The sequence below is a fragment of the Dipteris shenzhenensis genome, chromosome 13 (genome assembly GCF_047967505.1).
Source record: "Dipteris shenzhenensis isolate YYH24624 ecotype China chromosome 13, Dip_SZ_1.0, whole genome shotgun sequence".
NCBI lineage: Eukaryota > Viridiplantae > Streptophyta > Polypodiopsida > Gleicheniales > Dipteridaceae > Dipteris > Dipteris shenzhenensis.
Window position 1 is genome coordinate 1770082 of NC_141608.1, and position 72089 is coordinate 1842170.

The 72089-nt window shown below is 43.8% G+C and overlaps 2 protein-coding genes across 2 annotated transcripts; one reads left to right on the forward strand and one right to left on the reverse strand.

Moving 5' to 3' along the window:
- The first annotated feature begins 3931 nt into the window (after positions 1-3931).
- On the forward strand, positions 3932-23630 carry LOC147894911 (serine/threonine protein phosphatase 2A 57 kDa regulatory subunit B' theta isoform-like). The gene is made up of 2 exons (XM_087383310.1): positions 3932-5483; positions 22979-23630. The coding sequence occupies exons 1-2, from the start codon at positions 4224-4226 to the stop codon at positions 23297-23299; spliced, it is 1581 nt and encodes a 526-aa protein (XP_087239436.1). The 5' UTR covers positions 3932-4223; the 3' UTR covers positions 23300-23630.
- A 35854-nt stretch (positions 23631-59484) lies between these two features.
- On the reverse strand, positions 59485-62206 carry LOC147894912 (scarecrow-like protein 14). Its single transcript, XM_087383964.1, has one exon. The coding sequence runs from the start codon at positions 62167-62169 to the stop codon at positions 59776-59778; it is 2394 nt and encodes a 797-aa protein (XP_087240090.1). The 5' UTR covers positions 62170-62206; the 3' UTR covers positions 59485-59775.
- Positions 62207-72089: the final 9883 nt, after the last annotated feature.

Here is a 72089-nt window from a genome sequence, read left to right on the forward strand (position 1 = left end):
ATAGCATATTAGGCTCAAAAGCCCTAGTCTGATGAGATTGAATGCACAGAATTAGAGCTTGTGGGTGGCTAATATCACTCAAGCATTGTGAGCACCCAGTGGTTCTTGGGAAGATGAACCTCCCTTGACATCTGAGGAATACTTGAGGATTGAGACCAAGGACAAAATTGCTAATCTTGAGTGTATATGTTTGATAAGGATGTTCAATCATGCTTTGGTTTGTTGTTCTTGAGTTGACAATAATAGTTAGCACAAAAATTGAGATTAGCTACATATAGCCCCTCACATTGGGCACACTCCACGTGAACTAATGACTTTTATAGAAAAATTTGGGGGGACATAGTAGTTGAGCATTCCTTTGCTCAATTAAGGTATTTTGCTACTAAGTGGATTGAGGGCCATGTGCTTAAGTGAGGTGCTCAATTTAAGTTAATCAATGAGATCTTGTGTAATTAGAATTTTTCTTGTATTTTTCCTCTTCTAGCAATAGTCAAAATATTGCACAAGATTGATCCTTTTGCTATCATTTGTGATAGCAAAATTCATGTGCTTGCTTATCAATAATTATCATAGCAAGTACGTCTGATGTAACATGTATAAGGGTATGAATCTGCCAACATTTTCTCATGGATGCAAGCTTAGAGTAAATTTGTGGGACCTTTGTCTTCAAGGAGACATAAAGATGTAATTTGATAAAATGACATAATCTTGTACCATGCTTACATAATAATGTGACAATTTCGAGACATAAAGAAGCCATTAGAATTGATAATACTCTATGATTTTTATTATAATCGCCCATTTTGGAGACATGAAAGGAAATGCATGCATTGTATTGCAATGGTCCCAATCTAAATGATTAAAAGGAACCTTTTTCATGTTTGCAAAGAGAAACCTTTATGGACTTGGTGTGATAACATTTCCAAGAGAATCGAAACACAAAGAACCAGTTCTAAGAGGAGAGGGGAGACACCAAGGCATAGCTTACTAGTTCATTTTTGGCTGAGATAATTTTGCTAAATTATGCATGTTTGTGGTGTAAAGATCCCTAGATGCTACGTGCAGCGTGGACCTAGGGGTCAAACCTAAATTTTGGTGGCCAAAATTTGTAATTAGGTCTCTTTTAAGGGGTCGACCACCCCACGTAATAAATATACTCCCTTTTTTCAAAAAAGGAAAAGAGGAGAGGGGAGGGCCCTGATTATTGGTCCCCCTACAACCCCCCATCCTTATATTAATCAACCAATTCGAACACCCCTCTTTAGCCCTCTCCTCTTCTTTCTCTTCCCTTCCCTTATGGTAATCCTACCCTAAGCTTACCTTTTCACCCCCCTACTCCCCCCTTCCACTTTTTTAGATTTCAATTTAAAGCACACTATTTTAATGAGTTGGTTGGATCAACGAAGTGTATACACAAGTTGAAGTAGCTTGCCTTCATAGGTTTCATCCTGCAACCTCAATATATGTAGGGAACGAACAGACTGATTTTATGTGGATCAAAGCTCAAGAAAGGAGCATGATTTCTTAAACAAAAACTTGCTCACTACAACATGCTACTTGCCCCTACAAGGTCACTATTTACACAAAACATTGCCCTCTTCATAGTACTATGCATCAAATCAAACTCTCAAATCAATAAATTTGCTTCTTTTCAAAGACTTCCACGGCAGAAATAGAATTGAGATCAAAACGTCCCCATCAAATGTGCATCTACTATTACCAAGCATGGAAATTAAAATCAAAACGTTCACATCAAATGAATGTGTAGCTACTATTACTAAACATGGAAAGTATCTCTTCAACTGGGTGGACCCACACTTGCATCGTTAGTAATGAGAAGTCCCTATTTGCTCCACCAAATTCATTGAAATTTGTGCTTCAATTATACAAGTTGAATGCACTTTATAAGAGAATGCTTGCTAAATTTTATATGTTAGGTAGAAGGACTACTATATGCTTTAGGTACTATAGATAATTTCTAGCAACAAAACAGATATACATGGTAATTTCACAGTGTTGGTAGAGTGATTATGTGAATATCTTGTGATTGCGGTCTCTCGTAAGCTAGCCAAACACATGTTGGATTAGACAAACATAGTTTTTACTCATTCTGTCACATGGCTATTGCTTTTAGGAAACCAAAGAAGGATTTCTAAAAAGAAAACACTAGCATAGAATGTAGGGTTTCCCAAAGGCAACAATAGCATAGAATGAAGTAAACATAGATGGTTGTCTTGCAAGTATCGAACAATAGAATATTGAATACACCAAGAACATTGCTTTTAGGATAGCAATATAATTAATAACATTGCTATTGTGATATCATTATAATAATAATAAATTTATTAATAGGGTGGTCAAAAAAGGACTTGGTTACAAAAATTGGCCTTAAGCAAGTTAGTACCCACAGCCTTTGTTGCAAGCAGCAAGGAAACCTATCCTAGGGCTCTCACTCCCAACAGGGCACTGCTAATTGTCGAGTCCTTGGTTGCAGTCAGCAGGCTGAAATCCTTTAAGAGGGTTTCACCTCTGCTGCTAGTGATGACACCCTCCTCCCCGGAGCGTTCGTATGTTGAAACACTGATTTGTTGCGACCCTCTCAAATGGCTATGAGAACCGCTGCTCTAATTGCGGCCACATCGCTGCTAGGGTAGATGGTAATTTGTGCGGGTCTCTGAGCAATCTCTAACGTGGGTCGATAGACAAGCACGCCATCAACCCCGACTTTCGAATCGCCGGGACCAAACTTCTCCGACTACCTCACAATTCCAGAATAGATGGCGGACTAACTCAATGGATACGCTAATTTTCCCTAATCACATATTCATAATTTTTCACATAAGAAACGTAGCCTTGCCTATTGTACAACCCTTCAAGATTTCAAGGAACCGTGCTTTCCATCCGCCTGGTGGGCCTCACTTAATATTCAACTTTCGATTGGACAGGGAATCCCACTGCTATTGTAATATCATTGGCAACATTGAGTACTAAGATATAGAATGATATTAGAGTACTTGAATGCTTGTGTTACTCCTATTAGACAATAGTGAATAGTGTACTATAATATCAAAGACATTCTTTTAATATTTTGGAGAAATTTGGACTCTCATTAGTACTAGAGATTTTTGATAGGATAGTAAATTCCAACATCTAGGGAGCCTTTATTTTTAATTCATAACTCATTCTTGTAGCTTGGGTTCAAATTTTTGGAGGTTCTAACTTTAGATAGTTCTAGTAGCTCTAGAGGTTGAGGTCCTAACTTTAGATAGTTCTAGTAGCTCTAGAGGTTGTCTGATTTGAGAGAGAGAGAGAGAGAGAGAGAGAGAGAGAGAGTTTTGAAGGCTTTGACTTGCTCTTGCTTGAGGGGACCTACTTGAGGGGACCTACGCTCGCATAAAACCTATATGAGTATCTTTGAAGGTAAAGAGATTATGAAATAGAGGTTTTGGCTTTCTTGTTTTTTTGGAATGTCGAAATGGAAAAATGGCTCAATGGTAAACGATAAGGGTAGATTTTCTAGTATCTCGAAGGTATGCAACCAAAAGAGATAGGAACAAGTTTTTTTTGGTGAATGTAGAATGAAACATTGGCTCCAAATAGTTGTTGGATGTTGCAAAGCAAGAGATGGCAACAAAATGGGCAGGGGTGTTCAAAAGAAACAAAACCGGAGGCACTAAACCGGGGGTTTATTCGCCCGACCGGGGGTTAGAATAAGCCGGCGATACATACGGGGACACATTGGGGATCGTCGGATGGGGAAGGGGAGAGGACGGGGACCGTCGGATGACGAAGTGTAATTTCAAAAAATAAATAAATGAAGCTCTGTTAACTATGGTAATGACCATATCAACATGGACATCAACATCATGATGATCATGATCATCATCTTCATCTTCCTCATTCTTCTTCTTCTTCATTTCTTTTGCTCTCTTGTTGTCGTCGTCTTCTTCTTCTTCGAAGCTCTGCTCTGCTTCTTCACTTCCTTCTTCCTCTCCATCGCCATAGCCTCCCCTTTTCCCTCAGTTCTCCCTCATGATCCCTCCCCCCCCCCCTTGCTTAGCTTCCCCTTCCCTCCCCCACAATTCCCCCCTCCCCCCCATGTAGCTGCCCGAGGGCATGCTCAGAGCATGGGATTGTAGGGTTCTCCTCCTGCGCCAGTGGCATTGGCCGATTCTTATCCTCCCCTTCCCTGGTGCAGTCCAGCAAGGGCTTTGCCCTCAGTTATGTTCAAAATTATCAAGCGTTCCAATCGGAGCAGATCATCGAGATCGGGAGAGAATGACCCTGGAGCAGCGTCGGACGCAACCGCTCCGGGAGGGACAGCTCCCGCCAGCGTCCGGAACTCCGCGGGGGCGCAGGGTCCTGCAGGGACAAGATCGGCATCGGCAGCAAGTAACCATGTCACACGCAGCAGTTTTTCATCCGGGGCGTCACAAGCATATGCTCCTGCAGCTTCTCGGTTGGCTGCCGGGCGAGAAAAATCTTCGTCAGTCATGCCTCCCAATGGAGGGACGAATTCGTCTTTCAGTGAGCCCTTGCCCTCTTTCAGGGACGTCGCAAGTTCCGAAAGGCCGAGTCTTTTTCTGAAGAAGGTGAATCTGTGCTGTGTGATCTTCGATTTCTCCGATCCCACAAAGAACCTGAAAGAGAAGGATATAAAGCGCCAGACCCTACTAGAGCTCGTGGACTACGCTACATCCGGGACTGGCAAATTTACCGAACCCCTTATGGAGGAGTCATTCAGAATGATATCCATAAACCTCTTCAGAGCCTTACCATGCTCTTCTCATGAGAATTCGGCATCTGATGCATTTGATCCCGAAGAGGAGGAACCTGCGATGGACCCTGCTTGGCCGCATTTGCAACATGTGTATGATTTCTTGCTGCGTTACGTAAATTCCACTGAGACAGATCCAAAAGTAGTCAAGAGATACATCGATCATTCGTTTGTGCTTCGTTTGCTGGACCTATTCGATTCCGAGGATCCAAGGGAGAGAGAGTCTTTGAAGATGATATTGCATCGTATCTATGGGAAGTTTATGGTGCACAGGCCTTTCATTCGTAAAGCGATAAACAACATTTTCTACCGCTTCATCTTTGAGACCGAAAAGCATAACGGCATTGCTGAGCTTCTTGAAATTCTGGGCAGCATCATTAATGGCTTTGCTTTGCCTCTAAAGGAGGAGCATAAGCTGTTTTTGGTAAGAGCCTTGATTCCACTGCACAAGCCCAAGTGCGTTGCCCTGTATCACCAGCAGCTTTCATATTGCATAACTCAATTCGTGGAAAAGGACTTCAAGCTTGCAGATACAGTGATTAGAGGTTTGTTGAAGTACTGGCCGGTGACCAACAGCCAGAAGGAGGTTGTATTCCTTGGGGAGTTGGAGGAGGTTTTAGAAGCAACTCAGCCTGCCGAATTCCAGCGATGCATGATACCCTTGTTTAGACAAATTGGGCGATGTCTCAATAGTTCACATTTTCAGGTCAGCGTCTCGTGCTACTAATTTAAGCTGTAGTACGGTCACTATTTTACTTTGGAAGTTCATGCTTTCTGTTTGTTAGCATTGCCGTTGGATAGGCAGTGAGTTCTATGTGAAGGAGTCTGCAAATATTTCTGGATTACGAATTATAAAATATTCGAGGTGACATGCAAGACGCCGAAGTGTCTCGTTTACTCATTTTGGCTTTGCCGTTTTGAGCATCCACGAGAGAAGTTGGAAGGAACTGCTGGTCTCAAAATGTCCCCAAAGTCTGACTTTGGCTTCACTATGCTTAATGGCTAGGAACTAGAGGACCATTTGAAATTGTAACGCAGGCCCATACTCTTATAGCAGCTACTAGACGGAAATCACCGAGGTTACTTTTTGTACGTACTTTGGATGTCCCAGCTTGCACCATCGCTGTAGTCTTATTAAGCGTTGCTTATCTCACGTGCCTGTTCTAACAAACACGTTTAATACAAGAAGACCAGACGTTACGTTCAAGCACGGACTATGGAAACTGATCCCTGACTGTCCGCCACGTGCACATGCGACCACCAATAGTGAAGTCATCTGTGGAAATTCTGTGGAAGTCACCAGTTTGAGCATGCTTTTGTGTTTAGAGTTTATTTCTCAGCTTGTATCATTGTGACATGTGGGGTCTTTTGTTCCTCTCTATCTTTTTGCCAAGCTTATTTTCGCTTACAAGGACGAGATTTGGAAGTAATGAGATTTGGAGAGTAAGTTACGTCTTTTGAGAAAGGGGACATACTCTCAGTGCCATGACTTCTAGGGACTATGTTAGGAGCAGCATGCCAGCAAGATTCTAAATCCTGCTAATGGCATCGTATGTACTTGCTATTGGTATTCAGCTTATTGGTTGAAGTTGTTGCAGCTTTCTAATGCAAAGCTTAATGTCACGTCAAAGGTGGGGTTGTGCCTGAAGGATCAGCCCGTTCTGTCATTTGTAGCCTTATCAACTTTTAAAAAGGGACCAAATAGTGGGCGTCAAGTACAAGTGAATCTTTTCTGCTCAAGTACAAGCGAATCTTTTCTGCCTGTTCAAACATGGATTATATAAAGCTGAGGAATCCTTCCTGGGCCTTTTGCATTCCCTCTCCTTAACTGCTGGCAAGAATAAAGAGAAAAGAAGAGCTGCTGATTTGGATACATGTTCTGGTAAGTTCTCAAACATGCAGGTGAAAAGGATGCAGGCTACCTGTATTTCAACATGATAGTGAGAGGTCAGGGAATGAAGTACAGAAATTGCTTAGAGGGCCTCCCTGTGTGAGTGCCAACAGAACTAGCAGGGTGGAGGTTGGCTCCAGATGAGAGCAGGCAGGAATGCAGGAGTTCTGTGTGCTGTTCGCTGCTACCAATTATCAATCTCCAAGGACAGGATCAGTCTTCTGTCGGCTCCAGCCAGACAGCCAATGGAATAGCCTGGGTACACCCCTCTTGGCTGGAATTGTAGGTTTACCTGCAACAGGGGCGGCCGACCGAGCAGCGCAAACCAAGCCTAGAACGGTAACTTTTGCACAGGGATGGTGGAGATGTTCTGCCAGTGGAGCCGAACTTCTTAAGCTGGAGCTGCAAGAGAGACATTGGGAGGTCCTCTTAGAAAGACTGCAGACATTACAATATGCAAGATTCAACGCTCATGTCTGAGGGCTTATCAAAGAGAAAATAAATTATGATTTAGTGTAAAATGCTATTGTAATGTTGGATGATCCAGTTGAGCTTTTAATGGCCTGATGTGCATTTGACCACAGCCGGGTTGTTCAGGATGCTCGCTGACTGAAGTACCCACAGTTGTTTTGACTCAGGTTGGGGAGTGCTCTGGCGTGTCTTGTCTTGTTGGAGGGTTGTTGGATGCATCAACAGTGTGCTTCACATGCAGCAGTTTCAGCTTGGGGGTTCTGTGCAGACAAATGTGCACTGTGCTGTGATGGGAAGGGCTGTTTTCAAAGGCATTCTGGGTGCTATCAAGCCTTCTGTGGGGTATGGGCCATGCACTCATGCATGTGCGGGCAGTTTCAGGCACTTTGGTCAGTGTTTTAGGGTAGGCAAAGAGGGGGGTGGGTGTTTTTCTTTGGCAAACCACTGTGGGGGGCCGTAATCTAGCTGTGCAGCTTGTGGGCGTGTCAAGCTGTCACATTACCTAATGTGCTTTGAACAGGTCATGCCTTGCTTGATGCTGCAAAGCTTCCCATAAAAGCTAGATAACCCTACAGGTGCATACCATGTCAATGCAAGGCAAAAGTGTCTAAGGATTGCTTTTGCAGGTTGCATGCTGTATATGCATGGTGAAAGTGCTACACATCAATGTGCAGCAGGAATGTTTCAGAGAAAGGTATTCTAAGTTTTTTTTCCAGCATAATGTGTCAAAAAAAGTTGGCACTCTCTTATTGGCATCAGTGTGAAAGGGTTGTTTGATATTTTATATTCTCATTTGTATGTCGTGTGGCTACATTGAATACGGCTTGAGCTTTTTTGATCATACATGAACGGATGGGGGTTCAGAGGCTCAGAAGGCTCCCTTGATAAGGGTTTAGAGATGTAGAGAGTCTCAACTCATTAGGCATACATGGATCACAACCATATCATGCCTCTCCTGATCATTTATCACCATGCACACTGGATGGCAAGGGGCCACTCACTAATTTTCACACCATTATTTTTCAACCACTTAGGAGTGACCATTGGCAATAATTGCGGTGGTATCGCCGAAAGGTAGCTTGAGACGAATGTCCTTTATGTCAACAAAAGTTTGAAATTCATGGTAGGGTTTTTTAGGGCTGCATCAGTGAGGGGGAGAGGAGGGAGCCACAACAAACAAAACTTATGTCGCCTATGTACCCCCTTCTTCATCTTGCAGCTATCTCTGCTGCCTTAGGTGTCGACACCATACCTCCACTCAGCTTTTAACTCACCCCTCCTCTCCTCCGTTAGCCGCACACCTGCCCTCTTCTCCTCTCTTTCTCTGCATTTTCTTTCCACCTTCTGCTTATCGCCCTCTCCATTGACTGGCTGCGCATCGTTGTCAGCTCACCAGTTTGAGATCTGCATTGATGGAGAGTGGTTCAGTGCCTCCACCACCCCCACCACCCCCACCATAGAATCCTGCAGACACTCCCATGTCTGCTATGACAGCCATGTTGCAGGCTATGATGCAGATGCAGCAACAACAGTCCGAGGCCCCCTTCACTCGCATGACCCAGCATCAGGAGATGCGGGAAGATTGTGAGCAAACCACCACAGAGCGCGAAAGGCTAGCTCGGGAGGCAGAAGAAGTACATGGTTGTTCAGCCTCCCTTTCTCCACTCGCTTCTACTTCCTCAGCCCCCTTCTCTCCACTATGGTGTAGGGTTTTTTAGGGCTGCATCAGTGAGGGGGAGAGGAGGGAGCCACAACAAACAAAACTTATGTCGCCTATGTACCCCCTTCTTCATCTTGCAGCTATCTCTGCTGCCTTAGGTGTCGACACCATACCTCCACTCAGCTTTTAACTCACCCCTCCTCTCCTCCGTTAGCCGCACACCTGCCCTCTTCTCCTCTCTTTCTCTGCATTTTCTTTCCACCTTCTGCTTATCGCCCTCTCCATTGACTGGCTGCGCATCGTTGTCAGCTCACCAGTTTGAGATCTGCATCGATGGAGAGTGGTTCAGTGCCTCCACCACCCCCACCACCCCCACCATAGAATCCTGCAGACACTTCCATGTCTGCTATGACAGCCATGTTGCAGGCTATGATGCAGATGCAGCAACAACAGTCCGAGGCCCCCTTCACTCGCATGACCCAGCATCAGGAGATGCGGGAAGATTGTGAGCAAACCACCACAGAGCGCGAAAGGCTAGCTCGGGAGGCAGAAGAAGTACATGGTGTTCAGCCTCCCTTTCTCCACTCCCTTCTACTTCCTCAGCCCCCTTCTCTCCACTTCCTTCTACTCTCTCAGCCCCCTTCTATCCATTCCCTTCTACTATCTCAGCCCCCTTCTCTCCACTCTCTCCCCTTCGCTCGAGTCCTCTTAGCGCACTCAAGTTCTAAGTTCTCTTAGGCGCCATCCCACTCTATCAGCCCCCCCCGTCTCTTCACTGTCTCCCTCTTCTCTCTGCCCACTCTCTCCCCCTTCTCAGCCCCCCCTTCTCTGAATGGCTCCTCCCCGTGGCCTTGACCAAGGCCACAAATCTCACCCCTCTATAACAAGTCAAAAGGAGGAACACGCAAGTGGCATTGTCCCCATTGTAATGCTGAAAAATCTGAGGCTCAGACCGAGTGCGGAATCATTTATTGAAAGTAAAGCCCTGCAAATATTCCAGCTTTAGATACCGTATGTTTTCAGGCACTTGCAGATAGGTTGGATGCTCAGGCAGCACGGCAAAAGGTTCTTGATCCTTGCGGTTGAGCATCGGCAGCCCCACGTGCAACAGCTTCTCCTTCTGCTTCCATTTCTTGCTCCTTCTTTGGGACTACAGCTTCACACACATATACGGGGACTCCCACTTAATTAGTCCTCGGCTTGAGAGTCGTGCAGGCTAGCCTTGTGGCCTCATGGCATCCTAGGAGGAGGGCACATGTAGATGTTGCAGTGGGCTGATTCTTTTATGGAGCAGATGTACCCACAACAAAAGCTCGCAATCCTTGCTTCATTGATATGGCGAAGGAGTTTGCAGCATTTGGATCTACCTTATGTGAGGCCCTATGCACTACAATTTGGCAATAGAGAAGACCACCATAGAGCAGGCTTTGGCTCCCATCAAAGACATGGCTGGAACATGGTCACATTGATGGGAGGTGGATGGAGTGACACGAGGAGACACTCTATTTCGGCATCATTGCATACTCCAGAGGGGACAGCTTTTCATTAAAGCTATTAATAATTCATAGGAGTGGAAAGTCAGCCGAGAGGTTGGCTAGCATTTGGACGGAGTCCATTGAGCATGTGGGGTTGGTTAGATCATGTTATTCAGATTGTTTCTGATAGTGAGAACTTCAACAGAGCAAGAGGGAGGATTCTTGAAGAGAAGTACCCTCACCTTACCTTACCTTCACTCCTTGCATGGCACATGGGCTGAATAAGCTCTTGAAGGATATTGGCGAGTTGGATTGGGTGGATCCTACCCAATCAGAAACAAACTAAATAACCTGATATACCCCCATATGCTCAATGGACTCCATCCAAATGCTAGCCAACCTCTCGGCTGACAGTCCATTAAACATGTGGGTAGATCAGGTTATTCAGTTTGTTTATGATAGTGAGATCGTTAAAAGTTGGATATGGGTAATCATGTTGTCTCTTACATTTTGGCTATATTTCCCAAGATATCGTTGGGTGCGGGAAGCAATGGAATGGGAGTGGAGTGCAAGGAAGCAAACAACAAGCTGAAGCAAATGTGAGTACTTGCATGAGAAAGTACAAAGGAGTGGCTTGTATGGCCCCCAATTCAACCATATGGTTGACTAGTGAAGTCAACTCTATGAGTTGGCTTGACCTACAAGGCATATATAAGGGCTAAGTGCTAACAAACCCCCATGGTATGGCTGAAGTATCCGGACAACATCTAAGAAATACTTCGAATCTATATCATGGTTGCATAGGTTCGTTCAAGATGGATATAGCAACCTATGATAGTACAGGGAGATCATCATCACGTAATAAATGGAGCCAAGTGTAAGGCAAGCCAAACTTGGGTCATGGTAGAGCTTTCGTGAAGGGATTTGCTAAGTTGTCGTTCTTAGGAACATAGGACAACTGTATGTCTCCAGCTGACAGTCGCTCTCGAACATAATGATAATGAACCTCAGTATGCTTTGTATGCGCATGGAACATTGGTTTATGTGCAACCGCCAAAGCTCTCTAGTTGTGAGTGTAGATGGTAGCTGCTAGCAACTTGCAGAGCCAGACACACTCTACTGTAGTTGTGAAATCTGCCTTGTACTCAGCTTCACAACTGGATGTAGCAAGTGTAGGATGCTTCTTGCTGAACCATGAGATGCATGAAGATCCAAGCATGAAACAGTTGCCACTGTGGGACATTCTGGTGTCATAACAACTTGCCCAATCACTGTCCGTGAAAGCATGCAAGACCAGTGGAGACTCATCACTATAGAACAGTCCCAAATTTTACGTGGCCTTCAAGTAAGGGAAGACCCGCTTCACTGCTTGCCAAAGCTGTGTGCTAGGCTTGTGCCTCAATTGGAGATGACATATTGAAGATCAGGCCGAGTATGACATAAATAAATGAGGCAGCCCATCAGCCTACTGATAAAGGGTGGCATCAAATGGGCCACTCCCGTCTTCAGAGGAGAAACAGAAGCCAAGTAATAGTGCAATGAGCCCATGTTAGTCATTGCAAATGATTTCTGCTAATCAGCATTAAAATCTGTAATCTTTCCCATATCTGGCCCAGTGACAAGCTTGCCATCCACATAAAGAATGAGGATTAAAAATTCTGTAGCACTCTTTTGGACATAAAGAGTGGCCTCTGTAGGGCCGTTTAGAAAGCCACGGGCTGTCAAATATGCATGTATCTTGGCATACCATGCCAGGGTGCCTGCTTCAATACTTTTTCAGCTGCCAAACCTGATTATGAGAACCTTTTTGCTCAAAGCCAGGTGGCTCAGCGACATAGACCTCTTCTTGTAATCACCATGAAAAAAGGCGGTCTTAATATCCAACTAATGAAACTCCCATCACGGAATTCACTGTTAGTTGGAACAAGTCTATTCTTGTATCGTAAATACAACAACAAGTATTCCTTTTCTTCAATTTTTAATGAAATAGGGCTTCAAAATTCTGAAAAGAATGGAAACCAATATCTATGGAAGGATGCTCCTCCTTGAAATTAAGGAAGAATTCTGCTTGCAAAATCAATCATCAACAATCAGTATTATTTAAACCTAGACAACAAACAAGAAAACTATAAGTTATTTAAAACTTAGAGTGCCATCATTATTTTTCGAAGTTCTATCACTCAATTACTAAGTCTTAATTGCTACTAGTAGTGCCAAATATCAGTAAGTGCTAGATAGTACTTAATGCTAAATAGTACTAGGTGCTAATAAGTATTGTTGTAAATTCTAGATAGTAAGTGCTAAATATTTTAGATAGTACCAAGTGCGAATATTACTAATTGCTAGTTTAGTACTATTAGTAAGTGCTAATATTACTAAGTGCTAGATAGTACTATTAGTAAGTGCTACCATGTCTGGGATGCAAGAGCATGACGTACCGTATGGTCATGATGCGTGAGGTGGGAGAAAAGGTCTCCTCAAAGTCAATGCCATGTTCCTGCGCATATCCTTTTGCAACTAGGTGGGCTTTGAGCAAGTCAACACTGCCATCAGCTTTCTGTTTGACCTTATAAACGCATGTTGTGCCTATACCACGCTTGCCTTCAGGCAAGTCACACAACTCACCACGCTTGCCTTCAGGCAAGTCACACAACTCCCAAGTGCCATTTGCATGAATGGACTCAAGTTCAGCTCTCATGGCATCCATCCATTCTTTGCTGTCAAAAGCATCCTTGTGACATAGAGACTCTTCATTACAAGCAGTGGCCATCGAAGCTACAGCCAAGAAATTACCCTGCATTTGTTTGTTCGCATGTCTAGTGTAGGTAGGTAAAGGCTTAGTCTGCTTCCTATCCCTGAGGGTGTCCAAAAGCCAACGAGGGGCTTTTTGCTGTGTAATGACAGCCCTATCCTCTTCAATTGCCTGATGAATAGCATGAGGTTCAACTGGAGGCATATCAAGCTGAGTAGAAACAACGGGAGGAGGATGTGCGCTGCTTAAAGCATGTGGCATTATGCTTTGCACTGGCTGTTCTGAATCTGTAGGTACTGGAAAAGGGGCAGCAAAGAATCAAAGACATCAGAGGCATCAATGAATGACTGTTTTCTGCAGTCCAGCCAGGGTATAGGCACATTCTCAGCAAAAACATCCCTGCTGATGATAACCTTGCCTGTGCTAGGCTGATGCAACCGATATCCCTTGCTTTCTGAGCTATAGCCAATAAATATGCATTTGATGGCTTGTCCTCAAGCTTATGCCTCAGCTGAGATGGAACCTACGCATATGCCAATGATCCAAACACCCGCATATGTGAAATAACAGGCTTTCGGCCGGTCCATGCCTCGTAGGGTGTGAGTCTTTAATGCCCGGGTGGGTACTCTATTGAGTACATAGTTGGAACACATGATGGCATCCAATCAAAATTTGTTTCGGCAAAGACTTGACCTTCAGCATGCATCATCTCTGTATGATTTTTCCTCTTTGCAAGCCCATTCTGCTGCAGAGTATATGACATTGTGCACTGATGAATGATACCCCAGGCTGCTAAAAATTCAGAAAACTCACGGGACAGGTAATTGTCCCCCCTGTCAGGGCGGAGAGTCCAGAGTTTATTCCTGCTTTCATTTTCAGCCATGGCAAGAAAATGTCTAAAACATGAGAAGACATCTGACTTGGCTTTCATGCCATAAATTCACGTGAACCCACTAATGTGGAAAAGTATAAGTAGCCTCCAAGTGATGCTGTCCACATCGAACGTGTATTGTTCTGCTTAATCTTTACATCCACATATTTGCTTTGAAAGAATCCAAGATACACATAATGGTCATATGGAAGTTGGCTAGAAACTCTGCCGAGCATGAAAAAATCCAACATACACATAATGTTCATATGAAAGTTGGCCCAAAATTCTTTCTAGCATGCTTATCGAGGAAAAATGGTTGGGTCAGATGCTCAAAAGAACATGCTTAGGTATCTCATCAACTAATGTAACCTCAAATTTGCAGTTTGAGCTCATCACATACAAACCCACTTCTTTAGTTATAATGTCGAGACATCGGGTGTAATAGAAGCAACATTAGAGCTAGGTAACTCAACAAATTTACTGTTTGTGAACAACTTGGATCATGTGACTGTGGAACTTGATTGAAGGATGATAGTCGTAGCGCCAACTATCTCCTTTGGAACAGACATCCTATTCATACACAAATGACCTTTTGTATGATAAAGTTTGTATTTGTGTTGCTCATGACAAGGATTTATGACATCTTTTGTTAAAAGAGCATTATGCCATTCCATATTAACAAGACATACATGTTACCGAGTGCAATGTATGACTAGCCGCATATGAAAAGTGATGTCATAAAAATGGTGAGTGTCTTGTTTGTCTTGGAAATAAATGAAAGCAAGCAGACTACTACCAAGAGGATTTTGTTAGTTGCTTCTGAAAGACGGGAAAGCATCTCCATGGATTTCAGTACAACCTTGCCTCGTTCCTTTCCATGTGGCTATTTAGTTTCTATATAAGAGGGGCCTCTTGTATGGACTAGGCACACTTTTTGACACCTCAGGAATTTAAAGCTTTATACATATTCTTATTCTCTGCTATGATTACAGTCTCCTCTTTGCCTTCTCACTAATGATATTAGATTTCTTAAAAGTGGCTCATGTGCCATGGTTGGCACATGTGAGGATTCGTTTTCTCATATCTCAATGAAGAGTCATGAAGAGTGATGATGCAAACGAAATATTATAAGGACTAGTATCTCATGTGTCATGGCTAACATAGGTGAGGGTCCACTTTTACAAGGTGAAAGAGTATTGACAATATACTCATGTATTGTATACAAGGTCAACCTTGTATTATGTCTAGATAGACAATGTGTGAAGATCATGTTTGAATAGACATGGAGTAGCCAAGAGTGTGACTTGAGTAAGTTCTACTCTTTTCTTCTCTTTAAAGGCTAATGTATCTATGGTGATACATAGCCCCTAATGTTTTTTTAAGGAAGAGGGAGGAGAAAATCAGATTATATTTTCCAGATGCTGGAATGGATTCACAAATTTGGAATGGTTTGGATCGACCTTGTAACGAGTCTTGGATCCTATCAAGGTCAAAGATGGTCCCAAGAGGACAGGTCACTTGCGGTGGGTGGTTTGTAGAGGTATGGGTCACTAGGGATACTATCTATAAGGATGCATCAGAATTCTCGGGGAGTCGAATTCAAAATCCTATACCAATTTTTGAATAAAAAAATCTATACCAAATAGGCCATGGAATAAAATGATCGGCATGTGGTTGTTAACTTTTTAAAAGATGAAAAGAATACTTCCTGGATGTGATGAGCATGTTCTTTTAAGAAGCAAGGAAATAAAAATCAGATATTTATGACTGATATGCTTTAAGTAAGAAGAATGGATATTTTTTAAAATAACTTGGTCGGCAACTTGGCCGGTAGCAAAGCTGTGATCTCTTTACTTAAGCTAGTAACTATTGCACTCTTGAGAGTAATAGAAGATGAAGTCGACTAGGGATGGGCCACTTGTCTTGAAAGTTTTCTTGGATGAAGTCTCTTGCTTTGCCCTTGTCAAGGCTGTCGGTTTGATATGACTCTTGAGTCAGGGATACTGACAGTAATATGCTAAAAGACACATTCTGATACTAGATTCACTTAGATTAGTACACCTTGGTGGTATGGGACGCCTAGATATATGTTCTGTGAAGGATATATACCATTATAGTAACATCAGCTATGAGAATATGGTTATGAATATATTCGGCCATCTGTGATGCTGTAGATGTTTGTGCATTTGCATCAGATAATGTGCTTTGTTGAGAAACAATCGAGTATTGTGTATTGATGTGTAACATTCTTTTGAGGTAATTTTCTTCCTTGTATAAGAGTTGTGAAATTTGACTCCAGGATGAAGCTACTAGTAGCTCAATTCCATTTGTCATGATTTGGAATCTTTTGGAGACAAACGGTTGGAGCAGTTTAAATCTACTTCAGAATTTACCAATACATGCGTTTTGGAACTTCACTTATAATGACTTCTATTCCGAGTCAACTAATTGTATATATTTAATGTTGAGAACATGGAAATTAACCTGAAGTACCTAACACTGGGTGGTGTGTCATCATTGGATAGTCTGATATTAGCAGTGTGAAGAGTGTTCATCCAATTTTGTTGTAAAGTACCAAGATGAACTTGATTCAAGAGACTTTTGAATAGGTAATTCACCAAGTATGGCTGACTCGTGTCGAAGTAAGGATGCTTGTGTTGGAAGTATTGAGGTAATTCACCAAATGTGGCTGACTGGTATTGAGGTAATTCACCAAGTATGGCTGACTGGTATTGAGGTAAGTGTGCTTGTGCCGGAAGTATTCATCAAGGTTTATGGTGATAGTATCCTAAAGAAGTATTCATCAAGGTTTGTGGTGAGAGTATCCTAAAGAACTTGGGTAGAATGACAAGAACCTACTAAATGACTCTGGTGATCATTATCGAACCAGTATAGGATTAGGAGGTTTAGTAAAGTGCTACCTGCTGTTTACTCGGCTGGCAGGTGTAAGAGTAAGCAGGTTGTAATCAGTTTAAAAGTCTACCTGATACTTCTCACAGACATTGAAGAGGGTAGTTAGATGGATTCCATGCTTTTACTTTACAGATACTAGCTTGGAATGCAGTTTCTCTTGTTTTGAGCTTTCACCTCAATTTATGAAGACAAAGATCCTTTTTTTGGGTTGGGAGGGGGTTAGAATGCTACATCCCAAGCAGGACTAAGTAGTGGTCCAGAGTTAAAGACAGATAAACCAAGATGTAGATCACATGTAAGCATTCTAGCTCAGAGTTGGTTGGGGCTAGAATAAAGACTAGACTAACCTAGTCTAAGGTGGGGTTTCGATTGACCTAAGGTTGAGACTGGAGGTAATGTGGATAAGGTATAGATCTTGTGGATAGAGGTAATGCGAGGAAGATAAGTTATATCTAGTAAAGGCAAGCTATTTGAGATAAACTTGTCCTAAAGGAAAGGCAGGGGTTGTAATGAACAGTGAGCTACCTTAAGCTAGAGTGAGATGTGAAAGATAGCCAGAGCTTGGCTTATAAATACAAGCCAGGGGCTTAGGATCTAGGGTGTAATACTACTCGCAAAGGACAGCCAAAACACTTCTCATTTGCTCTCCCTCTCTTCCTCTCTCAACAGAGACACTAGGGCCCAGGACAACATGTCGGGCTGGACCCCCCCGAAGGTATTTTATTTCTTGAAGAGAGAATCTGTTACAAGAGTTCAGCCTAGAGCTGCCTGATACAAAATCCAACGTGAATCCATATTACAAGAGCTTCAAGCTCATTTCAAATTGGCAACATGCCATTTGTCTAAAATCTAGACTAAGTCCTATTACATGCCACTATGGGCAACTTTGGAGTCTTCGAAGCACTTGGTCACGCGAACCGCCTCCTAGATGCTTGTTAGGCTCCCGTAGTGCTTAGGAAAATAACTCTTCCTAGTACCTGCAACAATTAATTAAAGCGCACCACCATGGCACCCATTAATTGTTAGCGCTTTGCATGCAAATAACACACTGTGGACTAATTTTAGTCACGGTGGGCGTCCCTACTCAATACATGTGCACACATAACAAATATAAAAAAATATATTTATTCTCTGGTTGACCGAAGTCAATGCTCTTGATAATAATTAAGGAGCTTTGACCAAGGGTCGAGGCGCCTTAATTATAGCCAAGTCTCTCCAACCGAAGTTGGCACATCTTGGTTAACCGTGGTTAACCCTCTTGGTGCATGCCAAGTCTCGTTGACCGAAGTCAACACTCTCTGACCGTAGTCAGCTCTGTGGTTCTCTGGTTAACCGTAGTTAACCCTCTTGGTAATAAACCAAGTCTCTCCGACCGAGGTCAAGTTTACTTGAGCAGAGTCAAGTATCTTTGACCGTAGTCAATTCTTTGACCATTAAAAGAACTCTTTGACCATAATTAACACATATAGAACTCTTTAATTATGATCAAATAAATGGTCAACTGAACTTTGACTTAGGATATCTACATTGTGGTGACATTCCCTCGGCTTCTATTGAGTTGACCTCAACTGAAAAGCTTCCTTGTAAACATCCAAAAGCTGTGGATGATCGAACAACATGTCTTCATCCATCCACTTGGCATCTAATGCCGTATAATTTTTGAATTTTACAAGGTACCTGTAAAACTCCTTGCCCTGAGGGCCTTTGCGTACAGTATGGTACATAATTTGCTCTGGCTACCTGCACCTGAGTCATAATCTCTTCTTGCTCACATACATTTCCACATCTCTCTCTTTTACAAAAATCATGTAAGTTGAAACTGCAGACTTTATTTCTTTTCCAACACAACTATTTGATACAATGGGAATAGTTTCCCCTCTATTCCTAGCAACCACACGATATTCTTTGCCCCTATGTACAAGCTCCAGCACTCTTTCAGGAAGAGTCAACTTCACTGCCTTGCGATGAAACCAAGGCATACCCAAGACTACATCATGATGTTTCAGTGGAGAAATGAAGAAGTCTTCCTGATACACATAACTCTGTATTTGAAGACGGAGCTTCCCTATCAAGGGAGTGACTGGCAGAGGGTTTCCACAGAACATCTAATCGACATCCAAAGCCCTGCCCAACTCCTTCGTCTTTATTCCGAGCCTCAGGGCTAGGTCCTCTGATATGAAATTATCAGTAGCCCCTGGATCAAATAAAATTAGCGCTTGCTGGTCTTTGACTTTGCCCCATGATAGCAGCAATTCTCGTTCTTCTGGGTTTGAAACATGACCCAGCATGTTAGGAATTCCTCCTGCCATTGGCTTTTGCGGTTCCCGTGGCTTTTCTGCCTCTGTTCCCTTCGAAGTTGAAGGCTTTTTTGGGCACTGGGCAGCCACATGCCCCTCTTTGCCGCACTTGAAGCATTTCCCATCTCTACGGAATTCAGCTATCTGTTCAGGGGTGAATGGAGATTTGCCTTTATATGACTTTGAAAACTGAGTACCCCTCGGCTTCTGAGGCTGAAACCCTTTCTTTTCAACCTTGGGATACTCTTTTCTTTTCTGATTTTGAAAAATCAGTTTTCTTTCTTTCGGCACGTCCTGCATGCAAGGATAGTACCGTGGATGGATCTTGTAACGGCACAAGACTAGCTACTGAAGTTGAATGCATAAGGTCTTGAATGTTCTTTGCTCCCAAAGCATTCACTACTGCGTGGATTCTTGGATTGAGACCTGCTCTGTACTTTCTCATTTGGGTTCCTTTGGAGATCTTTTTGAAAGGTGCAACCTGCAAATAAACATCCCAAAACTTTTGGTTGTACACATCCACTGTATCTCCTGCATCCATATGCAAACTGTCCCAATCTTGAAGAACATGATCTCTAAACTATTTAGGCATAAACTGCTGGTAGAAGGCTTTCTTGAAGTCCTTCCACTTCTTTGGGGCTGACCCATCTGTGGTCTGTGCACTCCACCATGCACTAGCTGTCGCTGTCAAGTGCAAACTGACCATTCTTAACTTGGAGGATTCTGAAAACTTTTCTGTACCGAATGCAGCATCAAACTGCTTGATAAACTGCAATGCTTTGTCTGTATGACCATACTGTCCATTGTAGGTCATAAACTTGACAGATTTACCTCCCTCTTTGAATTCCTTGGTCTCTCTGGAAGACTTACTCTTCTTGGACTTCTTGTGTTTCCTTCTTTTCATTGATGGTTTATCTAATAAAGAAGAAGATACAAAAGTCGAACTCGAGGTAGACGGTGAAGGACTTGGAGATCGGTGATGATGCCTCGATCTCTTCCTGCTATGAGACCGTCCCCTATGAGATCTCTGTTTCTCTGGCTGTACACGAGAGTGTGCCTCTGGCATTGGCACATTAGGCCTAGCTTCTGCTTGAAACAAATACTGAGCCCTTGGATCCTTTCGAGATTTGTCATCTCTTGTATACGAGTGCGTACCATCTGCTCAAATTCTTGCTGAGTTTGCTGCACACTTCTCTGTCTTGGATGTACATCCCTATCTTGTGAATCTCACTGGATAGGTGATTACAACTCGTCTGAGATCTGCAAATTTCTCTCACACACACTGTGTATGCAACTGATGCATGCTACCTTCGCTTTTCAAAGAGAAAATTTACCTCAACAAGAGGTGTCTTGCATTTACAATCTATGCCAGCACTGGGCTGTCAGCTCAAGGCATATACCCACAAAGTTGCCAAGGCATCAATAACTATATTGCCCCTTTTCTGGCTGGTGCAGAAAGCACTTGGAATGCATCTGATTCCCTTTTCTGAGCAAGAAGGCATGCATTTCTTTACTTGTGCAAATCTCTGATTTCTCTGCTTTTCTGACAGGAAAAAGTCTGACAGGTAGGTGAAAATTGATGGCCAGAACTGTCTCTGCAACTCTCTGACTTGGTTAGACCAACTAACTGAACCTCTGACCAGGGTTAACTAACCAGAGTTAACTTAACCATTGGTCTGCCACATCAGCTTGCCATGTGTCTTGCCACGTCATCTGCTGAGCTGGCTGCCACATGTGTTGCCATGTCATCACTGCACATGCCTGCCACGCTAACGCTTGTCACTACCAAATCCTTGTGTTGAATACGGGCGACGGATTTTTTTTTTCTTCCTACGGCGTCGCGCGTCGCACCCATTTGGGTGCCTCAATTTGTCCGTCAGCGCCTGTCGGTGTCTCCGCCATTCGTCTACAGATTCTCACATGGGATTTTGAAAATAGTTCATGCGATCGGAACTAAGCAAGGCGCAGATCTGTAGTCATCTTCTGATACCGCTGGGGGAGGCAATGAAAAAGTCACTACGCGTGAGGGCGTCTCCCTCTGCGTGATAATTGCCGGTGCTTGCAAGAGGCTTCCAGTAGCATAATCCCGATTAGTAGGCACAGGCCCAACGCTTGTGATATGCACAGCATTTGCAGTAATCATGACGCCCAATTAGCGCTCGAGATAGACAAACACTTGTGCCTTACTTTTCCTTGCTTGCCCTCTTCACCCAATAGCTTACTAATATGACACGCGTCCTCCTTCAGCAAGGTAGCTGCTCATTGCTAATACGTTGGATGCAAAATTGCATCTCGGTTCTTCGCCTGCAGGGCTCTTCAGCTAACCACCGATCAAAATCATGCTACTCTCCCAAGCGTCACTTATCATCTCAAGAAACTCTCTTGCACTTGGATCGTCAGCCTCTTAAGAAAGGGCTTAAACGTGGCTCTGATACCAATGTAATACTACCCGCAAAGGACAGCCAAACCACTTCTCATTTGCTCTCCCTCTCTTCCTCTCTCAACAGAGACACTAGGGCCCAGGACAACATGTCGGGCTGGACCCCCCCGAAGGTATTTTATTTCTTGAAGAGAGAATCTGTCACAAGAGTTCAGCCTAGAGCTGCCTGAGACAAAATCCAACGTGAATCCATATTACAAGAGCTTCAAGCTCATTTCAAATTGGCAACATGCCACTTGTCTAAAACCTAGACCAAGTCCTATTACATGCCACTATGGGCAACTCTGGAGTCTTCGAAGCACTTGGTCATGCAAACCGCCTCCTAGATGCTTGTTAGGCTCCCGTAGCGCTTAGGAAAATAACTCTTCCTAGTACCTGCAACAATTAATTAAAGCGCACCACCATGGCACCCATTAATTGTTAGCGTTTTGCATGCAAATAACACACTGTGGACTAATTCTAGTCACGGTGGGCGTCCCCACTCAATACATGTGCACACATAACAAATATAAAAATATATATTTATTCTCTGGTTGACCGAAGTCAACGCTCTTGATAATAATTAAGGAGCTTTGACCAAGGGTCGAGGCGCCTTAATTATAGCCAAGTCTCTCCAACCGAAGTTGGCACAACTCTCCAACCGAAGTTGGCACATCTTGGTTAACCGTGGTTAACCCTCTTGGCGTATGCCAAGTCTCGTTGACCGAAGTCAACTCTCTCTGACCGTAGTCAGCTCTGTGGTTCTCTAGCTAACCGTAGTTAACCCTCTTGGTAATAAACCAAGTCTCCTCGACCGAGGTCAGGTTTACTTGACCAAAGTCAAGTATCTTTGACCGTAGTCAATTCTTTGACCATTAAAAGAACAATCTGACCATAATTAACACATATAAAACTCTTTAATTATGATCAAATAAATGGTCAACTGTACTTTGACTTAGGATATTTACATTGGATCTAGGGCATCCGAGAGACTCGTGTTTCCTAGGAACTGGACCTGTTTATTGGGAGTAGTAGCCTGGTGGAAGGGGCAAGTTGTATGGATTGCATGCTTTGATCTCTCCTCGATCTTTAAGCAAAGTAGCTTCCATGACGGTCTAGATCACTGGCTTGGGATAATGTTGAACCTATGGCTAGGAGGTGAGCTTTGCTAGCTCGGTTTCTTTGCTTTGTCTACACTCATCTATGCTTTGATTACTCATAAAGTTCTAATGACTCAAGGTGTTTACGTTGGGATATGGACCGCTTCCCCTCCTCTCCCCGTCCTTTGTTTCTGCCCTTCTCTGTTTGTCTTTGTATTATTTTGTATGCCGGTGTTTAGTCTCTGCTTTGTATATTATGGGCCAGTTCCTGACTTCTACAATTTGAGCCGAGTTTATGTATCCTGGTTTTTCATTTATTCATGCAAGGGTTGTTTTCATTCTGCTCGTGCAGGTGGCTGAGCGTGCCTTGTTTCTGTGGAACAATGATCACATTGTGAGCTTGGTTGCTCAAAATCGACAGGTTATTCTGCCTTTGATTTTTAGTGCACTTGAAAGAAATACTAACAGCCACTGGAACCTTGCTGTAAATGGACTTACATCAAATGTTAGAAAGATGTTTCTTGATTTAGACCAAGAACTCTTTCGAGAGTGCCAGAAAAAATACCAGGAAGATGAAGAAAAAGCAAAAGCAGTTGAAGAGAAACGTGAGAGGACTTGGAAACGGCTGGAAGCACTTGCTGCTTCCAAGGCCGCAGAAGCCGAACAAGTATAGCCTGCATACGCTGAGTAGTCACTGGCTCGAAGCATGGTTTGTCTGTTGTAGAAAGCTACATGTGGGCTATAAAGGCATATGATATGGCCAAAGTTTGGTCTATGCTAGGAGGATGGATGGACTGATTCTTGCTTCAGAGGTGAAATTCTCAAGGTCCCTTTCTTCTGGTTTCACTTGTAGAGTTTATCCTTTGGAGGTTTCCATAAAGGTTGGGTTGCCCTGCTCATGTTTAAAATGCTCATCAAGTTTCTGAGACAGCAGTGTATTTTAAAGTTCTATGGTTGGCTGTTCCCATGAATATGTGACCTCAATCAAGTTTCCCTTTTCTATTTTTTTCTGAGTGTGTAAACTGAGCTTTTCTCTGTTTGCATTGTTGTATGTAAATGACTGAATTAGGTGCTATTACTTTCTGATAAATCTAAACTGGTGTGCATGCGCATGGTTTTGGTCATACTATCTTTGTACAAATCTTCAGAAAATAAATAGTATGTACATGCATGTGTGCTTGTGGGCACACAAGTGCTCAGGATTAGAGAGAGAGAGAGAGAGAGAGAGAGAGAGAGAGAGAGATCACATAACACAAGTCAGACTGGTGAATGCTGCTCCCTCAAAAGCATATATGGAAACTAACTGTTTACAGTCATAAGATTGAATTGATGCCAGTACATGCCAGTTTCCCAATTTTCAAAAACTATTGCATGGGACAAACACCTGTTGTACGACCTAACCTAGCTAAGAGTTGTACCTGCCCAATATATGTTAATTACTAGGGGATCAGTGTTAAATGCACGCCTTAGGAAAATCAAAGGTGGGTGTGAGTGTACAGATGTAGGCATTATGTGAAATGCATTTTAAATGTTCTCAAACTTGAAAGCCTTTTGATTGTGGCATTTAGCTGTAGTGATCATAGTATATGACATGTAAAAGGAAACAATCTTAAACTAGAGTGGAGAGGCTGCTGTTGAAGCCTAAGACATAATACTTCTCTGCGATTCGAGGCATGACTTGAACATAGTGTCACAAATCTATAGATATGTCCAATTAGAGGCATTTTTCTGAAGTATGAAAAATTTCTGCAAAAAGAAAAAAAGAATCGCCACAGCATGGTTTTATCAAAAAGTGGCTTAGAAGCTTTGCTTTGTTGCCATTCTTTGTAAGGCCACAACATTCCAACAAATCCCCCCCCCCCCCCCCCCAACTTTTTCCTCTGTTAGGGTGGGTTTGTAAAACCTAGCTTGTTGATAAGCTATGTCTTTGAGAACAAAGGGCATCCAAATTCTTGTCTTTGAAGTTTGTCCTCCCAACTTTGAATGGAATAAGGCACCAATCTCCACCCCACCCAAACCAAATGTTAAACCCGCCCCCCCCCCCCCCCCCCCCCTTCCCCTTTACCTCTCTCTATCCTTGGAAAGTGACAACGATTTGAACATATGACCAATAATGAATTAAAGAAGATGGTAGAGAAAAACAAACATATGAACCACTCCCATCCACAATCTAGATGTTTTCCATCCAATCCATCTTGTTGATAAGCTATGTTTCTCAGAATAAAGAGCATTCACTATCTTCCCCAACAAATGTTTGAGGCACCCATCCAAACCAAGAGTTAAAACGAAACCCCCCCTCGCCCCCCCCCCCCCCCCCCACACAAAAATACCCACCACAAACATCGCACAAATTTTTTTATACATTCTATTTATAGTAATTATGATGAAAGTTTGATTGAGGGTATTGTGATGATTATGTAATTGTTAACCCAAGATTGTTGAGGGTTGACAAACACCCAAAGCAAGAAATCCTTGAAGACGTGGATTATAAATAAAAAATTATTGAGATACTTACAATTCTAAGTGGGCACCTTTAGGCTTAGTGATAGGCCCAAAGTGCAATGTCATCAGTATGATATGACACCCAATGGAGTGGCTTAAATGTAGGGTACATTTAGCTTCAATGGGAAAGCATACAAAATCAAGTCAAAGTATGATGATGTGTGATCATTGGAATTCTTGGAGTCAATAGATCCATGGGAATGTTGACAAGAATTTAAACATATTATGAATAAGGAATTTGAAAAGATGGGCGGGAAAAACAAACATACTAACCACTCCCATCTACAATCTTGACACTTTTCATTTAGCCCATCTTCATTATCACCATGAAGGAGGATGAACTCACGATGAAAAGAATACTATTGATATAAATGAAATAAATGAATTTAGATATCTACATTACATATGCAATCTTTGTTGGGTTCATGTGTTCGTGAAGTTGCATGGTATTTGGTCTTCTTGGTTGCTTGTCTTCTTGGTGTAATCTTTGTCTCATCCTCTCTTGGCTTTACTTTCTCTTTGTTGTGCTCTATGTTTTGTATTTTTTCTTTGTGTTTAGGCTCTCTAGGTGTCTCGTGAGTTGTTTGGTTTCTTGTGTTGGGTTTTGGTAGTTTGTCCTCAGTGTTAGGACATTGTTGACATTCCCCTTAGTCTCTCTTAATCTTGGTTTAGTTGATTGTTTACACCTCGTAAAATGTTTTTGGTTGTTTGATTAGTTTTCACAATGTTTTGTTGTGGTCGTAGACAATAGCAGTTGTTGTTTTCAGCAAGTTTTTTGGCAATATGCATTTTGGTGCCTCTTGATAGAGTATGTTGACATGCTTTAGCTCATCTTTCACCATGCATATTTTTTTTGATGGCATGTTCCTTTATAGTTTTGGTGTCTTTTGGGTGATGGTTATCTCTTATTGGGATTTTGTTGATGCCAATTCTGTGGTCTTGTTGGTGTCCAAAAAAAAAAAGCAAGGAAAAATGAGTTAAACTGGTGGTATCCTTGCCATGAAAAATGAGATGGTGTACGTTTCTTGCCTTTTTTGCCTCGAGCTATCTTTTGAGTTTTGGTAGTTGTAGTTGGTTTTGGTACTTTAGTTGTCTCTTTCTCATTTTGTATTTGGTATTTAGCTTTGTTATTTGTCATCTTATTGCCATGTTCATTCTTTCCTTGTTTTGCCTAGCACTTTGGTTTTTGTGTCTTGTCATTGCCAGTGTGCTCCTACAATTTGGCATGTGTTTTTTTCTTTGTAGAATTGTTTTCTTGTGAGAATGCATGCCCTTATGGTTGCTTCTTTGTGGGTGGTCAGTTTGGTGGATTTTCTAATGGTTTATGTAGTATTTTCTTCATTGCTCTTAGTGTCAATGGATAGTGCCATTGTTGTTTAAGTCAGTGGGTAATGCGTCTTCATATTCTACCTTTGAGAGGTTTCTTTACTTGTAGTAGGAGTTTTCTCTAGAGCTCGTAGTAGCGGAGGCTTTGTGGAATCAACTTTTGGAGGGTTGCTACCCTCGTCTAGTGCGTGTAGTCTATGATGTGCCAATTTTGATTGATCGTAGGAATGCTTTCTTTAGCTATGGGTAATTTTGAAGCTTTTCGACCTTCGCTAGGACTCTTTTGGATTCTCAGTCCATTCCTTCGGTCTCTCTTTGTTCGTTTACGTTTAGTGCTTGATTGTTCGGCATTTGTTCATTTACAAGTCTTGAAATTTACCCTATATAACATCTATACAACAAATTCTTCTTAATTTCTTGTAATAGGTGTCATTATAGCATCGGCCAAGCCGTTTCTACTCCTTATCATTTCTTTTGCAATGAGATGGTGGACCTATAAGGACCAACGAAAGGAAACATGGTAGTTATATTATAGACCCAAGTTTCATACCCTTTGCATGGAATATCATGGATGAGTAGATTTTCACTAGCTCTCATCCTAAGGAATCTTACTTAGATAGAAAGACTTGTCCTAGAGATCTCTCAATTTAGCATTGGCCATTTTATGAAGTACATAAATACCCATCCTAAAGGTCACTCCATTTAGCATTGACAATGATTCTATGAAAAGTTTCTATCTAGGAACTACAATTAACATTGTAGAATGGATAAACAAAAGAATAAACATATTGCACAAACCTTAGGATGTGCAAGACACTTTACAAAATGGTTTGCTATAGTAGCATTCGCGATTGAAATCTTTTATATGATGAGTAATGTAGAATGGATGGTTGATCATGAGCAAGCCATTCTATACCTACTGAATTGCCACGTTGATTAGCGATGAATAAGAGGAAATACAATGCTAGTACAGTGTTAGACCAACCAATCCAGCAACACTTTTGAATTAATTCTCAAGCTAAAGAGAAAGCCTTGACATATATACTCATAAAATTTGAATATGGAGAGTTATATTAGATTTTGAGTACATAATGTGAGGTCTACAAGATATTATATCTAAGAACATCAATAAATTTGCACACTAACATACAAAAAAATACAAACATGGAAGCCTATGATGAATATACCACGAGCTAAATTCTAAAAATTAGTGTTGTTCATGAATTTTTCTAAAACATGGTAAGATAACAAGTGAGAATACGAGTTTTGCAACATGGAATTTTATTTATAGTGTTCTTTGGGATGATGGCATGTTCATTCACCCTTCTCGATTTAGCGACAAAGAAGCCATACATTGAATTTTGCCAAAGTGTCTCTAACGCGTGATTGCCAACCCAACTCAATGTATGAGGATGATGGGGACCCCCCAACAATCAATTTTACAAATGGAAACTTTTCCAATTGTGGTCTTTCTAAAAGAATAATATATCCATGTAGTCCGGTTTATTGAAGTTGTTATAAAGTACTTCACATTGTATCAAATGATATAATCCGTATGAAAATGCAAGCAGTCAAATGTCCTCTAATTGAAAATATGCATTGTCATTAAATTTATTTGGATGTATACTTAATGAAATTCAACAAATTGATTACATGTACAAATGCTTAAATTTGTTAAGTGTCATGTATGCAAAATGATATATTGACTATAAGGTTTAGCAAGGTATTGTTTAACTTCTTTAGTTTTGTATGGGTGAACTTTGACTACCATGCTTAGTAGCCTAAACAATGTATCCCTTTAGAGTCTTATAAGATAATTCTTTCAGAAGAATCGCAAGCCAACCATAGCTTGCTATTGAGCTAGTATTTTGAAACAATTGCCAAAATTTAGGCTTATAAGCCAAATGGCTCTTTCCAAAGAATCACAAGCAACTATATCTTGTAGTCATTTTAAATCAAAATTTCCAAATAGAATTCAAATTCTTGTTTTCCCCTTATAACGAGATGAAGAAATTTTTAACCTACAAAGTCACATCGGGGTTGAAAACGTTTCTCATAGAGAAGTGTCTAAAGACTCTCTTAAATATACTATCACCTCCCAATTGTCTAATTAGAGAGAAAGAAATATATGGAACCATGAGCGTGACTTTAATGGTCCATAATAGTGTATTTGGGCATCTTAGTAACGAGGCCTTTTTTTGCGAACATTTGGTATCCCATCAAAATAAGCATTTCAAAATAAGCACGTGCAAGGCTACATGAAAAATGGTGCAAAAGTCTACAATGATGAATGGCACAGATAACTCAAGTTCTAGTTAGTACTTGCGTAGAGTGACAAACATGCTTGAAATCCATAAACTATGCTTGGAATACATACAAGTATGGAGACAAACCTCTACTTTGGCATTTGTTAAATACGATCCCGAAGACTAGTTTACACATTTTGCGACAATCAGTCTAGATATGCTATAAGTTGTATCAACCATACAAAAGGTTTGCATTCCACCCTTTACATTGTACTAGATTGCATTATAAAATTGTGAAATCACTATTAGGATTTGACTCTCTAAACCCTTTGGAGAGTCAAGCCTTGTATACTATATTGATTTACTTATGAAATTGGGAAATCCTTTGGAAGACTTGCAAATATCACCAACATCAACATTGGGAAAAACACACAAAAGTTTGGGCAATGGTTCATAGCACTAAATAATATGAAATGAGAACCAAAATGAGCTAGGTCCTTAGTGGATCTCAAAGGGTAATCACACACACACATAGAGATATTGAGCCACCTTAGTGGATCTCAAAGGGTCATCACACACACACACACACACACACACACACACACACACACACAGATATTGAGCCACTAAATCTCCAAAAATACCACTAGCGTCCATTGAAATCATTACTGAAAGGGTGTACATAGAGTAGGATATAATAAACACTAACATTAATGAGGGAATTACTACATTTGAGTAGCCCGTGCACCATCCCTCCTTGCTTGTCCCCTTCTCTTATAAGCATATATCACTTTGTTTGATGACATATTGGGATATTCCTTGTAAGTTCATAGTTCTATTGAAGTTATTCAAGATTATGAGTCATACATCTAGATTTAAGTCATTCCTCTACCTTATGTTTACTTGACTTCATCAATTAACTCGGTTGACAAATAATATTCTTTTGTAAGACAATCAATTGTTAGTAGAAGAATGGCCAGACATGCTAACACATCTTTGGTCGATGCAAAAATGCTTCTCCTAGCAATACTAAGGTGATTGAGTTGGAAGAGGAGAAATAAAGTATGGTAGTCACATTGGAATTGACTCATGCAAGGGAAAATTTTGTTATATCATGCCTAATCACAACATAAGGTGACTTTGACAATGTAAAGTTAGAAAAAGAAGCTCTAGCTGTCTAAATATGTGTCTCTCACATTTTGTTGTGTATTAATTTCTCTTGGACTCTGTCACTACTTTATCTTTAACACAAACTATAGCATACAATTCCTTCTTGTATGTGGAGTAGTTTCATTGATAACTTATTACTTTCAAAAGATATTGGTCAACCTTCGACCTCTTTTTAGAAGTATTACTCCAATTATCAAAATCACATTATCTATTTCAACCACCATGAATTGTTCATAGGGATAGACTACCTTCAAGAGAAGGGTGACAACTCTGGCTACTTTTAGCTTTTAAAAAATCTTCCTTTGAGGTATGAAGGTGCCTTCCATCCAAGTTGATTTGTCATCAAAACAACTATTTTGTGCATATCATGGATGAATCTTATTTAAAATCTTGACAAACCCAAGAGTGTTTGTAATCTTTAAGTTTTTTGGATGTATCCATTCTAATATGGCCCATTGGGATATGATGTGTCCCAAATAGTGTGCTTCTTTTGCAAATAATTCACACTTGCATTCTTTAGCAAAAGGAGAGTTTTCTCTATCAATTGGAACACTTCTTTCAAATGTTCCATATTCTTCTTTCTTATTTTACTATAGATACGGATAACTCTAAGAATACAACAAATGTTCCTAGGTAGTAAGATACTATTGATAAGTGTCTTAAATATGTACAAGTATCAGTTAAAGCAAAGTTCATTACTTCAACTTAGTACAAGAAGACATTCTGGATATATATGATATATAGGTATTAAAAAAATATAGTAAATTATTTAGCCTCTTGCAATTGATCAAAGAGCTCACCAATGCGAGGCATAAGATATTTATTGTTTATTGTGATTTGATTTAAAGGTTTTAATCTATGTGGAAGTACCCGCAAAGTACCATCCTTTTTCTTTACTAGTAAAATTGATGAAGACTAACGTGAGCTACTTGGTTGAATATAGCCATTTCTAAAGTGTTCAACTAGCTATCTTTCTAGTTCACATTCTTTCATTTTGACTGTAGTGGGGAGCAAAACATAAGGGCCAAGAGGAAATGCATTACCTAAAAATGAACTAGATAGCAAGGAGAACGAATTCATGATGACTGATTGGAAAAAATATTACTTTCATTACTTAGTCTCTTGGGTAGAAAAAAGATGTACAACTAACAGTTCAGCTAAAACCTATGCACATAAGTGGCCCCCACAACAAGAAGACCCTAACTTTATGGAGTCTATGATCTTTATATAAGGGCTTCTAACTATGTGTAGTGAGTGCTATCCACCTGCATTTACAACCATTCACACCATGCTAGAAGGGTACATGACATTACTTGAGTGCCAAACATCCTTGACACCCTGGCATGACCTCCCAATGTTTTACAAGTTGCAAACCCCATTGTCACCCCTTGTTGTTTGGAATACAATGGCTATCATGGGTTTGGATTGATGAAGATGATGTGAATTGCACCTTCCACTTTGCTTTGTCTCTCGCTTTGTACTTCGCGCAAGATGGTCCTTTTCTCCTCCACCTACCCTTTGCTACTTTAACTTCACCCAGATTGTCCTTGGGGGTTGAAACAGTATCGCTTTGAGACTCAACATTACCCCCAATTGACATTCAAGCAGTGTTCTCATACTTTGGATCTCATCCTACTACTACATCAAGAATGTTTGGCAAGTTTGGCTATCCATTGATGTGTGGGCGGTGAACCACACTCATAAAGGAGCTTATAGAGTTGTGTTGTTTCAAGCTCATAGATGTAGTGCATCTTGTAATATTGGTCCTTAGCCATATTCAAAAAGAAAATATGAGGACTTGATATTGTCTCAATGGTGTTGAGCATGGTTAGTGATATTTAAAAAGAAAATAGCTTCATTTTGGCTATTAGGAATTCAGATTTTCTCAATGGTTTTGACCATATTTATTTGATGATTTACTGCCACCCACCAAATCTTTTGTGACTCGCATTTGGACCCATATGGCCCTTTGCCATGCTTGTTCAATGTTTAAGGGAATTGTGGGGGAGATTGGGAACACCAATTGCATGATGGGCATCTGTGGTGGCTTGCATTTGATAGAATATTCTTTTGGGGAGACTCGGCTTAACTCTTTCTCCCACAGTTCTTGCACCCATGTTGCTCTAGCCTACAAATGATTACACTCTGTCCTTCTCTTACTCCATGCTAATCACATTTCTTTGAGTTATTCGTTCCTCCTGGCCCTCACACTAATGTATGTTTACCAATTTGCATTTGCTCGACCCTCAACTATATATCTAAAAAAGATGAAAGATCCACAAACCTAAAAGAAGCAAAGGGCCATGGGGCTAATATCCAAAACAATAACTATGGCATGCATTTGGCATGAACATTTTGGAGATTATGCTAGGTATTATGCAAGTTTGTGCACTAGAAAATATAGCAGAGAGGATCACGGTGAATGATACTCACTTCCAAGTGCTCTCAAAACATCCCTGGTCTTCCTTACTCCAGGTGTAACAACAGATAGTGGTGCTTCAAAGCACATCACTTCCAAGAAAAATCTATTTGTAACTTTGCATTCTTCACCCACCAAGAAGAAGGTAACTTGTGCAAATAATTCTTCTCAGTATGTGGAGTGGGAGACATTATTCTCACATCCACTGATGGCACAGATTTCAGAATATCAGATGTACTCTATGTGCCAGGTATAAAGAAGAATTTGCTTTCAATGTCCTCACTCAAGTCAAGAAGGAGATGTCAATTCAAATGCCAACAATGGAGAGAGGAGTGGATTGAAGGTATTGAGGCCTAGACATGAAGGCTCAAAATGGTAAAAGAAGAATATGAATTCCTGTTTAAGTGTAGTGAGTGGGTGGATGCTTTTGCCAACATTGACATCAAATGAGGAGAGGAAAAAGGGAGTGATCCAGGGAGTCAGTAGACCCCACCTCTAGTGATTTTAAGTGAATTTTGGCAAAGACAAGGGAGTAGATCCTCATCCCCATTGCAAGAAGAAGATTGCATCAAGAAGAGAAAATAAGGAAGAGCAAATCAAGAGGTAGAAGTCCAATAGATTTGAGCAAGCCAACTGAAGCAACAAAGCCAACCAAGATAAAGTTGATCGAGATGATAGAGGTGATCGATTGAATCAAGTTGAACAAGAAGACTGAGGCTACCCAGTTAAAGTTTCTCCAACCAATCACCCCACCCAAATACCTACAGTGAGGGACCAATGGACCAGGAAGCATGAAGATAAGGATGAACTTTTAGAACTTCAAAGGAAGCAAGGGAGATATCACCCACTCTCATGTTCATATTTTTTTGAATGCTGCTGCACTCTTGCAAGCCATTTGAGAGGATGAGTACTGAATGTATTTTCCCACCAATTTGCCAACAAGGCCATCAGATGGTACAACTAATACTTTGATGGACACTCTATCACCCTACGATGAGTTGAAGGGTATATCCCTTAAGAGGTTCTAGCATGAATTCAGCAAGGACAACATATTTCTAGAGCTCAAATCACCTCAACAAAATGAAGGGAGGAATGGTGTATGACTGCATATGCTAATCAATATGTAAGCTAGAATGGCATTGTAGTGACCTCACTCTAGGAATGGAGCTGTGCAGCATGGAGATAATGTACCTAATGAGGACATATGACAAATCGCTCGCTCCAAAAATTTTGTTAGGGGAATCTAGAGCCCAAAATGAAAAAAATCCACCCAAGAAGCAGATAGCAACAACAAAGAAGAAGAAGAGATAGCTCCCAAAAAGGATACAAAATAAAAAAGGAGGAGATCAAGAAGCTCTTGAAGGAAATGGGTATCTAAGGGAACCCAAAAAAGGGAGAGGCCTAGTGCCAAAAATGCAAAATCTAGGATCATACGGCAAATGAATGTTGGGCACGTAGATGGTGCAACATTTGTGACCACTTGAGCCATGTGACCAAAGACCATTCGTAAAATAAGAAGAGATGGACATCCACACAGTGGAACAAGATATGAAGAAATCCTACCAAGGCAAAAGATCAAAGAGCAGCAACACCACATGTCTTCTATGTGAAGGAAGGACACATAAAAATAGAGTGCCGATTTTTGAAGAAGCAAATTGACATGCTTGAGAAAGCATGCGATCAAGAAGATCATGCACTCCAATGGGGAAGGACATGGGGACAACAGATTTAGAATCAATGGTAGTCACCCAATCACAAGCCTAGACAAAACCAAAGAAGTTAAAAGAGTAGCAATTCCACTAGAAGGAGGAGAAGAATATGAAAATAAAGGGCAGCCATGAGCTAAAGAAGAAAGAACACTTGTCAAATTGGGAGAAGCATCAAATCAACAAGACAAAGCCTGACTAAAGGAGCAAAACAAATGAACAAAGAGGGTCAACAAAACCCCAACCAAAGACACAACAGTTGAATGGCTAATGGAGTAGGTATAGATAAATACATTTTGGGAAAAGTTTCATGAGATGAATGCAACAACTTTGATCAACTGATTGATGGAACTCATCCCCAATATAAAAAAATCTTGTAGCCACACCCCTTACATCAACCATCTTAGGTGTTGACTTAGACAAAGTCCTCAAGAGGATGAAGTTGAAAAGATTAAAACCTTTGCCATTTAAAATTCTAATGGCACGTATAAGGTTCGTCATGCTCTTGGGCATCTAAAAAGGAGGGCCAACCCTATTCTCTCTTTTATTTCTACCTCTTTCTACTCTATTCTTCCTAGTTTTACATTCCTCTTGGGTCGATATGGGCTCTAAGGCAACTCTAGCAAAACCCTAAACTATAGAATTACACTAGAAGGTGAAAAATGTGGCAATCCATCCTTGGATCAAGAATTGGTGAGGTAGTTGGAGTGGCCTTCGAGTAGTCTTTGAGAGATGGGGCAAAAAGGATGATGAGGCTCCTAAAAATGTGTGTCAAACATATCTTTAAACATTTGTATGTGGTGTACATGGAGAGTGCGCATGCAAAGATAGAGCCGTATGATTTGCTTCAGGTTTGGGCCTTGGTCAAGTTCAAAAACCAACTCTTGTTGAATATTGCATTGGCATTCTTCCATAATTTTCAGTAGGCGAGAACGTGGCAGAGAAAAATTCTAGGAAGCCAAAAATAATGGATGGAGTGACCACGTTTGTGGATTAGGGACAGCTTCATATTGTTCAATGAAGTGCTGCATATGGTAGATGAGGGATGGTGCTGAGGCTACTATGGGAAAATTGAAGCAAGGGAAGTTGTATAATACACTTAGATCATTTTCTCTCAGGTTCCTGAAAAAACTCCACTTGCATCGCCGAGGCAAGGGCATCTGTGTTTGTCTAAAAAATATATTTTCCAAAATTGGGGCTACTTGAAGAAGGGGATTCTCCATGCTGGTTGTAGCCTTGCATCTCTATCCAAAACTAGAAGCCAGGCGACATCAAGATATTCGTAACTACCTTGGGTTTCCCATGGATTAGCCTAGCACCACAATCGGAAGGTCTTCTAAATAAACATTGTAAGTGTGCAAACTCCATGATATCGGTGGCCTTAGGTCAAAACTTTGTGAATTCACAGTTGGATGACATGTGGAGATGCGGATTTTGTGTTTGGGAGGTTGTTTTGGCAATTTGGAAGTTGTCTGGAAGTATGGGAGAATTTTGGCAAAATCTTGTTAAAATAGGTAATTCTGCTTTTTTTGGCCCACCCATAGACTAGGTACTACAAACTCCATGGGCATTACGTCTTCAACCTTGAAGGCAAGAATGAATGGGGTGCAATTATTTTCAACTTTATACGTGGTACGATATGCCCATATTGCAGCGATGTGCTTATGCTCCTAGTCACTTTGGTTGGCCTCTACTATGCACGTCATGGTGCTGCATACATTCTTATTGGAGCTCTCAACTTGGCGGTTTGCTCTAGGATAATAGGGAGTACATTTCCTATGAACTATTGGAAACTTTCTCATGAGGATCTATATAGTTTCATTAATGAAGTGAGTCCCTTGATCGCTAATTATTTCCAAGGGAAGGCCAAAGCATGATATGATGTTCTGATATAGGAACGGGATAGGAACTTAGCTATTGCCCTAGCATTAGCTTTCTTGGACATGTTGTCTTCTTCCCACTTGGTAAAGTAGCCATTCACCACAATAATATATCAAGCGTGTGTCCCTTTGGTTGCTAGACTTATGGGTCAGATAAAATCGATGCCCCATTTTGCAAATGGTTGGTCCATAAAAATCCCAGTAAGAGGCATATAATCCTTCTTTTTTGAGGGATGGAAGCTCTTTGGTAGAGTCACAACGTTTAGCAAATTCCCATCGATAAAGAGAGTGGGCTACCATAGATCGGATTTGGGCCATGATCTCGAGCCATGATCTCTCCTACAAAATGCCATCTTGCTATGCCCGAAGGGGCTTCTTCTAACCATTGATAAACTCATGTTTGTAGAAAAATGATGCATTATGACATCCTTATCCATTCGATATAATTAAGTGGCCAACGTCTTGAGTCCATTCCGGTATTAAATTGACAAGGAATAATGGGGCATCAAGGAGATCATCATCAATGCTAGCTTTCTGGCTATCCATTTGGAATACTAGACATATGGTCCACCATAAAATGTGTTCTTCCCTTGCAAACCGTAACCATGAAATGAAACTCTAGTAATATAAGCATCCACCATTGATCCGTCTAGTCATACAAGGTTTGTGAGAAGTGCCTAATGGTCTACAAAGAATACAAACTTGTTTGCTAGCAAATAGTGGCTTAAAATTTCTCACAGCATAAACCATTGTGAGACCTTCCCTCTTCGTGGTTTTGTAATTCATCTTGGCATCATTAAGTTGGAGACTTGCAAAATATATAGGGTAATACATATTATACTTGCCTAGTTGCACCTACCAAACATGCCTTATTGCAAACTTTGAGGCATTATATGCACATAGAATATTAAATCTCAATTTGGTTCGTGTACTATAGTAGCTGAAGCTAGTGCAAGTTTAAGGATCTCAAATGAGGTTTGGCATGCCTCTGTTTAGGTAAATACAATTAGAATATTATATAAGGGTAGGGTATCTTGGCACAACTATACATGAATCTCCTATAATAGCCAATATTCTTAGTGAAGAGTTGTACACCCTCGGTGTTTATGGGGGGTAGTAGCTCTAGAATGAGCTTGACCTTGTTGTAGTCCATGGAGATTTCATGTTTAACCCAAAATTGACATTTAGAGGGGTTGAGGGGAATTTTGTATAGATGGTACCTCTCGAAGAGTAGTTTTAAATATCTGAGGTGGTCGTCCCATGTCGAATGGACACATAAATTGTCGAGAAATACTTCTAAATAATCCCTTTGACATTCTTCAAAGGCCACAATCATCAGCCTCTGGAATGTTGCAAGAGCATTGGTGAGACCAAAGAGCATCACTCGTGAAGCATAAACATCCCATTTTGTGGCAAATGCCCTTTTGTTTGATAAACTAGGTCTATTGGAATTCCTACTATAACTAGAGAATCCATCAAAGAAAGTTGTTTTCCTACTACTCTCTCTAATACATGCTCCTAAACGGTCATGGAGAGTGGTCTTTTTGTGAGGCAGCATTTACCTTCTTTATATTGACATAAACTTGCCATTCTTTTTTAGCACAATGACTATAGGGGATACCTAGTCCATATGCTTGATCTCATATAGGAATCTTATATCGATCAACTTTTGGATTTCCTCTCTCACAATCATTGCATATTTGGGATTCATGCGGTAAAGTCATTGCCTAACTAGTCGAGCATCATCCATCATGGGGATGGTGTGCTAGATGACCTTCGGAGGCACACCCTTCATGTCCGTGTACTTCCAAGAAAAACAATCTTCATATTCTCAAAGAAGAAAATAGGTTTTCTTTATGTCCTAGTGTGAGATTATCAACAATGTAGACTATTTTTGAATCTTCATCCAATGATGCTAGGTCTACCTCTTTTTCTTTTGATTTTATGGACCCTACTAGAATTTTTATTCTATTTAAGCTAACTTCCCAATTGGAGGAGAACTCATGGTGGGCGGTGACAACAGTGACCTATTTGAGCCAATGAAGATCGGACTTCACATTCATTACCCCCTTTCTCTCCTCAGGTGCCTTTAGTAGATTGATCATATTTAATGGGACTATAGTCCCAAGCACCTTGTAATCATGAGTGGCCATTGTGTTCCTCTCTTTTAGGAAAATCCATGGCTACAACGATATGCATCCCATTGTGTGAGAATTCATGTTTAGGCAATGGAGCATACCAATGTTCATCTCGATCCTCCTCTCCATCCTTCTCATTGTAGGACTAGAACACATTCACTAAAGTGGTCCACTGAGTGGTATTTGACTTGGCTACAAACAAATTACTAGACCTTAGATGGGCTTTCCATTTTTGAAGGTCAACCCACATGGCCTACTCGTCCTTACATAGATATATCCTATTCGAGCTCTAGTCATGGACTAATCTTGTGGTCATGGCCACTTGGCCCACCATTGTTTGGTGACTACACTCACATTGGGTCCTCCATCCAATATTGCCATAGCATTCTTGCCCTAGTAGGAGATGGGAAGTATGGTGTTGGTGTTGTCACTTTCAAAGTATCGACCCATCTTGTTGATTGGAACCTTGAGGAGATTCGACTCCTCAACTAGGGGTTCTACTAGCTCGGGGTTCACATCTTTGTAGGTAGACATTTGCCCATTCATTTAGTCAGAGAGGTCCCTCCAACAATGAGTTGGGCTACCCTATAAGAAGGTTGCAATGGGCATTTTGACCTCAAATGATAGGAACGAAGCTATTCCAACCACATCTTGAGGTTGTGTGATCGGTTCACGGCCCACCAATTGTGTCTCTTCAAATATGTAAAAGGACATATTGTCCTCTTCTTTTCTTTGGTGCCATGCAAGCTCCTCTTCAAACATTCTATGCCTTAGGAGTGAACTTCCTACTAACGAATCGTATGATCCTTCCTCTTCCACTCTTTTGAGGATAGGAGAGGCTTTGGGGACTCTATTGGAAGTCTGATAGCTAGGATGAATGGGATTTGGTCGCTTGCTGGTATTGATCCGCAGTTCAATTTTTTCCTTTTAACAATTATAAAATCCCAATTCAGTCATTTAGAGGTAAGGTTGATCAATAAGTTCCAAAGTAGTCAACTAGTGTGAATGAACATCTTAATTTCCAATCCAAGTATGAGTTGATCACCTAGTTTAGCGGCATTGAATTAGGTTCTATTTAGCGGTATTGAATTAAAAAATAGTGAATTAAGAGTTTCCCTTTGGCATTGGATTTTCGGCTAGCAGTTAATGTTCTAACACGTGTCAGATGGCAACTAATTCACCGGTGTTGATTTAGTGCTAATTTAGCTAGGTTAAATTGGCCTTCAACTTTGTATCATCTCTTGAGAAGCATTGCCACATGGAATTTTAGGGATTTGGAGAGAATTTTGAGTTTCTATTTTAGTTTTTTGGCTTGGGGGAGTGCTATTCTACCTATCCTACCTAGTACAAGAAAGAAACAAAAGGAAACAACCAAAAATTGGACAAATTTGGTGTGTTTTTCAAGGATGGGACTACTTCTTGTCTTGTATTGCTGGCACTAATTAGTTGATGACTTCTTTGATCCCACCTATTTTCTTTGACATCAACAATTTGTACTAGACAAAGTGTAAACAGATACAATGTTTAGATACAACAATCCTGAACAACTATATTTCTTTTCTAGCATACTTAAAATAGCTTTAAAAATAATGAAAGTTTGCAATTCTTATTTTTGACATCAAACATAGAAGATTAGGTTGCATGAATAACACTAGGCATTCAAAAGCATAGATGCAAAGAAGTTTGTTACTATACTAAAATTTGAATAGAACTTCCAATCTTAGATTTGATGGTTGATAGTAATGGCTTGTAAGAGTTTTAATGTAAATTACACACTTACACAAATAGCATTATAATGTAGAATTACAATCCCTTTGCAAGGTATATGAAACTTATGTGAGGAAAAACACATGACAATCAAATCTTCAGCATCCATCACTGATGCGTTCACCTTTGACATAGAACATACCTTGGGCTTAGTTCCCTTCAGCAGTTTAGATTAGCAGATTAGTCTAAAGGACATTCTAGTATCAGCTTAGTCATGCCCCATTGCACCACACTTGGATTGAGTTATCACCACCTCTTTCAATCGGTAGATCATTCCTCAGCACGAGGATACCTATGCATGAGTGCAGTTCTACCCCAGTGCAGTAGACATCATTAGGTTTAGCCATAGCATAACTTGGGGAGACTCAATGTTTTAGCATGCACTTATGGTTGTAGTATATAGTCCTTACATGATGCAGATTAGTGGTTGGATCCATGACTACAGATCAGTCCCTTGATCAGCATGACTGTTCTTCTCTGCCAACCGTACTACTATTGTCACATGCCAGCTCATCGTAGCTATTCGGGGGTCCATGCTGTAGCCCTCTGCTCCACCATTTGCTCCTGTTGTCCATGCTCAGCTCCATGTATGTCACTGGGGTGTGCTGCCCATGTGTCATCCCCTTCTCTTGTTTCTCTCTTTGATTCCTGCCCACATGGCAGTCAATAATCTGCCCATGTGTCAGTTTCTCAAGACCCAGGTCTACCTCCCCCATGCTCTCCTCATATGGGAGGCTTATAGATGGGGAGGTGACCTTTCCAACAATTAGAGCCAGTTGATGATTCAGATGTGTAAGAGCCAAAAAAGGACCCACAGATCGATACATGAGTGGATCAAAAGGCCAACTCATAGGGTATATATCAAGAAAGGAAGAAGTGAGTAAAGTGTGCTATCTATCAGCTTACGTTCCCATCTCTTTAGAATCCGATGGCTTCAAAGATGCCGTTACCCAACTTTGGGGACAATGGCAAGCTAAATGGGAGCAACTTCTGATTTGGAAGAGCCATATGGTGGCTAGAAGAAAATGAAAGGTCACCACAGCGAAGAACTGAGACCGGAGGATCAATTGGATGTTGTAGGTAAGGTAGTCAAACATGTTGACCTAGATGATGTGGAAGAATGGGAGGAGGACCTGAATGATGTCAGATGTAGTGATTCAACACATGTGGTTGTGGATACTTCAATAGAGGACGAGACAAGCAATACTCGCCAAAATCTTACACTCTAGAATGAGTTGCTTCCAATGATGATGGAGGAAGGAGATTTGGTAAGCGAACATTTGATTAAAGTCAAGGTTGTTAGGGATCAGCTAGCAGTTGTAGAGGTCAGGAGGTCAACACAAATGAACTTGCGTCGCTATTGCTAAATAAGAGCTTCAGGAGTTTGGTCACTACACTAACCACTACAAAGCATGAAGCCATGTAGTTTTGAGGAGATGTGTCCAATGCTCATGCAAGAGGAAGACATGGAGAAGCAGTTTTGGGATGACAATGCATAGGACAAGGCCTTTCTTGCAGCAGGCAAAGGAAAAAAGACAAGGGAAAACCTGTACAAGGTAAGTTCAAGACTGATTGTGACTCTTAAAAGGGAGGGGGCTCTTTAGAGAGTGGGAGCAAGAAGAAACAAAGAAAATACTTCAATTGTGACATTTGTGTTTAGGAGAAAAAATAGACGTAATAAGGCAATTTCAATTTACTCGTGTCAATAAAAGTAGGAAAATAAAATATTATAAGAAACATTACAAATAAAAGAAAACAGATACGTAGAAATAATAAAAAAATAAGGAAACCAAGAAAAGGGAAAACAAGACTAGGAAAAAATTAAGGTCATAAAAACTTAAGAAAGGAAAAAGTAGTGAAGGAAATTAAAAGAGGAGAGTGTATTTACAAGTTAAAAATTAACAAACCCAAGGAAGGAGATATTAAAAAGTTGTTTAAATAGTGAGAAAACTTTAGGGAAAAAAAGCAAATATCCCAGCAGATTCTATCATAAGCCTTATCCAAGTCGATCCCGAAAAGAATGTAGTTCTGATTCATGGCACAGGCATAGTCAATCATAGTGCTTACATTCAGAATAATATCAAAGATGTCTCTACCTTTTACAAATCCCGTTTGTTCAGTATCCACCACTTGGCTACAAATAGATCGGATCCTAAGTGCTAGAACTTTAGCCATTACCTTATAGGATGTGTTTAGCATGGTGATTGGACCCTTGAGCACCCACACCGTCACCTGTTTGGTGTCATGCAAGATGCATGAGACTCAAACCCAGAGTGGCGAGACTCAGCTTCATCGGGACACTCAATGGTAACCCTGTCCCGAGGTGATATTTGGGGAACAAACTCTCTGAGTTTGAGCTGTACTCCTTTCATGGTGGCTATTTTCGCTGGCATCGCTATTTCTTGTGGATGTGGAGCTAAAAAGTGCAAGACGCATGCACTCTTTGTGGCCCAAGAGTGTGCATCTCCTTGTTACAGCACCTCCTTGTTCTGGGTGGGGGCAGTTGGAACATACAACCTGTGCACGTTGCCTGGAATCTTTAATCTTTTGGGCGGGCCTAGGGTATTTGAGGATCAAACTCCCTGAGTTTGAGCTATACTCCTTCCATGTGCACATTGCTTGTAATCATTAACCTTGATGTATTTGGGTATCAAACTCCCTTGAGCTTGTCCTATTGAAGTAGATCATTCGGCTTGGTCACCTTTACTCATTGATTATACTCTGCATTTGGCAGTTGTACTCTATGGATGTTAACATGCCCCCTTTCCTATTGTTGATCCACTCGGGTCAGCCGCACTAGAGGAGGGTGGTGGAGAGGACTAATTCTAGGATGGTGTAGCAGTCTAGCTGCCTAGACATGAGGTGAGTGAGGTACGAGCGATACTTCCAAAAATGGGTGGCATGCATATCCTCATAAGTGTGGAGGTGATGCCCGTGGAGGTTGCAGACGCGTAGGTAGAGGCGGAGGTCTTGGAACTGAGTTGGACCAACATCGGGGTTGAAGACAATCTAGTTGGTTAGATTGTGAATGCGGTCATGGATGGGGAGCCTGTGGGTGGGAAGATCGTGGAGGAGTCAGAGGATGAGGTAATTGAAGTGGACAGCGATGACAACGGCTAGATCTGGGACGGAGCCATAGGAGGCGACATCAAAAACCTTCCTGCGTCATTTCTTTTGGAAAGTTGTACTTAGGAAATTTGTACAACACATTAGGGTCCTATTGCTGGAGAGCTCGAAAGATGGCCCAACTCCAATGTCGTTCCATGGACATGTAGAGTGGGTGGACTCGACGATCGATGGGTGCGTTATGGTAGTCGCGCCAAAATTTCTCCAGCTAAAAAAATGGGAGCCACCAATTGGGTTGTAGACCGACATCTGCATCGGTCATGGGGACGGGGGCATCGGGTGCGAGGTTGTATCCTCCTCTTGTGCACTTGGGATGCGCTTGTCGCCAGTCATCGAATGACTGCATTATGAACTGTGTGAGGTGGAGCACCTCCAGAATTTCGTAGAGATGGAGGTTGGAGCCCTCGAGCTGCTGGCGCTTCCAATGGTGCATGAGTGCACTATCCGGCAACTCTTGGAAGGACTACAAGTCTAGATGCCAATGAATATCTTCACGAGGAGACCTTGGCGAGGATGGCAGAGCTTCGTCATCATAGCAAGCGGCATTGGCTCCATCTCTAGGGGGCCTATAGGAGTCGCAGTGTCGGTGCTTTGTACAAAATGTGCTACTTTGAGCAGCGTGTTGAATGCCTCATCAGGGAGGTCTCGACTAGAGCGGTGGAGGTGATGGACGGGGAGGGTCCGTGCTGTGCAATGGTGGTGTTGGAGGCATTGGATGAGTACTCGGGTAATGTTGTCCGAGGGAGAGGGAATTGGGTAGCTTGTTGGGTGGGTTGGGCGGGATCTAGTGGAGGCGGTAATGGAATATCTACAGGGGGAGTGGTGGTATGAAAGAGAATGATTGCATTTTGTTCTTTGTCCTCAGTTATTTCTTCAGGGTATGCTACGTGAATTGTTTCAAAATTGCTCACCAAGGACTCAAGTGAGTCTTGGAGAGCTTGTAGCACCCGATTAAAGAGTATTATTATTCCGAGGGGTTGGTAGGTGGTGGTCTGGTAGGTCGCAAGGTGTCCTTGAGCTTGGACTGCTGAGACTCGGCTATAGGTCTGCATCCAAGTTATGTCTGCATGCAGACTTTCGAGAGTGCATATCCATCGCGTGAGTTCTTCAGGCTTTGCAAGTGGCATCACCTTATTGTCCGCAGGATAATTAAGGGACTCAGTGATGATGCGGCACCAGCCTTGAAAGTTGAGAAGAATGGGATGGGCAGGTAGGGTTTGGAGATCGGAGGGGCGAAGAAGAGATAGGGAGGTGGGCTGAAGGTCAAGAGAAAAATAGGACATGGCTAAGATGGGGTGGTAGTGGTCGAGATTACACGATAGAGAATAGTTTAAAGGGCATTGGGCGGTAGTGGAGTAGTGAGGTCGAGGTGGAAGGTAAGTTTTTGTACGAGGAGTGCACCGAAGTGCATTTGGAGGGCTTGAGTGATGGTGCATGGTGCAAGTGTATATGTGGCTAACTATGTAGACACCTCCCAGTACATCGTGAACTCCTGCTGCTTGTGGTCTTCCAACCCTGACTCCTCCATGTGGCCAGTGGTGCACTGTCTTTTGGTCTCTTCTTGGAGGGAGACCATGAGGCTCCTCTCTTGTGCCAGGAGATCCTGTAGGGAGCGGATCTGTTGGTCGTGGGTCTCCTGGGTGCGGGCATACCGTGCTCTGCCTGTGCTTGTTGCTCCATCGTCATGCGCATGGCTGATTTTGCCTTTTTGGCATGTTCCATAAACGTCTGGACCAAGGATTCGGTGGTGGGTGAGGTCATCTTTGACTTTTGTCAGAGTGAGCTCGAGCTTCCACCTTAGCTCGGTATTCTTTAGCTCGATGTAGTGCGGCATGGCTCGTTGCTTGCACTGCGAACATTGTCGACTGGCTTTCTTGTGCCCAGAGCTAGGCTTGGACAAGGTTGGAGGAGAGTTGTGAGGCTTGCTCCTGCCTCCTTTGAAAGATTGTGCAGGCGACTTGTGGCAATTGTGCCATGGCTTCAAAGAGGTTCATCTCCATGATGTTGACACGTGACAATTGTTCTGCTGTCATATGGCTATAGCCTCCCATTGCCCTGTACTGGGGTGTGCTGCAAAATTGTATGGCCTCTGCTAGGCCTGCCCATGGCATGGAAGAGGTGCCTGTGTGGTGAAGGATGCTGTCTCCTGAGGGGTGGTGGAGACTGAGACAAAGGGTGTAGCAGGGGTTGTCGGCATAGTTTCGGCTCCTGTATGGAGGCCGATTTCGATGGTGTCATTGCCCTGGAGGTCTTCAATGAGAATAGGCCCTCCTTGCACCTGTTTGTCCTTATCCTAGGGACCTAGCCATTGCATGCATAGTTATCATTGCACGAATTCATGTAACTGGCTTTTCTCATAGTGGTTGAGCGGCTGACTTGGTTCCGGTTGCACTTGGGTGATCGAAGTGGCACTTGGCACTGTCCTCACTCTCTTGGGCCTGGTTTATGTCTCTTCTTGATCGGTCTGTATGGGACCAATGGAGGATTTCTCGGCAAGTCCAAAGTTGATTGGCGGATGTTGACTTTTTAGGTAATAGAGGACCGACATGTACAACATGGGATTGCCGATGACGTCCGTGTGGGTGCTAAGATCATCTCTCATCTGGTTGTAGTAGTAGCCCAGTTCGTCACTTGAAGGTTCACCATCCTCAGCAAGATATTAGGTACAATGGATTGATGATGATCCGTGTGCTTCACTTGAGTGAGCCATTGCAGGGCTCTTGCTGGGCGCTCTACCTCGGGCTTGTAGATGGTGGTGAACTGGATGCGGCCTCTGCACTTGTGGCGGTCATAGGGATAGACCGTCTTTAAGGAGTCAAGGTTCTTCTTTCGCTTGTAATATTTCTCTGCCACCATTGGCAGGTTAAATACTTCCCGCACCGTGTTCTGATTGATCTAGTAGTGGTGGGGGTTACCGGCTGCATCACGTAAGACACTAATGTTGGTGTATGTTGTGAGGAACTCTGCCAGCAACTTCATGTCCAGGTGGCATGGGAAACGGGTTGCTACTCTTCCCAAGCCTGAAAAGTTAAGGGCTTCCATGACTGTCGGGTCCTAGAGAGCGGCATATGTTGCTGCAGTGTGGTAGTGAAGGGTGTAGTCCCGACCCTCGAAGGTGAAGCGCGAGTGGATCACATAAGCATCTAGCTCTTGGAGCCATGCTTCTCCTAATGGTGAGTGTGGTTGTGAACGCACGATCTTGTATTTGCTAATGGTTGGCGCCGGGGTGCGCTTTTGTATTTTCGTGGGGGTTGTGCCTATTGTGGTTGGCTCATCCTGAGTTGCCTGTTTGGTGGAGGTTTCTTCATGTTGTAAGTCCTTCGAGGGTATTTCATCCGGCATTCAAATTGTGGCCAAAGAAGTGCTCTGAAAATCTGATGGGCCAATTGTTAGAATCCAAGAGCATGTGCCTAGCGTGCCCCCCGCCAAGACCGCTAGCACCTCAGGGAAGTGCACAACCTTCATGGCCACTACGGAGGCTCTGGCATGTGTGTATGGCAGGTCCCCACCCCTGCCATAAGGCACCCTTGCCTAGCCAGCCCTCCAACCTCCACAAAAGGCAAGCTTGGGGGAATTGAAGATAGGAGGGGCAACTTGGACTATTTATGTCCCTTCATCTTCCACACACCTTTGTATGTGGGATAATTCAACCCTTTCTCCTTCTTCTTATCCCCTTTGTCCATGAGAGATTTGCACCTCCAACACCCCCCTCCAATCGATCATGGAGAGAGGTGGCCGGGATCAGACCCGGGCTCTGATACCATGTTAGAATCCAAGAGCATGTGCCTAGCGTGCCCCCCGCCAAGACCGCTAGCACCTCAGGGAAGTGCACAACCTTCATGGCCACTACGGAGGCTCTGGCATGTGTGTATGGCAGGTCCCCACCCCTGCCATAAGGCACCCTTGCCTAGCCAGCCCTCCAACCTCCACAAAAGGCAAGCTTGGGGGAATTGAAGATAGGAGGGGCAACTTGGGCTATTTATGTCCCTTCATCTTCCACACACCTTTGTATGTGGGATAATTCAACCCTTTCTCCTTCTTCTTATCCCCTTTGTCCATGAGAGATTTGCACCTCCAACACCAATGGCCTCTAGAATAGGGCGAGGGTGGAGATCCAGGTGAGTCTCGAATTCAAAAAAGTCGTGTTCGGACTCCATGGCAAACAGAAGTAGAAGTTGCATGACGAGGGAATCAGTGGATGAGGAGGAACAGGAGGACATCAATTTGCTGGTGGGGATGGAGAAGACGTGGGCAAGAAACTATCAGATTTCAGATAAATTTTGACAAAGTTCAACAGCTATGGCGACGACCCAGCGGGGTAGGCCTTCGAAGTTTTATAGATTTCTATCCCCCCGACTAGCGGGATACTGGTATGGCGACGGTCGGTGCTGAATTTGATGGCGATGGTCGGTGGCGAACTTTGATGGCAATAGTCGATGTGAAGTATCTTAGGCCACGGCGACTGGCGTGGTACCCAAATGGCGATGGGGCGGTGTTGTGTTGGATGGCGACGACCTGGCAGGATCGTGATCATGATGATCGGTGGCAAACCTTTCAGCGACAGTCAATGGTGAACGCTTCGGCGACAGTCGGTGGTGAACGCTTCAGTGACGGTCGGTGGTGAACGCTTTAGCGACGATCGGTGGGGAACGCTTCAGCGACGGTCGGTGGGGTAGTGACTATGTAAAAATAGGAAAAAAGAGGAGGGGGGAGTCAGGTGGGGGAAATGTGGACAGAGCAGAGTGCACTTGTGTTGTGCGACATGACAATGAGTTCAGTGTGCGAGAACATGAGCACTTACAAAAAATGCAAGAGCAGACTCTAGGCACCTAGTGTTGACCATGTGTGCGTGTGTGCTGTGTTCGACGGAGACTAGTGTGCTACTAGTGCGTCAGGTGAGATGCCTATCATACTGACTCAGCTAGACCTAGATGTGATGATTATGATGAATGCGGTGGAGGTGGACATCATACTGCAACATAGCGAGTAAGGAGCCATGTAGAGTACGTGTCTAGCTTGTTCTTTACCTCGGATACCAGAGGCACCTTTGTGTCAGACTTTGTTGCTGGTCTGGGCTTCGATGTCGAGTGTCCGTCCCCAAGGCGAGATTCTTGTGTAACATTTTGTGGGCCGAAATTCGGTCCTTGTGGGGTCTCTTGATTGGTGGTGGCGATGCTTGTGTTGAGTCGGACCGCCCATGGCACCATTGCGTATTGGGTACCTTGAGGCTGGCCTATTGTGTCTGGATCATTGGCAGGTTCTTATGGTGCTTCCTTCGTCGCCTTCGGGGTTTGCAATGTCTTTTGGGATCCAAGCGACTTTGTTGCCTTGGCCACCTGAGTGGGTGGTGTTGCTCGAGCTGTTGGTGATGCGTGGCAGTGGATGAGGCATGAGCATTGGATGCGGCTTCCTCCTGGTAGTGCTTGTGTGTGGGGGAAGCGATGTCAAGGTGGCTGGAGCTGCTGCTACTGCATTACCATTCTCCGGGCATCGGCTCGGATCGAAGTGATGTTGGGCAGTGAGGATAGCATCTTGCATTTGCAGCTCTCGAATTTCTTGAGCGATGACGGATGGTGGCGTGGGTTGAGTGTGCAATAGAATTGGTTTACCATTGCGGTGAGCTTTGTGCTCCTTTCGAGCTAGGACCTAAGGCGATGTGCTGGTGGAAGGCCGTAGTTTGGGTGCACCAGTCGACTTGGCAGTTGACGGCGTAGCACTAAGTTCTTCCTAGAATAATCTATTCTTCGATGGCTTCTATAGGGAGAACATAAAAGCGTATATCCACAGCTTGGTGAGCAACCATTAGATTTAGATTTACATAACCCAAGGTTTGCAAAAGTTGGCCGTTTATAGCTCTTATTGAGGCAATAGTGAGGGCTAGGGGTACCTGCAGCTTTTCCCATACCTCTCGGGAGATGAAATTGTGGCTCGCCCCTGGGTCCACGAGTGCTTTGATGCGCATGTGCGGTACCTGTAGCTGAACAAGTAACCTGGCTGGCTCTATTGTTAGCTCGTCTGTTAGTTGAATTTGTTCAGTCGCTGCCTTAAAAAGGGTCATTTGTCTACACTGTCGGATCTTAGCATTACAGATTCTGGCTTCCTCGATGGCCTGGCGCTTTATCCTAGCCACCTCTGCCTTGAGCTCTTTTTCTATATGCACGGTTTGAAGGGTAGGGATAGTGAGTGGTCCATAGTATCTTTTCAATTTGCTTCCGTTTAGGTAGCCATCCATTTCTGTCCCATCAAGGGTTGCTATTCGGCATGCCCCTTGGGGGGTGATCTCAACTATGCGGTAAGGACCCATACCTCGGTACTTAAGCTTATGTTTGGTGTTGCGGACATTGTACAGGAGTGCCAAGTCTCCTTCTGCCAGGTCCCTGTTCTTGAGGTCACAGTCAAACCATCGGGCCTTTTCTACTCGGACAGCGTAGGTTGCTCGCAACCTTGTCCGTCTAGCTTTTCAAGGTCGACTAGCCTTTCGGCTAGTGTGTTTTCCCTGAGTATTTCCTTTACGTCAAGATGGAGGCTAGGCACTACATACTCTATTGGCATTATTGCCTCTACCCCAAAGGCTAACTTGAAGGGGGTACAATGTGTTGCCACCTTGTAGGAGGTCTTGTAGGCCCATAACGCTGCTATGAGCTTATGCGCCCAGTCAGTACGATTGGCTTCTACCGTACATGTGATAATCTTACAGCAAGTTTTGTTGGACCTTTCGGCCAAGCCATTTGCTCTGGGGTAATATGGCGTTGACTTCCTATGAATGATCATAAACTCGCTTGTCAAGATTGCTATGGTTTCATTGAGGAAGTGGGTTCCTCGATCGCTAACTAACTCCAACGGGCATCCAAACCACGTGATGACTTGTTCATATAAGAACTTGGCAGTGGATCTTGCATCAGCCTTTACTGTGGCCCTTCCTTCTACCTGCTTGGTAAAGTAGTCGGTGGCTCGGATGATGTATCGAGCCCAGTCCCCTTAGTAGCTAGGCTTATGGGGCCAATGAAATCGATGCCTCACTTCTCAAAGGGTTGATCAGCCAGGATCCCGATCAGGGGCATCATGTCTGCCCTGTGTGGGATTTGGATGCGCTAGCAGGGGTCACATCATTTGACAAATTTGGCTGCATCTCCGAAGAGCATTGGCCACTAGAGACCAGCTTGTAGCACTTTACGTGCTATAACCTCAGCGGGCAAAATGGCCTCTTGCGATTCCTGAGTGGGCTTCTTCAAGCACCTCGATGTATTCGTGTTTGCATACGCATCTTAGTAGTATGCCATCCTTACCCATGCGGTAGAGTTGGCCTACTATTAGCTGATATGGCGCTACGTCCTTAATAAGTTTACGAGCTCAATCCTTCTTAAGGTCTTGGCTTAGGGGTAGTCCGTTGGCCAAGTAGTGGCCGATTTCGGCGGCCCATTCTGGAATGACATCGAGGAAGAAGAGGGAAGTGTTGGGGAGATAATCTTCTACTCCTATTGGAGCTTCGCTGTCAGGGATCCTGGATAGGTGGTCGGCTAGAACATGGGTTTTTCCCTTGCGTACATCGATTGTAAAGTCGAATTCTAGCAGGATCCGCATCCACCTAGTGATGCGTCTCGTCATGCATGGTTTGTTGACCAAGTACAGTAGTGCTTGATGGTCCACGAAGAAGACAAACTTGTTAGCTAACAAGTATTGCCTGAATTTCTTGACTACATAGACCATGGCGAGACCCTCTCTCTCGGTGGTGGTGTAGTTAACTTCAGCCTCATTTAGTTGACGGCTTGTAAAGTATACCAGGTAATCCAATTATGCTCCCAGGCTGAGCTAACACACATCCAATGGCAAAGTTAGAGGCATCAATGTGGACGTGGAATATTAAATTCCAGTCAAGAGACCTCTATACTGAGGCAGTGGCTAGAGCTAGCTTGAGGGTTTCAAAGGATGCCTGGTATTCTTCGGTCCACTCAAAGGATACTAGCAGTTTGTATAACGGGCGGGCTATGTTGGCGTAGAACAAAATAAATCTCCAGTAATAGCCCATATGGCCAGTAAATCGTTGGACTCCCTTAGCATTAGTGGGGGGCGGTAACTCCAAAATGAGTTTGATTTTATTTTGGTCTGTAGAGATTCCATTCCGGGACACTATGTGACCTAGGATGATACCATGGTTGACCCAAGCTTGGCACTTAAGGGGGTTGAGGGATATGTGGTATAAGTAGCACTTCTCAATGACGAGCCTGAGATACTTCAGGTGGTCATCCCATTTCAAGTTCATGTAGATATCGTTGAGGAAGACTTCCACAAAGTCCCTCAGGTATTCTTTGAATACCGTGATCATCATACGTTGGAAAGTAGCTGGGGCATTGGTTAAACCAAATATCATAACCCTAGCTGCATATACTCCCCATTCGGTTGCGAAGGTGGTCTTATGTTGATCTTGGGGGGCGATTGAGACTTGGTTGTAACCCGAAAATCCATCTAGGAAGCTATAAGCTTCCTTTCCGGCTACCCTTTCTAGAACATGTTCCGTGAATGGCAAGGGGTAGTGGTCACGTCTCGTGGTCGCGTTAACCTTCTTCAAATCCATGCATACTCTGATTTTTCCATTCTTCTTCAGGACTATCATAATGGGTGATACCCAATCTGTATGCTTGATCTCGTAGATGAATCCTGCATCTATGAGTTTCTGGATTTATTCCCTCACTATGAGTGCGTATTTAGAATTCATAGGATAGGGGCGTTGCCGTATTGGAGGCCGGGAATCATCCATAATGGGGATTGTATGCTGCACTACTGCAACTGGTACTCCTTTCATGTCCGTGTACTTCCAGGCCATGCAATCCTTAAATTCTCATAGGAGAGCTATTAAGGCATTCTCCTCACTGGGAGTGAGGTCATCGGTGACAAATACAAGTTGTGGGTCCTAGCCTTCCAGGGCTAAGTTTACTTTCTTGGGCCAGTCCATCATATCCTTGAGAACAACCATCCTCTCGGGTTCTTTTGGCTTGTTGGTATAAGATCTTGCGATCCTGAATAGTATAAGCCTTGTAGTGGGCTAGCACCTACCGCAGGTCTTCTTTATCCTCAATCTCCCTCTCATTTTCTGCTGGGGCAATGAACTTTTTGGCCTTTGCCTTGCCTTGGATGCAGGGGATTTGGGACCGGAAGGGGGCTCTTCCCTTGTACTTAACTCCTTCTCATCCTCTCCCTTGTCACAAGGTTGGAATAGCTTCACGGAGGTGGTTTGGGCGATGGTGTCGGACTCTGCAGCAAAGAGATGTCCTAACAATGGGTGGGCCTTGTAGGAATGCAGGTCCACTCTCATGGCTTGCTCCTTGTGCCGTAAGTAGATATTATTATTACGCCAGTCATGCACGAGTCCAGACATTCATAAGAAGGGTCTGCCTAGGATCGCTTCATATCCGAGATGTCGTGTGAAGTCCATGACCACGAACCTAACAGGGTACGTGAATCCAAACACCTTAATATTTATGCCAGTTAGTACTCCCACAGGTTTAGCGGTTCCTCCATCGGCTAGCTTTACTACCAGATGGGTTTGCTCGAGTGCGGGTTTCCCCCATTTTTCCTAGCATTCCTTGGTGCAGACACTCACTCCTGCTCCCTCATCCAGGATGGATTCTACCTTCTGGTCCTGGTATACTATGGGGATTGAGGTGGTTGTGTCATCACCCTCGAAATACTGGCCTAGCTTGTTGATGGGAATCTTGGGTAGGTTCAGCGTTGATTGGTTGGGCTTAGGGCTGGCAGGGGCTGGAGGTAGGAACGGCCTGTTCATCCAATTGGACAAATCACACCATAGGATGAGATTTCCTCTTAGCAGAGACGCGATCGGCATTTTCACTTCTATAGATAGGAAGGCAGCCAACCCGACATTATTGCAGGGTTTCGGTGAAGCTTCTTCCTCCATGGACAACATGTCATTGAAGCCGTACAGGTCTCCTTCGTCTTGGAGGTTCTACAGCACTAGTTCTTCTTGGAACATCTTTTGCATCAGATCCGGAGCTTCCGACTGCACCAAGTAGTGTTCTTCTTCCTCCACTCTTTCTGGGACCTTGAGAGACTTCTCTCCTCAATGCCCCATCAGGTGAGCTGGATGGATAGTATTTGATCCCATACTGGCCTTTAGTCGATGCTCGAACTTATCCTAGCACTCACGCACCAAGTCCTGGGCATCCTTTACATATTGCTTTTCTAAGACTGGGTCAGGGTAGGTCTCTTTATAGGTGGGAGCCGGTGGAATAGGGGGTATCTCAGGGTCACCCTGGATGGAAGATTGTTCGGAAGCGGAGGAGGTGGCAAGGGTAGCTGTCTCCTCATCTGAACCGTCCTGAATGAACACCTGATTGTAACCGTCACCTACTCGAATGGATTTCTTGGAACGAGTTAGAGGCTGTGGAGGAATCTCGGGACCAAGCAATCGAGATACGTTACCCTTCTTGGTGAGCTTCTTCATGGCCTTGCCTAGTGCCTTGGCATGCATCCTTGTAATGACTTGTAGTGGTATTGTGGCCACATGGCCTTGCTCAATGCTAAGCAGATTGAGGCTGGTGCTCTTTGGCGGGGTGAGTGGAGTGGTTGGTCTTCTTCGTGGGACAGTAGTCCTAGAATAGATGCTCCGTGCCACATCATGTGCACAAGGGGGCGGGGTTGGTTGCGATTGGGGCGGTGGGCGTACGATCCCTGTATGGACAGTCCTTCAAGAAGTGTGGGCCCTGGCATTTGAAACAGGACACGGGCGGGTTTGAAGTGCCTCGGTAGGGGCATTCATTTTCTCTATGGGGACCTTGGTAGGTATAACATTGGAGCAAGGGCCTCCGAGCAATTGAGTTCAGATCTCTCGCCCTTGCGTTTACGGGGGCAGTCTGGAATACGGGGACTTGTTGATCATCTGGCAGGAGGTAGTGAGCTAAGGCTCCACTTCCCTCCTCATAAGGGTAATAATCATGAGGTCCATGATCAGGGTCCGTTTCCTCCCAGTCGTTGGGCAACTCTTCAACCAACACTTGATTGACTGGGGTGATGCGAGGTAGCGGGGGTTGTGGGCCTAGTATGGGTGGAGGCAGCGGAGCTGGCTGAGCACGGTACTAGCTAGAGCTAGCTACAGGGCCACCTTGCGGGAGTTGGGGGTCGGATGGGGCTGTTAGGGCCAATGGGGGTCGCATTTGATACATGGGTTGGGGAAGGGACCTTGGAAAGCGACATTGGGAGGTATCATGGTTTCCCCACCTACGGCAGTGTGCATAGTAGAGTGCTAGCCTTGCCCATAGGCGCGAGCACTCATTGGAAGGGTGGTTGCCATTGCATACCCCACACCAGACATTGTCTCGTCGTGGAAACAAGTGGGGGTTGCTCGGCACTTCTTTGGAGGTTCCTGCTCTCCATTGCTGACCTAGCCGCTCCAACAAATTGGAGGCTAGCTCACTCACATCCAAGCCCCCTCCGAAGTAGCCCCATCAGTTAGGTCCTCGAGTGTAGAGTCAAGTAAAAAGGAGGCTAATGAGCCTATTTTCCCTATTAGCGGAAATAGCGCTTGTGTTAACCATATTAAAGCGCTTGGGACAAACCTAGTATTAGGAGGTGGTCCTAACTGGTTCCCAAATAGCACTTGTGTTAGCCTCGCCACTCCTAGGCTCGGGTGATGGCTCGCATTGAATGTCGGCGTCATGGAAGATTCAATCCGCACCATGACTATCCCATCATGTACATTCAAGTTCCCTGAACATATTTCTATAATCATCCCTGGCTTTAGTTGTAATTCTTTTTGTAGCCCAACAGTGTTTCTTGGATATATGTAGGGGTTTGAATTGCCTTGCTACATGTCCTATGTTTAATGTCCTTTGCCGTGGGTGTATGGGGGAGGGTGTGAAGCGTGTTGAATACATACTGGCTGTGGTTCTCTATCGAAGAGTTTGTGTAGAAAAGGTGCGAGACAAGATGTTTGTTTGGTGGTTCGCGGAGATGATTTTTGTTTAGGAAGTCAAGGTTAGCATCGGTTTGTAGACCGACCCTGGTCCTATTGATGGGAGCATGGAACGTTGGGTTATTCTGACGCATTGGCTTATCCAATTCATAGTAAAGCAATTGAGATCTCCAAAAGGAGCAGAGCATAGTAGATGTGTATCTTTCACCAAGAGCCTTTAGTGAGGCTTGCTTGGTAAAGGTCGCCTGCAGAGCAAAACATCAACACCACCAAAGGGCTCGTTGTGGTTGTACTTTATTTCGCGCAAGCGCATGTTTGCTACGATGAAAGTGTTTATCCCAACCAACAAAATCTCATCAATGACTAGTAACTCCAGGTGCTTGTGCATCGACGACAAGGTTTCCAATGTCTTAGCTGACAGTGCTCTGTATGTGAACGCAAGCAAGGGAAGGTGGAAGGCTGAGTGCAAGGTCATGCCTCTGATAGCCTGCGTAGCTCTTCTAGTGTATGCTAGAAGCATTGCTTTGCTCATCTCAATGTCCAAATTGTCATTGTGTGAATGAGTGAAAAAGTGCTTGAACCAATAGCATGAGTGTATGTCTTGCCTGTGCTTGCTTCTTCTGAGGGGAACAAGTGAAAGCACTTCCGAGGATGCAACTGTTAGCATGATGGTTTCGAGAATGAACCGTTGTTGGGAGTTAAGCTTTCGTAGCATCTTGTAGTATGTGTTGTTCGGCATTAGACTGTGCTTACATTGCTATGGCTTGCATGTCGCCTTTGGCTAACCCTATGAACTCATCTTCAGAACTTGTCAGTGCTTGCAACAGATACGACCGCACTGTAACTTGTGGTTGCGCTTCTTGGGCTACTGGTGGAGAAGGCAAGGTAGGTATGAAAGAACGCGTGGTCACTTTCAATAGTGTCTTTGTGGTGGTTGTACATGCCATGCCAACTTGGGTTAAGACATGCTCGTGCTGATGGAAGGCAAGTATAGGAGGCATTGTTCTCTATAATGGTTTTCGAGGCCTTTGATTTTGTTGTAGTTGTTGACCGTATGACTTTACCACCCCTCCTGGGTTGCTGCCGGTTGCGTGGGATTGTGTACTCACTAATGAAAGTTGCTAAGCAAGCGTGATGCAAGCTAGTTGTACTTTGTCACGATGCATCAAAGAAGATGTTGGTGCCTTTTGGGTCCATCTTCTCTAGTTTCGATCACTTTTTCAGTCAGTCTACGTTCATCTAGGGTGCTTGTGTTTATGTATGTGAATCCCCTACTTGCACTTGTAAGAGGGAGTGCACTATAGGCATAGGTAGACAACTTGCTGGGCACTGATGTGCTGTGTGTTAAGTATAGCATTGCCAATCCTGCGAATGCGCTCGATCGCGGGGGTGTACGTTTGCAAGCATGGCGCAAGAGCATCACAGATGACCGTATTAGTCTCCTTGGCAATGTTTGTCGTATACAATATGTAGTAAGATGCTGCTCTGAGCAGGTTCAGGAAGAACTGAATGTTAGTATTGGCCGCCCATAGTTTGGACAGAGTTGGGTTAAAACTGTTGGTGTGTAAGTCCTTTGGCTGTCTTCCCAAGTAGATTGTAGGCTGCGAGATACCACTTCGTAGTGCCATTATGTATTCATCGTTCGACATCCCGATCTGCTCAAAGAACGTATCGAGATCTAGTATCAATGTCACTTGTTGCACTAACACATCTGCGATGCACTTCGACTTTTTTTTTGGTCACAGACCAGGGCCAGTCAGCCCATTTTGGGGCTTGCAGCATCAGCCCCTTGGGGGCTCACTTACCAAGCCAGGACCTGACTGGAGCAGTATTTGGGCCTACGGTCAGGAGGTGAGGAGCTGCAGACATACCTCTAGAGAGGGCAGCATCCTTGGCTGTCTTCCAGGGCAGCAAGGAGCAGGGATCAAAGCATGGACTCAAAGTCCATTGAAGCTCAGAGAGGAGCACACATATTTAGGGATCTAGAAGTGCTATTGAGAAAGTAGGACAGCATCTTTTTGGTAAGACCAAGGACCACGATTTGGTGGGACTCTAGGCTCTTTTGTATTGTGTCCTTTGGACGGTAATATATTGTTGGTTCTACATTCCTCTTGGAGCATTGTCTATTTACTGGCTTGCACATGTTTGATGAGCACACAAAGCAAAGAAGTTTGTAATTCCACCCCCCAACCCCACTCTGTGAGATCCTGGGCTATTCTATCAATCTTCCACTGTGTGTGTACCTCTGTTGTCATTTCCAACACTAACTAATCCAAGTACTGGTGGCAGGATCATGTCCTGATGTCCCTCAGGAACTCTAACCACACATACTGAGCTCTCTCTCGGTCTGCATCATAATGATCGGTGTGCCACTTGTGCCCCCAAGTAACCGCCTCTCCTGACAGATACATACCCACAAGGATGCACTTCTTGTTCACTTATCTCAACAACTGAAAGTTAATTAAGTGAAGACGCTAGGACTAAAGGCTCAGTTTTTCCATCATACCTCTGGAAATTGACCTTCTCAGGAAAGAAAGACTTGTTGGGCTTCTCTAATACTGCTGCTACCTGAGATCTGATCAGTGCTCCCGATCGCGCTCTTCTTTTGCTTCCCGTGCCTCAGGTCCCAGAACTCTGTAGCCTCCTGAGCTTCTCATTTGCATTCTCTTTTCTTGATCTTGTTCTTCCTTATCTTCTGAATCTGGAGTGACAATTCTCGGTCTGTTGTACTGATCTCCCACCACAGCTGACGGATGAAGGGAAGTCATGGAGATGCTTATTGCTCCTTCCAATCTCAAGGAAAATCGGGCTCTCATACCAATGTAATTGGCATGAGGGCTAAGAGTCTCTCACACTAAGCTAAGCCCGCCCTGGCATATTTCTTCCTCATGCTTTGGACCTGGCAAACACTAAACATCCTTTTTACGACTGCTGATACTCATTGAAGAGAGCTGATGCTACATACTGACCAACCCTGAGTGGCTGGTCAAACACCGACCGATGACCAGCCTTTGGTCAAAAGTCAACATTGACAAAGATGTCAATGTGTTGACTGTTTGACTAGGAAAGTCAACTCTGCATTTTTGGACCTAATTTGTCCTCTGCTGAATGCTGTCCTGCTGCTGTGGACTGCAGGGCTGCAGAGCTGCCACACAGGTCAGGCTGGAAGTCAGACTGAAGTGCTAGTAACATTCTGGTCTGCATCAAGCAAACCAGATTGGAGTCACTTTACCTTCTAGGCATCTAGTATCTGCACCATAGGTGTCTTATTTGGGACAGCCTAATTTACCTCACCCAGAGTCCCATACTCTACTTGGGTTCAGGGGCTAGGAGGCTACTTGCATGCAGTTATTTTGGGAGCCAACCAAGTAGCATGAATGCATCCAAAATTAGTCAGATGCCGGCCTCTTCCTGACACATGGACAAACTTTGGTGCTGCATGCTGAACAGCTGAGAGAGGTGATTGCTGGCTGCAACCACGACCCAATTGCTACTTCTGGATAGCATGTGTCAAGAATTCCTGCATACTCTGCTGCCAACCCCAAACAACTGTCCTGGATTCCTCTTGCAATGGCTCATTTCATTGACGAAACAAGCACAGCTTACCCTGCCTGAATCTCAGATCTTAGAACAAAAGGCTCTAAATCTGACCTTACCTACTCGAGGCATCATCACCTGCAATCAAGTAGTAAACAGAATCACATTTACTAGATGCATCAACAAATGAGGTAGTACTTCAGTCAGTTGCACAAAAGGCTTCTCTACGTCTTTAAGGTTTTGCACCCAACTCTGCAGAACAAAGATCACTCCAGCTATGATGATTGAAGACCGTTTTGATTGCTGCCAATACTGCCTTGCAGCTCCTGCATCGGGCATTTTATGTTGGACCATCTAGAGGCCTCCATCAGACTCCAAGTCACTAAGTATAAGAGATGCCTCACATCTTTCTATGTAGCCCTAGTGCTAAGGCAACGTTAAACCCTAATTACCTTGAATTTACTTAGACTGCCTTTGCAATTTCAACTCTGCCCCCAACTTTCACGGAGCTTCAAATTTCATCCCAGTTGAGCTGACAAATCTCCTCAAGCTCAGCTCTTGAACCACGCAGAGAGACACTCTTCATCCTAATTCTACAATTTTAAGAGATACTTTTTACCTCAAAGGTAAAGATCAAGTCACAGCAAATCTAGACTGAATTTCTTAGTAAATAGATCTACTATCATGGATTGGAAACCATATCACCAAAAAGTGACAAATTCTGAATTGATGCTCCATGTATAAAAATGAAGGTACGTAACAAGGTGAATGATATATCTATCATTCATTAGGCCTGCCTGTGTGTGAGTGAAATGCCGAGAGAGAGCATAAAATTGGAGGCCCAGGATGAAAAGGAAGAAGGAGATTAAGAGTGTGCAAAGAGGAGTTAATGTGAAGAGCCCAAAAGTCATAAAGGGGATCCCAAATCATCAATACTCTACAAGTGCACCAACCACAAATTGACACGTAAGAGAGCATGAATAATAAAAATGATTTTATTTTCCCCATCTCAAAACCACAACCTTCACTAAGGCCTACCCATGGCAGGCCAAAAATAGCAAAGCCCTGTGTGAAAACCTTGACACCAGGCCATTCTGTACAGTAGCATCAGGAACTGTAGGAATTTAACAGCTCTTTCTATTGGTAAAAGCTGGAGAACTTTGTCAGTCAGTTCGACAAGTATCATGTCTCAACAATAGTCTACCACCTGAATGACATCATAGGGAAAAGATGCCTGTATACAATAACTCTAAACTCTTTTAGAGTAATTTAACCCAATGAAGTATGAACAGCTGCTGTTTTTTGTTTGGCTACGCTGCAATACAGAACGGTACTAAACCATTTACTGTCAAAGCCCAAAGAAAAACAGGACTTGCTCAGAGCAAAAGGCTGACCTGCAATGGCACTCAGTTACCACTAGGTGGAGCAGGTTTCCACAATGACAAGGCATGTAGAACTTGACCCTTCCAATCTAGCAGCATCCACTGCCCATCCGCTTCCACCCCAAAATCTTTGTGATAAGAACTCCTTACAATCTCTCGAGCTTTGTCAAACACCTTCTGATCCAAAGGCAGCTGCTCAAACCCAGCTCTCTGCGTACGATTTTGCCATTGTCTATAAGTCTCAGGCCTCTCCACCCTCTCTGGCCCTTCACAAGCAACGACATTGAGAATGTCCCTGCCCAGCACCTCCCTTTCGATCATTATCCTTTCTTGGTTATCACTTTTGACCAAGGTTTCCATCATGTCAAATTTACTGGAGTAAAATGATAGAGCTTGTCTAAACCGGGCCATAAAGAATGGGGCATCGAAGCTTCCATTCTTTATACCCTCTACAAAAAGCTTGGGGTTCATACTCCTTATCCTATTAAGCACAGTCTTTCGAGGATTTGAGGCCATTACAGTCTCATCGAGAAGATGCCGCAGCCTGCACATGCTGTTTACCACAAGAACCTCATCTTTCCTCAAATGTAGAGAGGAGGGCTGGACAAGTTCCCACTTGCTCGCAACCGCATGATATTCAAATGGCACTCCATAGGTTTTGGCATACTCTGACAACCGTCGACCTGTCATCTCCACCCTCTCCGCAGACTTAAACCCTGGTTGTGGGAAATCAATCCCAGTGATGCGCAACACTGGAGGTCCACCCTTGCGCTCGGCAAGAGCACTGATCAGACAGGGCCACTGAAGCCCATACAAAATGCCATAGTCTACAATGTGCAGCCGAGCACCACCCTCTGCCGCTTCCAGGATGGCCTTATTCGCAAAGTAGTGACAGACCTTGACGAACGGGCACACTTCCACAAAAAGGTGATGGGCTTGAAGCATCTTGGCTGCAGAAGGGGCATTGTTGGTGATGGCTGAGAACAAGCGCGCTCCCGTACCAGAAAGGCGCGCAACCAAGCCTTCTGCAAAGTAATGGGCCAAGCGCTGTAGACCATTCCCATAAGGGGACGCGTCTCTCCTGATATCTTGCAGAATCTGATGGGCTCTTCGTAGATCCTCTGCTGCAACTGCCTGCGCGCAGCTCACCAGAAGACCCTTTAAGTCCACATTGACGGCGGAATTTTTCCCAGCGCCGCCAGCTTGAACGGCAGGAGACACCATCCCCCTTGGCGGAAACCTACGCGCAGCATCTTCGCACGAGAATGATACGTCCTGAAGTATCTTGGCGTTCCTTTCCGCGTTGAGGGATTTGTTTTTCACAAAAGAAAGCACTTCTTCTCCCTCGGCGTTGGACGAAACCTCGCTACTTACTTCGACCGAAGCATGCAAAGCGTTAATGCGCGGTCTCTGCTGCCCCTCGTTGTCCGAATCTCGCTCCAACGCGGCCCTTTTGGACCTGCCACTGCTAGGCGATGTCAGCTTGCCCGCAGACACCTCCAAGTCCTCAGATATGGGTCTTCTGAACGGCTTCTTCTGATTGTTTCCATGAATGGAGGTAAAATTGAGGGCTTTGCCCCCGGAGTCTAGGACCTGGGACTGAGCAAATTCAGCTCCAACGTCGTTACCTTTAAAATTGAGAGCAACCGAGCCAGAAAAGCCGATTGTATGAAAACTCGACTGAGGGGTTTCAACGGCAGGGACTGGGGATGGGAAGGCAAAGAAAGGATTTGACTGTGGAACGCCACTGGAGCTAGATTGAGAGCTCGTGTCGTATGACTGCTGCGGGGAATGCAGATTACTACCGGAGGAATCAGACGACCAGGGAGGAGAAAAATCCGACCCACGCATCTGTGCCGGAGTTGCTCCTCCTTCCGCGGCCACAGCGGGCGTCTGTTCCATCTGCCGGGCAGCCTCCATGTTTAGCAGATCGTCCATCCATTGGTACTCCTCCCCACTAAGGTCCGGCGATTGCAGCTGCCCCGGCTTCTGCTCCCGCTCCCGCTCACAACATGGGCCCGCAGAATCTGCAGAGGAAGGGCCGTCTGCGCCAAGGATGTCGTAGAAGCTCTTGACGGTGGCGTGGTAAGACAGACACTCGAGCATCATGCAAGTACGGTCCTCGATGTCTTCGTCCATGAGCATGTTACTGATGTACTGAAGGACGGGATCACGGAGGGAGTCATCGTCGTGAAGGGGAGGGGGGGGGTGCAAGGGGAGGGAGGAATTGGAAGCAGCAGAGAACCAGGAGGGATCGGAGGCAGGAGCCCAGGAGGAGGAGGAGGAGGAGGGAGGATCGAAGTGTTGGGGGGGAGGAGGAGGAGGAGGGGAAGGGGGAAGAATTTGAGGGGGGGACTGTTTGCGTATCTGGGTGTGCAGCCATGCCTGCTGAAGCTGCAGGGCGAGGGGGGTCTCCATAGCATATGCAGCAGGAAACACCCACGAAGCTTCTCTACCGCACCAGCAGCTGACACAATAAACCTGCCCTAGGATTGTGCCACTCCGCTTTCCCCAAAAACAGATCCTTCCTTCATCTTCTAGCAGCACAAAACAAAAGGCGATTGTAACAAGTAGATATTACATCCCAAAATCCACCCATCACTAGAAATACAGCATCTTCAAGAACTCTTTCACCACTTCCCAAGGAGAACAAACGCATCCACTCAAGATCCACTGCAATATAGATAGTCGATTACAACTGCATATTTCTTGTGTTGCAAATGCTTCTCTCACAGCAGCATACATAGAATAGGCATAAAACTGGACAAAACAGAGTCCGATCGGCAACATCATATCCGCATTCGGAATACTGCATGACAGGTATATGAGTCAAACAACTAACTTCCTACATATGGTAGTTGCTTGCTGCCTTGCAGACGCGCCTCGAACCCACTCATTTATCTGCTGTAGTAGATCCAATACAATGGTCTACTGAGACTGAACTAGTTGGAATTAATTCATGATCAACATCATGATCTTCATGCTAACTCTCATAAACTGCTCTTCATACTGGTCTTCCACTTGATCTTCAAACCGTTCTTGTTCATCCTACACCTGTTTCTTTGGATCAATACTGGTCATATCCTCATCTTTCTTTTGCACTACATTGAATATATCCTCCGAATGGTGATTGAAGATCAATGTATCCGGGTTTCCTCCAGTCAGCTCATGAACAACTTTAAAAGCTTGAAGTATCTCTTCTGGCTATACCGACTCCTCTTGAAAGTCTTCCTTCAGCTCGACACGACCACTACTTTGATTACTTGGCCTTGTTGCTATATCTTCAAGTACCTGCACATACAAAAGCTTAGAAAAAATTTCAGTCGAATTAGTGCCCTGAAGTGTTGTTGATGTCGCTTGGGACTATTGCTGGAACTACAACAGTTGTACTATGCAAGCAAGAGAATGACAAAAGCAAAAAAAAATTTTAGTGTGACTCAAAGAGAAGCATTGGGGATGGTGTATGCTCTCTAGAAATTTCGACATTATTTGTTGGGAAATAAAGTGGTACTACATGTGGATCATCAGGCGCTTATTTGTTTGGTGAATAAACCACAATTGTCTGGCTGACTAGCTAGGTGGATATTATTGCTTCAAGAATATGATTATGACATTGTGCATACAGCATGTTGTTGCAGATTATTTAAGCTGATTACCGGATGCTCATTTATTTTCTGTCAATACAGAGGAAGGGCAGGATTGGTATGATCGGATGTTGCTGTTTTTGACAAATGGGGTGGTACCTCAGTCATTGTGGGCTGAAACCAACCTTTAACAAATTGTTGCATCAACACTACTCCAATAGCCACATCTGAAGCATCCACAAAAATATGGAATGGCAACTTCCAATTAGGTGGTTTAAGGATGGGTGCTACAACTAACATTTTCTTTAACAGAATGAAAGCCTTTTGTTGTGGTTCTTCCCATGTAAACAATTCTCCCTTCTTGGTAAGCTTTGTCAGTGGTACACAAACATGAGATAGATACCATAAAAATCTGTTGTGCCACTTGATCTGCCCAACAAAGCGTGATAACTACTTCAAGGTTCTAGGTGTAGGGGCGTTTTGAATGACTTCCACTCTTCGTGGGTCTGCAGTCATCCCTTTTGAAATTATATGTCCCAACAAGACACCCCTTTTTATAGCAAATGCACATTTCTCCAGGTTTAAGCTCAGTCGTGCAATTCTGCATCTCTCAAGGCATAGTCTCAGGGGCTGCAAATGCTCATTCTTTTTTCCGAACATAGAAAAATCATCCAGAAAAACTCTGATAAAAGTAGTCAAGTAAGGAGCAAAAACTTCCTAGATCCATTTCTGAAATGTGGGAGGTGCTTTCTTAAGACCCAAAGTCATAACATTACTAGCAAAAACTCCCCACTCTGTGATGAAAGCTGTCTTATCTCTATCCTCTGGAGCCATCCTTATCTGATTGTAGCCACTAAAACCATCCAGGAAACTATACATTTCATGACCAGCTACAACATCAAGCATTGTGTCACAAAAAGGTAATGGAAAATGGTCTGTTATTGTTGCTGCATTTAATTTTCTGTAATCGACACATACTCTCAGCTTACCATTCTTCTTAGGTACTATGACTATAGGTGAAAGCCAAGTTACCTTATCTACTGGGGTAAATGAACCCCACCTTGAGTAGCTTATCAATTTCCTCCTTCACCCTCTGAGCATAGTTTGGATTCATTCTATATCTTTGCTGAACCACCGGGATAGCATCTTTCTTCAAGTTAATTCTATGTTGGCAAAAAGATGGATCAACTCCTTTCATATCTGTGTAATGCCAAGCAAACACATCCTTGAATTCCAATAGCAATTTATGCAAAGCTTTAGAAAAAGTTGCATCTAACAAAGCACTAACATGTACCAACTTTGGATCTTGTTCTGTTCCAAGGTTCATCTTAGTTAAATCATCCTCCTGTACTCTAGCACACTTCCTTAAGTGATCCTCAAATGTTGTTTTGGCTTCAATGATTGCTTGAATGTCAGTTTTAATGTAAACTTATTCTAAGTCCAACACTCTGCTTGTGCTGAAAATCAGTGAGCTATCAATTTTTACGAATTCACATTTGAAGGTAAAGCCATGGCCAAGTATGGAACCTTGAAGGCTTGAGATGCCTCATATGCTATCTACATATGAGTTGACCTAACTGATCATGATTGACTATTACCAAATGATCACTTTGCAACATGCTTACATTTTCCAATTAAAAGACATCCTCGTACTCATCAATAGCCATGATGAGCAGCTGGTTTTCTGCAAAGATGGAGGTTGGGAGGTAGTGAAAGCTTCAAGGCAAAAGGGAGGCCCTTTACCCCAACTCCTCTCAGCCATGCAATTAAAGAAAGCAGTAAGGAAGGGAAATCAAGCCTACCTAGTGGTAATCAAGGAGCATGAGGATGACTCACAGCTACAGTCAAAAGACATGTACCACATGAGGTTCAAGCCTTGCTGATAGAGTATGCTGATATCCTACCTAAGAAGCTTCCAAGGGAGCTTCCTCCAAGGTGGGAGATTGATCATAGGATAGAGATAATACCATGGTTCAGTAGATCCTCTAGCCAAGGCACCCTACTGTTTGTCTCAAGATGAGAACAAGGAGCTGAAGGTTGAGTTGCAAGAGTTGCTTGAGGTAGGATTTATCCAGCCCTCAAAGTCTCGATATGGAGCTCTCGTTCTCTTTGTCAAAAAGAAGGAAGGAGACTTGCATCTTTGTGTGGACTACCGGGCCCTCAACAAGGATACTGTTAAGAATCGGTATCCCCTTCCCAACATGAGAGAGTTATTTGATTCTCTAGTGCATGCACGATACTTCACGAAGATAGATTTAAGGTTTGGGTATCATCAAATCAGAATTTCTAAGGCTGATGTGGAAAAGACAACTATGAGGACCAAGTATGGCTCATATGATTGGAAGGTGTTGACTTTTGGGTTAACCAATGCCCCGGTAACCTTTTCAACGCTCATGAATGGTATTTTTTGTGACCTACTAGATGAGTGTGTAGTCATTTATTTAGATGATATCCTCATCTATTCCAAGACTTTAAAGGAGCACATCAAGCACTCGAGGGAGGTGTTTGATAGGCTAAGAACAAATCGACTGTTCTTGAAGGAAAGCAAGTGTGATTTTGCAAAGGAAACCATCCATTTTTTGGGTTTCAAAGTGAGCCAAGGAAAGCTTATGATGGATGAGAGTAAGGTGAAAGCTATAGTGGAATGGCCTACCCCAAGGAGTGTTCATGATGTATGGGCATTCAATGGGCTAGCATCTTTCTATAGGACATTCATTGACATGTACAGTGAAATCACAACCCCCTCACCAATCTTACACGAAAAGATACACCGTGGAAGTGGGGTCCTAAGCATGAGAGTGCTTTTCAGAAGCTGAAGGAAGCTGTGAGTAGCCAGCCAGTCCTAGCACTACCAAATTTTGAGAAGCCCTTTGAAGTGCAGACAAATGCATTAGATTTTGCCATAGGAGGTGTTCTCTTACAAGACGGGCATCCTATAGCATTCGAGAGTCGGAAGCTGATTGATAGGGAGACCCGTTATCCTACTCATGACAAGGAGATGACCGCAGTGGTGCATTGCTTGAGGACTTGGAAGCATTACCTCTTGGGCAATCACTTCTCTGTTTTTACAGATAATGTCACTACTTCCTATTTGGTGACACAGCCCAAGTTGTCTCCCAAGCAAGCAAGGTGGCAGGATTTTCTAGCCAACTTCGACTTTGAGATCAAGTGCAAACCTAGCAAGAAGAATGTAGTGGCGGATGCCCTCTCTCGAATCCCCTACTTGGCTTCAGTCCAAATTCTGCATGGGTCAACAGTTTTGGAAGAGATCAAAATAGGATATGGAGAGGATGAATTTGCCAAGAAGATACTTGGGACTGAAGCAAAGCGGGCACACATCGAGGTACGTGATGGGGTCATCTACTTCAAGCAATAAAGAGTATATGTTCCATGTGTGGGAGGCTTGAGGAAGAGAATGATCAAGGAACACCATGATCCACAGTGGGCAGGTCATCCAGGACAGGAAAAGACTCTTGAGTTACTCTCAAGAAACTTTTGGTGGCCTCTAATGGAGAGGGATGTGGATGCCTATGTGAGGACTTGTCACATTTGTGGGCAAGACAAGGCTGAAAGGATGAAACCAACAGGGTTGCTTCAACCCCTAGACATTCCATCCAAACCATGGGAGAGTGTCTCCATGGACTTCATAACCTGTCTACCGAATAGTGAGGGATACACAGGCATATTTGTGGTCGTTTGTAGACTCACCAAGTATGCACACTTCATTCCATACAAGGGTACTTTGGATGCCCAAGCAACAGCAAGGCTCTTCTTCAAGTTTGTGGTTAAACACCATGGGCTACCGAAGGAGATTATGTCTGACAGAGATGGCAAATTCACTAGCACTTTCTGGAACACTCTGTTTGCAATGTGTGGGACTAAACTTGCATCTAGCATCTCCTATCACCCTCAGTCTGACGGGCAAACTGAGAAGACAAATCAATTCGTAGAGGACTTTCTCAGGCACTATGTCCAAGGAGATCAAACTGACTGGTATGTTCACCTAGATGCAGCAGAATTCTGCTACAACAGTTGGTAGCATTCCTCCACTGGGTTTTCCCCCTTCGAATTGGCCTATGGATACCAACCTTTAGCTCCGGGGGAAGCATCAGTGCTACCTACTGCAGGGGGAGTAGCTCCAGCAGGTGGTGCCTTCCATGAAGAGTGGGTAACAAGGCTCAAATCTACCCAGGAGCAGTGCCCGGGAGCAGCTAGGTAGAGCTCAGGATAGGATGAAGAAATTTGCAGATAGGAAGAGGAGGCATGTGGAGTATGAGATTGGCGAGAAGGTCTATCTCAAACTCAACCCTGAGCAATTTAGCATGCCCAAGGAGATCACGGATCATCTTGCACGTAGGTATGATGGGCCTTATGAGATCCTTGAGAGGGTAGGCAAGCTGGCCTATCGTCTGCAACTTCCTCCCCATCTACATATTCATCCCACCTTTCATGTTTCAATGTTGAAGGGTGCTCATGAAGATGATGATCCAGCCCATGAGCAGCGGAATAGAGGTCCATCTCTCATAATGGATCGTGGAGAGGGTGAAGACCTTGAGTGTATCATGGCACACCGTGATAGTGTTGGAATACTGAAAAGAAAGAGTAGAGTGGACACAAACTCAGAATACTTGCTTATAGAATGAAGAAGAAAGAGGTCCTTAAGTAGGCACCTCATACAAGGTCACTGACATCACTGATGACCTCAAAGCTCCACAATCATCTCCTCAATCTGCTCCTAGATTCACTCAATCATCCTATGTGGCTTTTCCACCACCTAACTGTGCTTGTGGGCACCTAACTGTGCCTCTAGCACTCACACATAGAAACATAAGGTGTGCCTGAGGCATACACCTTGAGATATCCCAACAAACCCCCCCTCAAGGAAATGCCTCAGGCTATGTCAAGGATACATCTAGTCTCATAGTTTCTCATGCCATCTCATGGTGGTCAAGGATTAATCTATGGCTAGGTTCTCATGCTGGCAAGGGTTCCCTTGGGTGTAAGGTAAACAGAAAGGGATACAAACAGACCTTCCAATGGTTATCTCTCCTACATGTACATGCACACAATGTCTGTAGGAGGTACCATGGAACAAACCATACACATGGCCTACATCATAAGGTGACCAGAGGTGTTTACAAAACACACAACACACAATAGTTTATTTTCATTCATTTTGGAGGACTATCCAGGCTGAGTACCTTGACATAAAAAGAGTGATCTGGAGCATACATTGAGATGAGTTTAAAATGCATAATCTTCATGGGATGCCTCATCTTGTGGAGGCAAAATATCCATGTCAAGGCAAGGTCTTACCACATGGGCAGTGTCTAGTGCCTTATAAGATGGTACTATGATAGAACAAGTGGATCTGAAAGTCATATCCTTCATGAGAACAATTATCTTGTCATCTCCATAGTTGTGTAGAGAAGCATATCTTAGGTGTCTGACCTTCATCTTTTTCTTGTACTTGGAGTCAAATAAAAATGCCATGAGAGTGTAGATCTCTGTATTTGCTTCCTTTTTGGCAACCATTGTTTTGGCAATCTTCAATAAGGAAGTCAGGTTGGCATTTTCATCCTTTGTAGCATAACAAGACATTGCTTTATGTTTTGGCTTTTCACATATTTGGCATAAGCAAGCCATGAGAGGCTCTAACCCAAGTATTGGGTAGTGTCTTCTCTCTTACAAGGCAAAAAGAACTGAAATACTTCCAAAGTATAGCCACTTGTTGTAGCAAATAGTAGTGACTAGTTTTCAAACAATGATGCTTCTTCTTACATGCTTCATAGAAGTGGATGAAATAAACATTTTCCAATCAAAACCAGGTCTAGCAAGTCAAAACAAAACTGAATCCACACTTGTACTTAAGTTATTGAAAGCTTCAAAAAACCAGAAATGCTAGAGTAGCATTTTATGTAGCATCATCTTCAAAAACTTGTCCAAAACTGTCAAAACTGAAAAGCTGAACTTGGAGGGCTTGTAGCTCACTCTTCAAAGCAAGGAAAAGAGGGCTTTCTGAAGCAAAAGAAAGCTCATATACCAGAGAAGGTCCAGCACGGAGGTTGGACGAAATGGTGCGCACTTTTGCCCGGGAGAGTTGCTACAGGCTGAAACTGAGTTTTGACGATTTCTCCCTCGTTACTGAACCAAATGACTTGAAAAATGGCTCAAAATCTTCGTCTTGAGGTCGCCCATCTACTCCTAAGAGGGCTCAGGCAATGGCGGAGTATGCAGGGATTATTGAGCAACAGAAGAAATTCGCTGTTTAGAGAATGGCAGCCACCACAGACGTTTTTTCTTCAATTGCTTGCAGGTGAAAGTTTGCCCATACTAGAGGAGTTTCCAGCTCAGAGGGTTTGGGCAATGGCTGTTTGTAGATGGAGAACCAAGCTCTCAAAGATTTTGGGAAGAAAGAGGAAAATGGAGAAGAAGAAGATGAAGAAGAAGATGATGATGTGGCAGAAATGGGCTCAAGGGGGATCAAAGGGCTCTGATACCATGTTGGAATACTGAAAAGAAAGAGTAGAGTGGACACAAACTCAGAATACTTGCTTATAGAATGAAGAAGAAAGAGGTCCTTAAGTAGGCACCTCATACAAGGTCACTGACATCACTGATGACCTCAAAGCTCCACAATCATCTCCTCAATCTGCTCCTAGATTCACTCAATCATCCTATGTGGCTTTTCCACCACCTAACTGTGCTTGTGGGCACCTAACTGTGCCTCTAGCACTCACACATAGAAACATAAGGTGTGCCTGAGGCATACACCTTGAGATATCCCAACAGATAGACCAAACAAGTTCGGGCCTAATAGGCTGTACCATTGTCACTGGGAGCAGCCTTCAAGTGAAGACTCATGGAGGATGGAACCTTCTCTATGGCGACTCATGGACATCGTGTGTGGCTACAATGATTCACACCCTTTCCAAAGAAGCGGGGGAGTAAGAGTAAAAGGGGGGGAATGTAACGGCTGGCCCCGTTGACAAGGGACTAAAGGTCTCAGTCCACCCCTCCTCATTCACCATCCTCGACATCGACTAAGGGTTGAGGCTCTTAGACCTCTAGGGGAGCAGCTCTATGAGGACCGACTTCGACACCGACAGCAAGGAGAAATCCTTCCCTCCATTTGGGTCAAGGGGGAGCAGCCCTTTGACATGACCATGTGATCCATCCAAGGGGAGCAGCCCATGGTATGTATGGATCCCCACCATGGCTTTTGAGGGAGCTCAATTCAAATGAGCAAGTTTGAATCTATTGGCCCTCACAAGTGGCTGTTGGGGAAAAGGACCAAAGGAGGAAAGGCTGCTTTGATGAAGGCGACTGATCGTTTGAAGTCTAGAGGGCTAGTTCCCTCCACTTTCTCACTTGATCAAAAAGGGAATCGTCTCCACTCAGACCTGACAAGGAAACAGCAGCTGGAGAAGAGAGACTGAGAGCCGTGAGCTCCAGGAAGAGACCCTGAGAGAGAGTGTGAGATTTTACTGCATCTAAGAGATGCTCTCTTGTAATCTTCACCCTGTGGCATTTTGCCCAGAGGCTTCTTCCTTCTGAATTAATACAAAGTGGCTTAGTATCATGGTCTCTCCTCTTTGTGTGTGTGGATCTCTAAGTGTTGAGGTAGATAGGTTTGCAAGCAACGCTCCCCTCCCCTTCGTTGTGTTCTGAGCATGCAGGTACTTCTGGAAGCTCCCCTTGGATCCAGGGCTTCCTCTGGGACTGAGGAAAGAGCTCCTCAAACTGCGACCTGTTTGGTTCCCTATGGGAGGCATAGTGATCATCAACGTGCAGGCTCAGGAGATCTTCTCGTCGATGTAGAGAGCTGTGTGCTCTAAACTCTGAACCATTCATCCCAGGAGTTCGTGGAGGTCTAGATACCCCTCTTGGTAGCCACTGTGCAAAGGCCCAGAGTCCATGCCGGTCGGATCACGGAGAACGAGCCGTCTGAGACCACGCCGTCGACGGACGGAAGCCCACGGAAACCGTAGTTTCGTCACGCCTTAGCTTGGAAGGCCTTGTGTAGGATTTTTGGGTTCCACGGATCGAGCCCTCTGAAGGAAAGGATCGCCCCTCCATCAGGATCACAGGGCCGAGCCCGTGATATGCACTTTACACCCAAAAAGGAGAACGACCTCGACGGAGGTTTACGCGGGTTGACGGAAACTTTCAACGGAACTTGACGGAAAGGTCGAGGAGCTCCCTACCAGTCGATCGAGAGAGCCATTGCATGCTAGACCTCTTCCACAAGCTCCCACCGATCACAGAGTCAATGCGACGCCATAGCGGGATAGCTCGACATGTGCATGGAGGGAGGAAGGCCATCGTAGTCCCGGCACACAAAGTTAGCATATAAAGCTATGAAGAAAACATTGACTCAAGCAAGGCCACAGCCCCGGTGGTTAGCGTAACCATGAGGTGTTTCGTCCATTAGCGCAGAGGCCAGGGGTTCGTCTCTCCGAGGCGGAGCCAGGTCATGATTCAATGAGGGGGCCAACCCCCCTATTTGATAGTCCAACAAGAACATGCCATAAGTCAGTGGTATCTCTTGGTTACACTAACCAAGAGCTATCTCGGCGGTTGGCGCTTTGTCTGTGACACAGAAGGCACAGGAGGTTGGGGGTTGTGTCCGTGCGACTGTGCACAGAGTTTTTTTGGTAGTGCCCGTGACCGAAAGGCACACAAGATAAGCAAGGGGCTCGTCTTAGTTACACTTACCAAGACTGGAGCCCTTGGCTAGCCTAGCGTGTAGTT

What these genes read in the sequence shown, in the direction of transcription:
- LOC147894911 (XM_087383310.1), top strand. Translation starts at nt 4,224, where the DNA reads ATGTTCAAAATTATCAAGCGTTCCAATCGGAGCAGATCATCGAGATCG. An exon ending in TCAATAGTTCACATTTTCAG is followed by an intron (nt 5,484 to 22,978) that starts GTCAGCGTCTCG and finishes CTGCTCGTGCAG; the next exon opens with GTGGCTGAGCGTGCCTTGTT.
- LOC147894912 (XM_087383964.1), bottom strand. Translation starts at nt 62,169, where the DNA reads ATGGAGACCCCCCTCGCCCTGCAGCTTCAGCAGGCATGGCTGCACACC.